The 50,808-nt window shown below is 42.5% G+C and overlaps 1 protein-coding gene across 6 annotated transcripts; it reads left to right on the forward strand.

Annotated features, from left to right (window-relative positions):
• Positions 1-317: 317 nt before the first annotated feature.
• PRC1 (protein regulator of cytokinesis 1) lies at positions 318-50,592 on the forward strand. 6 transcript variants are annotated; one of them, XM_073618500.1, is made up of 15 exons: positions 318-475; positions 17,613-17,745; positions 19,552-19,674; positions 22,247-22,477; positions 25,113-25,283; positions 25,472-25,621; positions 27,184-27,331; positions 27,412-27,548; positions 27,740-27,835; positions 28,558-28,704; positions 29,679-29,795; positions 33,275-33,382; positions 35,575-35,760; positions 45,130-45,170; positions 48,177-50,592. In XM_073618500.1, exons 1-15 carry the CDS (start codon positions 465-467, stop codon positions 48,223-48,225), a joined length of 1,848 nt encoding a protein of 615 aa, XP_073474601.1. In that variant the 5' UTR covers positions 318-464; the 3' UTR covers positions 48,226-50,592. The 6 variants fall into 6 exon arrangements, with proteins under 6 accessions (XP_073474601.1, XP_073474605.1, XP_073474602.1 ...); XM_073618504.1 differs by having other exon boundaries at positions 35,575-35,683; XM_073618501.1 differs by lacking the exon at positions 45,130-45,170.
• The last annotated feature ends 216 nt before the right edge of the window (positions 50,593-50,808 follow it).

A 50,808-nucleotide genomic window follows, 5' to 3' on the forward strand; every position in this document is an offset into this window, starting at 1 on the left:
TTTATCACCATGACTGCACAGTACAGGAGGCTGGCTGTACATTACACAGGAGGACTTGTTCATGTCTATAGGGGAGGCTATAAGCCCGGTCACATGACCCGTCCCGGGGATGAGCACTCCGCTCCACACCCGTATAGGACGGACTCCGCTCATGATGACATTTGAACGTACAGCCACAGCCCCCGGCGCATGCGCACACCCTCCTTCCTGGCCTGGGGCGTGGTGTCTTTGCCGATGACCCATCGGGTGGCAGAGCTCTGCGCAGGCGCACACCCTCCTATCTGAACAGGGCGTGGTTTCTTTCCCAGCCCCCCGGGTGCGTCACCGAGAATAGCCAATCAGGTGTCAGAGCGCTGGAATCTTGTGGCAAATTTGAAAAGTGTGTGTGGAGAGGAGAGAGAACGGTTAGAGCGGTGACAGGATCCCACATAGAGGAGAGAGAGAGAGGGGAGAGGAGCGCCGCCATGAGGAGAAGGTGGGTGACCATTCATCAATTAGTGCTAATTATATTAGGAGGGGAGGGGTGGACCGGCGGAGGTGACTGGACGGTGAATGTTATATATAGGAGGTGATGGCGCAGTGTCCTGGGTATGTACGGGGGGGATATTAGGCCTCGAAATGTCAGCTGACCGCCTCCGGCTATTGTCATCCCTGCAGAGCCACGGACTGTTAGTGAACTACAAGTCCCAGCATTCCCAGTCTGGTCACAGCGCCCCCTGTGGAGGAGGACTGACCCTGTGTGCTTGTCATGTCCCCCATGTACAATGTTCTGTGTGCAGAGAATCCTAAACACAGGGGTCTGAGGAGGGACTACAACTCCCAGCATGCACTGCACCACCATTCCCAGCTCACATAGTCTGGTCACAGCGCCCTCTATGGAGGAGGACTGGCCCTGAATGTCTATCATGTCTTCTGTACTGTTTATATTGTGTGCAGGGCTTTGTACTGTCTGTATACGGGGAGCCTGAGGACTACAACTCCCAGCATGCACAGTCTGGTTATAGTGCCCTCTGTGGAGGAGGACTGACCCTGGGTGCTTGTCATGTCCTCTGTACAATGTCCTGATGGGCTGTGTACAGAGATCTGTACTGTCTGTGTACAGGGACTCCTAAACACAGGAGCCTGAGGAGGAACTACAAGTCTCAGCATACACAGTCAGGACATGACACCCCCTCTATGGAGGAAGGCTGACTCTGGATGTCTATCATGTCTCCTGTACTGTTTATATTGTGTGCAGGGCTCTGTACTGTCTGTATACAGGGGATCCTAAACACAGGAGCCTGAGGACTACAACTCCCAGCATGCACTGCTCTCCATCTACCTGCTGGTCTTGGCACCGTGGCCCCACCCCTGAAACCTGTCTGAGTTTCATCCAAAGATAAAGGGGCGATTGTTTCCATTCACTGCACTGAGAGATGAGATGTGTGTATTGTATGTAAACTGGTTGTGGGTTTCTGCATTTCCATCTGACTGAAGTGTCTGCGCTGTGTCTGTTGTGTCCTGGAGTCCCAGAATTAAAGGACCAGATGCACACAATGTTGTTATATTATCATGTGTCTTTCCATGCATTTTTGGCCTTATGAGTGCATGCTCTGTGGAAGATCAGTGTTTACCTGCATGGGGGATGGACAGGTGTTCTGTGCAGGAAGCCCCATTCATGCCAGTTGGGATGCAGCAGCTGCATGGACACAGCCGCTGCCCCCCCATGTGGTTGTGGGGCCCTGAATGTACACAGCTTGTATTCAGGGCTGTGCACCGGCACTGATGTCAATTTTGGGAGCAGCTGCTGCATCCCAACTGACATGAATGGGGCTTCCTGTGCATCCCCATGCAGGTGAACACGGCTCTCCTGTGGTGCACACAGTCAAACGTCCCGTGTGATCAAGGCCTTTCATGCGTTTGGGCAATAACTGCTGTGACATTATTACAGCTATGAGGAAAAGAGAGGATCACCGCTCCAGGTGGGTCAGATCAAAGTAAAAGTCATCTCCTTCAGTCTAGAAGTCCAGGTGCTGGCAATGCTGTAGCCGTCAGACATCAAAGAAAATCCTGGACAGCCGCACTCCAAAAATATTTGCCTTTATTCAATAAAGTGTCATCCAAAATACAGGTCACAGCAAAGTGGAACAAAGCTTACGCATTTTGCACTACACAGAGTGCTTATAGCGAAGTCAGCTATGACTAAGCACTCTGTGTAGTGCGAAACGCGTAAGTTTGTTGCACTCTGCTGTGACCTGTATTCTGGATGACACTTTATTGAATAAAGGCAAATATTTTTGGAGTGCGGCTGTCCAGGATTTCTTTGATCTCCAATAGCTATGAGGAAAAGACTGAACCTCTGGCTACCCAGGTAACGCATATGTGAAGCAGCAAAGAGGGTGAGCTTGAACTCCCACCCACTGCCCATGGGCGGCAGAGGGTTCTGTACTGAAAACGCACTCATTGCGCACCCCCAGCACAGAGAGTAAGCTGTCATTCAAAGCAAAACCCCAGCACCACTCCACACCTGCTTCTCTCATCTCTCTATGGATAAGCGGGGTGCTGGCTCAGCGAAGCCCGTCCTGGCTCATTTGTAAAAAAAGTAGTTGAAGAGCCACACTCCAATCTCCACTCTACTCAAGTACTTATTTTTTTTTTTCAAACAGCAATATAGCTACAATAATGATATCTCCACCCAAAAGAAATCACATCGCTAACGCATTTCGCCATGAATGGCTTGACCACTGTCGTTGGAGACATCATGACTGCAGCTTCAGTGTTGATGTGTAAATAAAAGTACTTAAGAAGAGGTTCTCCATCTATTTGCAAACATGGTGATCACTTGATCAGGCAGACCCTTCCTGCCCCCTCAGTAATATCCCTGTTAAATGGATGCTGGGGTTGGGCAAAAAAAAAGGCACCGGCAAAAACATACAAGTGGTGTTTTTCATGCACTCTCAATGAAGTATATGGAGCTAAAAAAAAAATCTACTCTAACAAGAAGCACATACACCTTTTAAAAAAAAAAAAAGCGCACTGTGTTGTGTTGATGAATGGGCGCTGTCGAGAATAACGTCATTTCCCTCATCGTCCATCGCAGTGCAATACCAGACACAACAAATTGCACCGGTGTGGAGGGGAGCTAAGGCCTTGTGCACACTGGGTGTTTCGGTGTGGGGATTGGGCACAAGTTCTATTGTTCAGCCCTGCTGTCAGCAGCCTGTCAAACTGTGAGAGGCTGCCAGGGCTGGGCAGTGCATCCTAGAAGTATTTGTGTTTGGGGCAGTATGCGCCCAGGGATGAATTCCTGGCACACAAGAAGTCTGCATTGTGGGCATTTATCCCTGGGTGCATAAGGCCCTAAATGTAAGTACCACTAGGTGCTCCGTCCAGCCCCCTCCAGCAGCTCTCAGCCTCTCATAGGGTTTAACAGGCTGCTAGCAGTGGGGCTGGATGGTGCACTTGTGCTCTCCACCTGTACCCAAACACCAGAGCTTCATGCATATGGGGGGGTTAAACTCCCGGTATGAACGGGGCAATAAGCTGAAGTTTAGTTAAATATTGTTTGTTTGTTATGCAGCACCAGAGACATAACTCGCCTGTAATGAAGTGTGATCCATGGCTGGCTGCTGCATAGTGTAGAAATTTTCTCCACATTGCTGATCTGACACTGTAAGGGTTAAGTCATACTAAATGCTGGGCGTTTTTTTTACCCTAAAGTCTATTTAAAGCAATAGTAAACCGCTGTGTGTGTGTTTGTTTTTTTTTGTTTTTTTATGAAACCTGCATGGTAAATCCATAATGTGCTAGTAAGTTTGCTAGCACATTATGTGAAACTTACCTTAGAACGAAGCCCTTCCAGTGGCGAGCTGTCACCGCTGATGAGTCTTCCCTCCAGGTTCGCGGACTCAGGCTGTGCGAGTGGCCGGAGGAGCAATGACATTGCTAATGTGCGTGGGATCCGCTGTAAACGGCACAGTACTCTGAAGGAACGACCGGGTGGCATTCCTTCAGCGCGCATATGCCAGTGACGTAGACGGCTGCATTTATAGTAAATATGTCCTAAACTGCACACGTTTAGGAGATATTACCAGTACCTATAGGTAAGCCTATAATGCATTTCTCTTATTTGCTCCATTTTTTTGGTCTGGTAAATATACCATATAAAGTGTTTTATATCATGTTTGACCAAAAAAAAACAAAAATAAAAAAAAGTAGTTCATTCACCCAAACCTTTTGTGGTTGCTAACTTCCCACACACCCTGCTAATGGACTGTTATCAGTCAGCTTTACTTGCTATCTCTGTGGACTGTTATGTAGTTCTAAAACAGGGGAGGGGGCTGTGCAGCTCAGCAACTTGGAGAACAGCCCAAGGAGATGAAAATGGACATTTTAAAAGAACAGGCCAATGAATGACAGGATCTTCTTTCTATCATAAACCACCTTGCATTCTGAGAAAGAATACTATGTGTTATATGAATGGAGGAGGTGGGCAAGTGGTACAAGGACCCAGCGGCAGTAGGCCAAGGATGCTGAATGCTATACTGAGTGGCACTCATGTTTAGGGCCGTATGCGTTCAGGGATGCATGCTTAGAGCAAAGCATTTCTTACATTCCAGGCATACGTCTCCGATCACATATGAGTGCCACTCAGTACAACCTCCAGGGACTAAATACTCCATGCACTATTCTAGCCTGTCATAGATTGACAACTGCTGGATGCTTCACCTGTGCCTGCCTGGTGCCTGAAAACATCAGGGTTTGATGTTCATGAGGTCTTATTACTCAAAGGAATAAAAGTTTGCTTTTGCTGTCAGTGTTATAGTGTATCCTATGTATATACCTGTAATGAGGAATTGTCATTGTGTGAGTGTCCCCCCGATCAGGTGTTTGCATTGTGCTGTGGCTGTACATGGGGAGGAATGCTGGTTCTTGGTTAACTATTAACACATTTATTTCACAGCTATTTATTGCTGTTCACTGCAGAAATGAATGGCTTGTTGTTAATAAGTAAATGATCTCCTCAAGTCAAAGATATTGTGCATTTATAGGACTGTATTACTGTTAGATTTCCAGACAGAAATAATGTGTGCTTATTTACTGGCTACCAGTAATAATAATGAATTTTACGTTGCCAGCTTATGTTTCTTCTCTAATTTGGAACATTTTTTTATTATAGTAAAAATGACACGTGAATGTTCTAAATCTAGCTTGATACTCTTGCCATCCCCTGTGTTCTGATGTTGTGGTTGGAGCATATCTTGTATTCCTCAGAGTAGTCATATCTGAATATATGAATATCAAATCTGCTAGATTACATTCACAGCTGTGATTAAGCCCGGTGCTGATTGCAGTGCAGTTCCTGCTGCGGTTGCTGGCCCCATTCACATTGTGTGCATCCAGCAGTGATCCCCGCAGGTAATGGCTGGCTGTGCAGAGAGCAGCAAATAGGCAACCTGTCATTAAAGTGAACGGGGCCAGAGGCTGCTGAGAGCTGCAGTAGGAACTGACGCTACAATTCACACCAGCTTTAAGGCTGGGTTCACACTGCTGCGGTGCGGGAACGCAGCGAATTTACTGCGGGTTCCCGCATCGCACCAACTCGCATGGCAGTTCACACTGCCATATGCGAACTGCTGGGGAGTGTCATACAATGTTAATGACACCCCCAGTTCAGCCCGCATATCGCAATGCGAACTGACAATTCGGACATTTTCGGATCGCATAGGTGTGAACACCCATGCGATCCGATTTTGGTCCGAACAAAAAAAAGGGTCCTGTGCGAGTTTGGACCGAATGCGGTGCGATATCAGCCATACTATCTGTACAGCTGATATCGCACAGCACAGACATCGCATGTGATGTGAACAGCAGTGCGCTGCGCATCACATGCAATGTCTGCCACCGCAGCAGTGTGAACCCAGCCTAAAGCAGAACTTTATCCTAAAGGTGTTTTTTGGGGGGGGGGGGGGGTAGGGGACAGGTAGGTGGTTTTGACAGGTAATCCAGGGTTGCCTTCTCATCCCTTTAAAACCGATCACACATCAATTACACAGGTTCTGTGGTTGATTAGCTGGTAATTAAACTAATTTAATGCCTTATGTGCATTAAATTGACCTCAGAACCTGTGTATTCTATATGTGTTCAGGTTTAAAGGGATGAGATGGCAACCCTAAGGTACCCGCTCCCCCACATTCGGTCGGATCATCGTGGTGATCTGAGCAGAAGTTCGGTCCCCCCTCCTTCCCCTGCAGCCTTCTAGGACCCCTCACAAGGCTCAGAAAGCTGCTGTTTGCGCAGTGAGCTGCCAGCTATGAAGCCGAAAGCAATCACAGCCACCTGCCCATAGTTGGTATGCCGGGGACTGAAGCCTGGTGAGGATAGCACTGGATCCTGGAACAGGTAAGTGTCTTATTGTTAAATCAGCACCTACAGTTTTTGTAGCTTTGTTCACTGGTGTGACTGTAGCCTTAGGGAACCATTTGTGAGTTAAACATGGAAATGACTTGATCTGTGGATATTTTCCTGGCTGTCATGCTTTCCCTCTTGGATTGATAATCTGAGTTGCCAACCAGAACAAGTCTACAGATAATGGCTTCATGCTTTTGGCTGGCCATACATTGTTAGAATTTTTTTTCTGCCAGCAGACAGATTCAAACAAGCTAGATTGATGCAGGAAATCCCCTCTACAGGGACACTGTATTCTGACGATGACACCTCCAAGTACATTGATCACCCACTATAGCTGCTTGGCCACAGCTGCTGATCGATGGAAAATATTTTAATATGTTGATTGTTTAATCAACTTTTGGCAGGGAGGGAGCCCCACACACTACTTTAAATTCAGCCAGTCTATGCTGGTCCAGTGTCATTTCTATCAGTGTATGACAAGCTTTACACTGACTTTACTGATAGGCATACTTGGACCAGGTGAGTAATAAGTCAATTCTTTATATTTCTGTTACTTCAATAATCACACATTTCTTCATCAAGCAGTTGTACAATCCGGGGTCTGCTTTTGAGGTTCCACTGCACTATATTGGTGATGGTGCCTTCTGTGAATGTAGATGAAGGGTAAAGGATCTATACTTGGGGGTCACCAATTCAAAATCTTCTGTTGGGCTGATACTTCTCTCCAAATCTTTGTGTGAAATGTGAGCGAGTGTGCTGACTGGGAAGGCTTCTGATTGGGTCACTTTGTTGCGGCATGTCATGTACTGACAGGTAAACATGGTCCATCATTTTAGCACACAATACAAAGTGAGACAATAGTGGGTCACCATATTCTGCAATGTTTCATCCTGTTTTAGTGCTAGTTGTTTGCTTTGCTAACTTTGCAGACCATATGCATTGCACTGGGTTTAAAAAATGTTACCAATGGATATTTATCTCAAATTATAACCAAATAAACTTGATTTATGTCCACCGTTTTTTTTTTTTTTTTTTTTTTGTTTTGTTTTTTTTCTAGGTTTAATTTTTACATGTAATAGATATTATTTTTATTTGCTATGCTAGCAGTTCTTGGATAATCTTGAACTTGTATAATAGTCACCTAGTCATGTTTTTCTGCTTTGCTACGGGGCACAATCAGGAGACATGGATCCAACGTTTCTAGTTCTGTCTATGACACTAATACGGCCCAGGAGAATAGTCCGGTCATGATTGAGCCATTTTGTTCAGTTGCTATGAGGTTTAGTAATGCTATTGTTGTTGTAGTGCTTGGCGGTTTTCAGTGTAGTTTTCTGTTGTTGTGGAATAGTACAAAATATAAAAAGCCAGTGTAGATGTAGAAAAGAGCTTTCTTTCCAGACAGCCCAGTGATCTCATCTTCTCAGCTATCCCTGTAAGTAGTCTGAGGGTGGGGCAGCGGGTGTTCCTTCATTTGAATTCCAGCGTGGTGCAGTCACACTATAACTGAAGCTTACAATATGAAAGAGAGATTGGGCAAAGGGTGCCATCTAAACTCTATTTTTGTAATGTTCTGGGGTTTTTTGTCTTTCTTTTTTTCACATTTATCTGAAATAACACAGTAATATTGATTTGACTATGCACCACATGCAGCAAATTGTCCCAGGAAAAATGGTCCTTTGGTAAAAACCGTTCACTTTGTAATGCTTATGAGCATCCAAGTATTCAAAATGCAAGCAATTTCAGGCTGTGCATGAGGACTTTTACACCACTGATCAATAAACCTATTCGACATCACACCATGGCTCTTCAATTGCAGTCCAAAACTTTTATTGTAGAAAGATCACATCACAAAGGATAAAGTGCAACGTTTCGGAGCCACGCAGGACCCCTTCGTCAGGCATGTGATGAAGGCATGACATCTAATGCCTGACGAAGGAGTCATGTGTGGCTCCGAAACGTTGCACTTCATCCTTTTCTGACGTGATCTTTCTGCAATAAAAGTTTTGGGCTGCAATTGAAGATCCATAGTGTGCTGGCGATTGGCAAATATGTTTATTGATCCATGATATTTCCGGTGTCCAGTTGGTAATCGCCACAGCACCTGCTACAGAGGAGCCTGTAATCCAGGAACATGTGCGATGGGAATATGGACAGGATTGATTACACCCCTGTCATTCAGTTATTACATGCCAGAGACTCTACTGCCCACTGAAATTTTGGTGTTTGAGAGAACAATGAGGATGGGCTATATTTTAGAAGGGTAAAGTTTTAATATTGGCTTGAGCAAAGGGTGAGAAATGATGCCCAAGCTGGGTCTAGTACCCAGGAGTTCTGTCAGGGCACAGTGATCACGAAGACATGGGCGGCACAGTGGTGTAGTGGGTAGCACTCTCGCCTAGCAGTAAGAAGGGTCGCTGGTTCGAATCCCAACCACGACACTACCTGCCTGGAGTTTGCATGTTCTCCCTGTGCCTGCGTGGGTTTCCTCCGGGTACTCCGGTTTCCTCCCACACTCCAAAGACATGCTGGTAGGTTAATTGGATCCTGTCTAAATTGTCCCTAGTATGTATGAATGTGAGTTAGGGACCTTAGATTGTAAGCTCCTTGAGGGTAGGGACTGATGTGAATGTACAATGAATATGTAAAGCGCTGCGTAAATTGACGGCGCTATATAAGTACCTGAAATAATAATAATAATAAGACATGCATGGTTCCTGCAGCTTAGCAGGGTTCTGGCTTTAAATGTTTTAGGCAGGGTTGATGCCAATTGTTTATCTCTAAGCTGGACAAATTCTAGAGATAGGAACCAAATCTAATTCAGCCCAGGTTTACACTGACTGTGGGAATGAAATCGTGCCAGTTCAACTGAACCCGCACAATTTCATTCCCGCATGTCAGTCCCGACTTCGGGGGCGATTTTAGAGACATCTGTGTGGTTTTCTGCACAGATGTCAATGGAAATGGCACCCCAAAATTGCCAAAAGTAGTACAGGAACTACTTTTGGGAATCGGTGCGGCGCCGCAAACGCAGCATCGCACAGATTCGGACACTGCCATTGCCAGCAATTGCCGCTGATTTGGCATGTAATTTGACATGTTAAATCGCACCAATGTGAACCAGGACTTATTGTTCCATTCACACTTGTGCAAATTGTCGTGTGGCTTTGAACATCAAAGTCGCATGACAAGTCCAGCCCATTCTTTTCAATTTCACCTGTTAAAATCGGTGCAACTTAAAGTTGCAGTGACTTTGAAAAGATGACTGCACTACTTTGATGCAACTTTTGATGCGACTTTGATCCAGAGAGTGTAAAGTCGGCTTTAAATTGCACTGGAAATCGTGCAACTTTGGAGTTGCGCTAGTGTGAATGGGGCCCAAGAGTATTTTTGATATGTTCCAAAGGAATTTTATCACTTAAAGTGACGTATTTACATTTTAAGTCATTAAAGATGTAACTCTTCCTATTCAGGGGCCGCCTCTCCAGAAGGGCAATACTTATCAATCCACACTCCTTTTGTGAACTCCTCGCTTTGTTGGAGCTCACAGTTTCCCTTCTAAAACAAAAAAGCTTTCAGGCTATTTGGAGTCCTGTGAGCTCTCCGTGAGGCAGTGTGCTATACCTGAGCTGCCAGTCACCTGGCCCAATGCTTTCATGTCAAGGGGAGGGGACATCCTACACCTGGAGTTAACTCAAGGCACCCAGGGTGGAGGCAAAAAAAGCATGGATAAGTATACTTTTCTGGGGAGGGGAGACAGTGTCACTTGGCTCTGAATGGTTAAATAAATGGTTGTTCCATCTTCACATTTCCACTCCTCTACATTGCAGCCATTCTGTTGATGTGTGACAAATCAGTTTAGTCTATAGACAAGCCAACACATCGGAGATCAGGTCGTCTCTAGTCTCCTGGCTCAGATTGTATCACGCCCCCCCTCCCCAAACACTTGCCTCTCCCAATACAGCACTGTGGCCATCTGCAGCAGTACCCTCCCCTCTTCCTTAACCATATCCCGCCCGTCATATGATGTCTTTCAGTGCCTGCCATTGAAGTGGTTAAAGACTTACCTGACTCCATTCTCAACCCAGCGCTGTCCCATGTGCATCAGCTCTTTTCCCCTCTCCCTGCGCTCACAGGATTGGATGAGATCAGTGGGAACCATTGGCTCCTGCTGCCTTCAGTCAAATCCTGTGATGAGGGAGCGAGGGGTGCGGCTGAGCCACGCTGTGTGTGTCTATAGATGCACACATTCTGGCTTGGGAGCAAGCCTGCACATCTGCTCCCAAAGCAAGCATTTTCTATGGGGGCAGACAGTGCTAGCGGGGGACTCCCAATAGAGGAGGTTCGGGGCCGATCTGTGCAATACCATAAGGTAAGTATGACATGTTTGTTGTTTTTATTTTTTATTTTAATTTAATGCTGCACAGGCTTACTTCTCAGCCACTGCTTCAATTAGAAAAAATTGACTTTGTCATCCTTGAGGGTCCCCATAAAGGGGAATCCGGTTCTTACAATATTGTGGTCACTTTGCACATGCTTATTTACCTTTTATAGTATTGGTTACTAGCTGCTGTATCTATTCTATTATTATTTTTCAATTTCATCCTTTATGTGTATTATTATGATATTTGCATTTTAGAAGCACACAGCAATTTATTTTGATTTGATTTTGATTTCTTTACATTGGCACTTGACAGTGCAACACTATCATTCAGGTTCTCACTCCACCATTTCCCAATGGCTCAGACACGTCATCATTGCTAAAGCTTATGGTCTTAAAGTGGTTCTAAAGCCTTAAGGTTTTTTTATCTTAAAGCATTCTATGTATTAAGGTAAAAAACCTTCTGTGCTGCAGGATGCCCCCCCCTCATTGGGCAGATTGATAGCAGCGGGATCTATTTTCTGTGATGGGAGAGCAGGGCCCAGCCACCCACTCGTTGTCAATAGATGCAGACGGGGGGCTCGGGAGCACTTCCTTGGGGGCACTTGCTGAAGAGGAGGAGCCAGGAGGGCTGGCTGGGGACCCCAGAAGAGGATCAGGGCTGCTCTGTGCAAAAGCATTGCACAGAGTAGGTAAGTATAGCATGTTTGTTATTTTATTTTGATTAAACGTTTAAAGTAGTTGTAAAGCCTTAAAAGAGAAGTATGGGAATCCCAGTTTTTCCCATATTCATATTTCATACCTAGGTGGATGCAGCATCAGACCGATGCTGCATGTGTCCCCCGGCGTCTCTGCACTAAGGACCGAGCCACGAACATCGCCGATTGTTTGGTTCTTTCCCCTCCCTGAGCAGAGAGCTGCTGACTGTCGGTCAGCGTCTCTCCTGCTCTGCTCCTCCACGCTCATTGTATCGCTGAGCTGTGGAGGGGGGGGGGGAGCGGCCGTCTCAGCGGCTCGCTGAGGGGGTGAGACTGCCATTAATCCAGGCAGCTGACGGATCCAGACTTCCTAAGTAGGGATGAGGCGGTGCCTGGACTGATCCTGGTGACGTCTGCTGAAAACGGGTCACAGGCGTGCAAAACGAATTGCACCCCTGTGACACGTAGGAGAAGTCTTTCACCCATCCGATTCAGCAATGTGCACAAGCACAGCGGCTTCATTGGACAGATTGATAGCAGCAGACTCCCGTTGCTGTCAATTAACAGCTGTGACACGGGAGCGGGGTCAGGGCTGAGTCTCGCGGTCTGTGTCAATGGACGCAGCAGCGGGGCTCGGGAGTGAGCCCACATGGGTGGCCCATAGTAATCCGCTTTCCGTGGGGGTGCCTGATGAAGAGGAGGGGCCTGGATCGCTGGCGGGGGATCCCAGAAGAGGATCGGGTTGTTTTCTGAGATTTACCAGGTGCATGTTCAGGCCTCATCTGATGCCAACTTTGGGGGTAAGTTCCTTCAGGACTCCCTCATTTTTTTTTTTTTTGGTTTAGTTATATGGGCCTAGTAGTGGGTTTTATTTTTATTTATTTATTTTTTTTGTTACTCTTGCCCACCCCTTACTTGGACTGCTTTTGGACATCCTCAATGTCTCGGAATAACTAAATCTTATGTCGTCATTACCATCAAATCATTACTTGGAGCTAGTTTATGGACGCATGTTTGTGTTGTATGGACACATTGTGCTCTACTCCAAATACTGCTTCTCTATAATATAAATCCTGTTTGGAGTGGGGAGGGGTTATGTCTGGAGAGCCAACGGCTTCATTTGTCATCTTTCTCCTGTCGGCGGCAGTATAATCCATTTGTAATAACTGAATCCTGTATTCCATAAAGGAGCACCCTACAACATTTCAATACAGCAAACATTTATTAACCATAATCACATTTTAGCTTTGATTAAAAAAAAAACCTTTTAATACCATTTTGTGATATTTTATTATGCAGCATCCCTCTTCCTAATAATGGGGGGTGTGTCTCTAATTAGGAAGTGATTGGGGGTTTAGAGGAAGACTTGTACCCCCCTGCTATGTACATAGCAATAAAGAGGCTGCTGTACTTAGCCCGGAAACTGACTGCAAGATATTGGATTTCTCCTCAAGCCCCCACATCCCACCAATGGATCCAAGAAGTTAATAAGATACCCATTAAGGTAAAGAACACAGATCAGCACAGGAAAGTACTGAGCACATTCACCAAATTATGGCAAGAGTGTCTGGAGTACCACACAAAACAATCTCCTGTGCTCAGGCCCTTAGTCCAGGTGTAGGTGGTGCAGCCAACCCTTTGGATAAAGTGTGGAAAGTCAAAGGTCTTGCTGCCCTCCTCAGAACAATGGGTGAAGCTGAAACCTATAGAAAAAAAGAGCACCGACCTTGTGCATTAGCAAAGATAACATTTTTATTTGAATAGTAAAAACAAAGGTCATACTCACAAACAAGCACTTAAAAAGGCTTAACATTACTCCAAGGATTCGGAGCCATGTCTTCTGGACACCTGCAACCTGGACCAGATGTTAGGAGGAACCAGATGGCGTCGCAAAATGGCTTGTGCGTTACGAGGGAGTTCCCTCTTCATCAGAGCCTCAGCGAAAGCATTTTTAAGCGCGTGTTTGTTAGTATGACCTTTGTTTTTACTATTCAAATAAAAATGTTATCTTTGAAAGTGTCTGGCGTCCCCTGGGGTTTCTCCTCCAACTTGTCCTTTGACAGGTTGTTGGTGGCGTAGCGGAGAGTGGGGGGTAATATCACTGTACGGTCTAGAGGCCTGCAGGGGTCAATAGTGACTCCCAGTGTGATACATTGGGAAATGCATATATTTAGAATATCTGTTCTGTTTGACCGGGAGGAAGGTGCACACCATTTGTGTTGCTCACTTAGGTTAATTGTTTGTTCTATTCTGTTTATTTTTACTGGGCTTCTCCTTTGTTACTGGAGATACATTTGACAGTATAATGCACAGGTTTGGGGGCATATATTATGTGCTAAAACGTGTAAAACTTCTTGTATATTTTCTATATGACCTGCCTGTAACCTAATGTCTGCATATATGATTTATTTCTTTAACAAAATAAAATCTTTTTTTTCCTGATTTTTAAAAAATGTAATAAAAATACAACTAAAACTGACCAGAGCACTTTTTTGCGATTCTGCACTGCGTCGCATTAACTGACAATTGCGCGGTCGTGCGACGTGGCTGCCAAACAAAATTGATGTCCTTTGTTCCTCACAAATAGAGCTTTCTTTTGGTGGTATTTGATCACCTCTGCGTTTTTTTTATTTTTTGAGCTATAAACAAAAAAAATAGTGACAACGCATTATTTTTTACTTTTTGCTATAATAAATATCCCCAAAAATATATAAAAAAAAATTTTTTTCCTCAGTTTAGGCCGATGTATTCTTCTACATATTTTTGGTAAAATAAATTGCAATAAGCGTTTATTGATTGGTTTGCGCAAAATTTATACAAAATAGGGGAAAGTTTTATGGCATTTTTATAAATTTTTTTTTTTTTACTAGTAATGGCGGCAATTAGCGAATTTTATTTTATTTTTTTTTATCGTGACTGCGACATTATAGTGAACACTTTTGGTGCTATTTTGGGACCATTTACATTTATACAGCGATCAGTGCGATTTAAAAATGCATTGATTACTGTGTAAATGTGACTGGCAGTGAAGGGGTTAACCAGGAGGGGGTGCTGCAGGGGTTTGGTGTGTCCTAGGGATGTGTTCTAACTGTGGGGGGAGGGGCTATGTGTGACACGACACTGATTCCCGATCACAGGGAGCTGTGATCAGTGTCCTGTCACTAGGCAGAACGGGGAAATGCTTGTTTACATTAGCATTTCCCCGTTCTTCCTCTCTGTGAGACGATCGCAGGTATCCCCGCAGACATCGAGTCCGCGGGACCCACGATCACACTCACTGAGCTTCTTAAAGGGCAATGTACAGGTATGTTAATATGCCTGTATGTGCCCTTCTGCTGACGTATATCGGTGTGAGCCGGTCGGCAAGTGGTTAAACAATTGAGATTACAGGACTAAAACTAAAATGACATTTTAGTCAAGACTATGACTAAAACAAAATTTGATGTCCAAATTAACACTGCACTACCACATAAGAATATGAAGGGGGCATCTACTAAGCTGCTAAAAGAAAACAAAATTAAGAAAAAGGCCTTTTCTTATTTTTTTTTCTTAATATTTAATGTTGATAATTTATTCAGGTAATATGTGCAATGGCATTACAGTCAATAGAGTTTACAGGTTTTTTTTTTTTTTTTTTTTATACTTTCAACTTATTTGTTTATGAAACATGGTTTTATTTCTAAAGATGTTATATATCACAATGGCTTATGGCCTGTACACACGATCCGAATATCGTACGGGAAGGATCGTACGATATTCGGATCGTGTGTACACTACTTTTGACAGCCGATCACGACCGTTCATCCGATATTATTCAATCGGACATACCCGAAAATTTTCCTCGTACGATTCCAGATCGTACGATTTTCGTTTAGTCAGTATAGTTGTCGTCCGAAAATACAATACAAATACATTACAACACATTAATTATGTGGGGGTCTTGTGAGCCAAAAGATGGACTGATGCCTCTGTGAGGTGAAACAAATATAGATAAGCTGCAAACACTAACCACGTTTCATTGCGCGCATAAACCAAAAAATATAAATAAACGTGCACCTCCCAACTATTGGGATATATCTGTTTTTTCAGCGCAGGCACGTTTATTTATATTTTTACATTACAACACATGACATCACTTCCGATTTTTTTTTTTTTTTTGTCTGTCGTAAGAGAATTTTCGTGACTTTTTATTTAGCTATTCAATTTCTACTTGCGACTATTAAGCAAGAACGGTCGTACGATATTCGGATCGTGTGTACGGGCCATTAATCTGTCTGTAATGCATGTCCAAACCTTAAAGCGGGGTTCCACCCAAATTTTGAACAATATCTGTATGTATTCTCTTCCTTGCCTAGATGCTGACATGCCGTTTAAAAAAACTTAAATCGCCGTAATTACCTTTTATTTTTCTATTCTTCTTTGCACTTACTGGTTCTCCTCCCATGGGAGTAGGCGTGTTTCTAGCCTCTCCCAGACTCTGCACAGTCTCCTGGGAGCTAGTCTCAGGCTTCCCAGAATGCCACTGAGCATGTGCGGGAACGAGCGGTGAATGCTGGGAGCACAGCATTCACCACATCCAGGAAATAAATGCTTGTGGGCTTCAAATGCCCACAATGAAGATGGAAACCGCCTGCAGTGAATAATATAAGTTATTCTTTCCAACGAAATCTGACACAGGCGGACATATTACACACAATATGTGAGTATGTAATGCTGAGAAGAAAAGTTTGTGAATGAACTAAAAAAAAAAAACGATAGGTGGACCCCCGCTTTAATACCATAAATAATATGTTATCCAGGAGTATATAATGTTTGGCAATTCTAAAATGCTTAAATAATGCATTAAAATGTAACTAAACCCATTAGATTTTAGACAACTAAAATGTACTGGAGATTTTAGTCAACTAAAATACGACTAAAACAATTCAGATGACTAAAATACAACTAAAACGAAAATGGCATTTTAGTTAAGACTAGAACTAAAACTAAATCAATATTTGATGTCAAAATGAACAGTGCTTGGCAGCGATGAGTACCGACAATGGGAGATGCAGGGCAATGCATGCCATCCAGTATCTTGTCAGCAGGGCTGGGTCAGGGACTTGATGGGAAAACAAAGGGAGATAAAGGCACGCCGTACATTTGGCATGGCATTCTAGAGTTTCACGATTCTGGCCAAAATGAGAATCACAATTTTTTTGCTTAGAATAAAAAGCTCACGATTCTTGCGACGTAAAATCTTTCACATTATACAAAAAAATTGGGCTAACTTTACTGGTTAGTGTGGGGTGTTTTTTTGGAGAGAAAAAAAAAAAAAAAAAGTTGCATTTGAAAGACCGCTGCGCAAATACAGTGTGACATAATATATTGCAGCAACCACCATTTTATTCTCTAGGGTCTCTACTATAAAAATATATATATGTTTGGGGGTTCTAACTTCTAAGTAATTTTCTAGCAAAAAAAAATGATTTTCTAACCAACAAATGTCAGAAAAAGGTTTAAGTGGTTAAACTTAATTCATTTACACAGGAAGTCTATTCCATTGACAAATTGTTACAATGTTCACACTTAGTTTAACTGATAAAGAATATTCTGATTCTTGGCAAACTGCCCGTTTTTTTTTCTTCCTTTCTTTTGGTGGCTGTGGCTTCAGAAGAGCGGAGAGAATCCTTTGCATAGCAAGAATTGTGCAACACTTTTATTAAGATCGTGACAACGATTCTTGACGATTAATTGCGCAGCTCTATGGCATTCTATATGTTCTAGCAGGAATCTCAGGGGTGCAAACTGACCACACCAGCATGGGTCTGCTTCAGTGCTTAGTGTGGTCAGTTTAAAACGAGAACTAATAGAAACTGGCAGTATCATCAGGGGTGTATGTACAGTAGCATATCCTACAAAATAAAAAGGTTACAGGCTGAAATTGGTAACTGGTATGTGATTGACAAAATATATAAAATCTTATATTTTTGTGACTTTAATGAACTTCAAGAAACTGAATTTATGTCAAGTACAAAATCATGTTTTTGTGTTTTTTATGTATTCATTAAACATCAGTCTGGTAATGGGGATTTTATACAGATTTGTGAATAGCATTTTTACATTTTACCTACACAAATGCTTATTTCCCTTTCTCTCTTATTTAGTGAGGCAATTGCTGCAGAGTCTGTAGCATGCTTGAACACCGCACTAACCCGTCTTCGGGATATATGGGAGGAAATTGGAATACCAGAAGACCAACGGCTACAGAGGACTGATGCTGTAAAGAGACATGTAAATGTAAGTCCGTTGGTCACTTTGCACAATGGCATTGAGTAATGTTGGTTGCTAATTGTAAGAGCTTCAGATTCAGGAGGTATTTTCAAAGCAATAAACAACCATTACACAGTTTTCACTAATTTTATTCTGGGATTGTTGAATGCAGGTATTAAAGTAACAGTCAGTTCAAAAGCTAACTAAGCTTAAACCTTCACCCACCCCTTATTTTAAACTATCCTAAAGAGGAGATGTGTATACCTAATCTAAGGGTGCTCCAGTCTGGTCACATGATCTCAGAAGAGAAGGATAACAAGTAATTCTGTGCTGCCAAGAAAGAGGGATAAGCAGCTAACACGGCCAATAGGATATAGGCATATAACGGTAAAACAACAAAATTGTGTAGCGCTAAAAGTTCAACATGAAAACAGTGTCATACCAATGATGAAAGATATCCAAGAAAAACTTAGAAGAAAGTCCTCCATGTATATAAAAGACTCATAAAATAGTCGATGTAAATTCAGTGACTTCGTGTGAAGTCTTTTATATACATGGAGGACTTTCTTCTAAGTTTTTCTTGGATATCATTCATCATTGGTTGGACATTGTTTTCATGTTGAACTTTTAGCGCTACACAATTTTTTTTGTTTTATGGTCACATGATCTCCCCTGCGGCTGGCTTCAGGGGAGGCAAGAGAGCAGCAACAATAGCTACAGAGAGTGGTGACAACATACATACATACATACTATGGGGCGTCCGTTGTCTGTCTGCTCTCCCTCCTCTTTACTGAAGCTGGCGCTGGGACCAAGATCATATGCCCGGACGGGATCATCCTTGGATAAGGCAAGTATAGATGTCTTTCCTTTTTTACAGGGTAGTTGGAATGGGGGTGGGAGTAAGTTTATGCTTGGTTAGCTTATGCCTGGACTTCTACTTTAATATGGGTACTAGGGGTAACTTTAAAGTATATGAGAACCCGCACCTATTCAGTTTTAAAATAGAAATGAAAGGCAAAACATTTTGTGTACTGCTGTCCAATTCCCTTATGCAACTAAGAGCAGAGATTATACATACATATTTTACTTTTAATTTAATACCCGCTGACATGATCCCTGTTCTCAGTTGCATTAGGTGCTGGGACAGCTGGGGGTAGAGAAAAGGCAGTAAACAATGATCTTCCTAGTGAATGGTTGTGCGGGGACGGACCTTATGTGACTCTGAAGGCCAAGTCTGGCTTAGACAAAGTTTGTAAACTAAATAGAAATTAGTAAAATATGTGTTTTCTTTGGCTAAGTTTGCACAATTTAGGTGTAATATATTATCATTATTGGAGAATAGATCGGACTACGACAAGTATAATTGGAGGATTTTTTTTTTTTTTTTTTGCCTTCATGCAGAGAATGCATTAAGGAAGAAAAAGAAATTCCGCCTTTAGAACGGCTTTAAAGTGAATGTGTGATTACCTCATGCAGGGAAAAACAACAAGCGGGGATGTGAAAAGATAGAACCAATTATTTGTCCTAAAAAGGAAAAGCAGCGATTTCCCCATAGCACTGAAGTTGGATTGTTTTTTTCAGCTTGAGTCTTAGTGGCTGAGCTGTATTTTTTTACGTTTTGGTGTATTGAGTTATTTCAATCCTAAAAAAAAATACATGGAAAAGCCGCGGTTCTCCGGGGCATTTCAGCTAACAGAACGAATGCGTTTCGTATGTTTTGTACAAATGTAGTGCCTGAACTCTTTGTAGGCTGCAGTTCTTTATCTTTTGTATACAGTTAGGTTTTAAGATGTGTTCTTCACGTTGCTTACCTGTGTTCACTATGCCCTGTAGATTCTTTTAACAAGAATGATAGAGGAAGAAGAAAATTTGAGGGAACGTCTTTTAAAAAGCATTGATGTCTGCCGTAAAGAACTGTTTGTGCTCTGCAATGAATTGCACCTTCCTCCATTTGAAGTGAGTAAATAGTGCTATTATGAATGAGACATAATCTGTTTGCCAAACAAAGTCACACGATTGTTTCTAATACATACTGTATAGAGCAGGGGGTAGGCAGCCTTTAAAGAGGTGAAGATCTACCTGAACAACATGGGAGAAGTCAAAGACCCAGTGTTGCCTCCTCACACCTGATTTAAATTTAATTGCTTTTAATTTTAATTGCTGTACTACTGTGTCGCAATTGCGTACACTGCACAGCAATCATGGGTTTAAATCAGGTGGTGAGGAGGCAAAAAATTGCCTCCTCACCACCTGTCAACACACTCGGATCGCTTTTCAGAGGAGCAGCAGTGCCTGCTGCACTTCTGAATGAGCCCTTAGTTGCATTCGGCAGCGGTCCCCTTAGACCTCATTCACACATAAAGTTGGGGTGGTTGAAAAACTACAAGATATAATAGACGTCTATGGCTAAACGCAGGAAAGCTTTAGCTACACTGCACCTGTGGTGTGGGTAAACTGCAGCACATCGGTGTGAAAGCAGCCCTATACTATTATGCCCGGTGTATTGCTTCACACTGACCTGAAGAGCTCCTCTTTCCTGCTGCTGGCACCACTCTGGAGAGGTGGAGTGCAGTTGGTATCACTACACATGGGACAGGAGCCAGATCTATAGAGGAGGAATAGGCCTATGTGGCTCTTGTTTCCCACTACAGCTCCAACTTTACAAGTAGTCCCTCTGCATTGCACTCTGTTTGATGCTCTGGAATGGCGGGTCAGCAAGCCCAGACCACGATAAAAGTGCAGTTTACATCTTTTTATTGTTTAATGTGAAGGATAGCCTGCAAAGGGGATTTGCAAAAGGTGTCTAGTTTAACCACTTCAATACCAGGCACTTGGACACCTTCCCGCCCAGGCCAATATTCAGCTTTCAGCGCTGTCGCAATTTAAATGACAATTGCGCGGTCATGCTACACTGTACCCAAACAATTTTTTTATCATTTTGTTTCCACAAACAGCTTTCTTTTGGTGGTATTTGATCACCTCTGCGGATTTTATTTTTTGTGCAACAAATAAAAAAAGACCGAAAATTTTGAAAAAAAACAAGTTTTTCTTTGTTTCTGTTAAAATGTTTTGTAAATAAGTACGTTTTCAATGACGGGCACTGATATGGCTGCACTGACGGGCACTGATGGGCACCGATGAGGTGGCACTGATGGGCACTCATAGGTGGCACTGATGGGCACTCATAGGTGGCATTGATGGGTAGTTATGGGTGGCACTGATAGTTGGCACTGATAGTTGGCACTGACGGGCACTGACAGGTGGCACCGATGGACACTGATGGGTGGCACTGATGACACTGACGGCACTGATGCCCCTAAGGGTGGCATTGCTGGGCATCAGTGCTCATTTGTGGGCACTGATTGGGCATTGACTGGGCACATGTGGATGGCCATGGGGTACATACCTGGCCATCCACATGTTGCCCCTTCCCTGGTGGTCCTAGTGGCGATCCCTGGTGGTGCAGTGTGGTGATCTGAGGGGGGGCTGCGCTGATAAACAGTCAGCGCAGACCCCCCCTGCCAGGAGAGCCGCCGATCGGAGGCTCTTTACCAAGATCGGTGTAGCGGTGTGTCAGACTGACACACCGATCGCCGCGATGCGCGCCCCCGTGGGCGCGCGGCAGCATGCTATCCTGCTGGACGTCATATGACGCCCAGTCAGGATAACTGAACCACCGCCCGGCCGTCATCTGCTATGGGCCGGGCGGGAAGTGGTTAATTACTGTACCTCTAAATTTATGCTTGTAACTATATTGGTAGCTCTTTCACATAATACAACTTTTTTTTTTTTTTTTTTTTTTTTTTTTTTCCAAGTTTTGGATAGAACGGGTAAGGATTAGAATCCTTGTTGGGTTTTTACTTGTACTTGGGGCTCAGTTATAAAAATTACCTCTCACTGTCATAGTAACAATGGTTTTATCATCCTAGCTTTTTATTACTGTCTGTGCTCCTTCACAACTGGAGTTCTAGCCTTTCTCCAACCTTAAATATTTTTAGAAAAATATTGGTCTGTGTTGCTGTTGAAGAATTTTCCTCACTTCCTGTTTTTTTTTTTTTTTTTTTTTTTTTTTTTTTTTTTTTCTTTGAGTGATTGTGAAGTCTTGTTTGTTTAAAAAAATAAATAAATGAATAAACACGTGTTACTTACCTGCTCTGTGCAGTTGGTTTTGCACAGCTGCTTGCTATGGGGGCTCCCTGTGTCCATTCAGACATGGAGCCCCGCCCCCTCTATCCCCTGTTTGGCTAAGTGACTTTGATAGCTGCGGGAGCCAATGGCGCCGCTGCTGTGTCTCGGCCAATCAGGAGGAGCGTCGTGGACATCGCTGGAGAGAGATGGGGCTCAGGTAAGTAATTAGGGGGTGCTGGGGCGGCTGCTACACACAGAAGGTTTTTTATCTTAATTCCTTAAGATAAAAAAACCTGCCTTTTACAACTCCTTTAAGGCATAAAAAAAAAAAAAAAAAACCTGTCTGCTCATATTCTCTTTTTTTAAATGCTTGCTTATTGTTTGGTATTCTCTTTTTCAGGCAGATGAAGAAAGCACTATCCTACAGCTTGAAAAGGACATGAGGACACGAGTTGAAGTTATGCTAAAGCAAAAAAAGGAACGAATTCAAGAACTGAAGCAGTTAAAGCAGCGTGATCAAGAACTGTGTGACATTCTGTGCATGACTCCATACTTCATTGACATTCCGGTTCCGAGCCTGGATGAGCTGGACCAGTTCAGGAGACATTTGGCTGCACTTTGTGCCGAAAAGGTAGCAGTAACATGTCCTTGCATCTAAAAACTGTGAATAAAGAAAAGGGTGAAATGTGACTAGCGGTCATAGCTACCGCTATGATTATCACTTTCTTACTGTATAATGCATGTTCGAGAAAGGAAACTAGCTGTGGGCAACAGCTTTACTCTTCTCCAAAATGTATATATCAAAGGAAGAAAAATGTATTATTGTCTAATGAAAATCATGAAATAAAACGACAGACGTAGTCCCTTCTAGGATCACTCATAAAACATCCATTGTTGCACACAAAAACCTAGCACTACAAAATATATACACATAATAGAAAAATCTACCCCCTTAAAGCCTGGTACACACTGAAATATATATATATATATATATATATATATAATATATTCTATCCATTCATCCCGGCGGGCTTGAGAGTTTACCGTATAAACACAGTCGATGTTAGTGCTGTGCCTTTGTGTTCTGATGGGGGCTAGCCTCCCCTCCACCAAAGCACACATTTATCAGTGCTTATTAGATGCTGGCTCTCCAGTGTGCCCGTTTTGACAGAAGCCAGCCGTCAGACTGGCTTTTGTAGGACAGACAGCTGTACACACTGGCCGAAAGCCGGTTCCTGGCGATTTTTGGCCCATGTGTACAAGACTTAAGTCTTATCTTGGTATGCTCCCTAGAATTCAAAAGCCAGCCTGCCTGTTGGAGGAAAAAAAATATTTTAATATCTGGCAGATGGGAGGCAATACTCCTTGGAGAATAAGGCTCAGTTCACATATTTCTGGCCACGGTTTATAAAAGGAGTCTGCAGTTTTTTTTCACCAGTTTGGGTGTGTATTTTTACTTGAAATTGCACCTGAAATGCACAGGGCACTCTTTAAAAAGGGGCCGCGGCTGCCCCGGACATATGTGAACCGGCTCTATTGAAAGCCATTCGGTTCACATGTTATGCGAATTTGGATTCAGTTCAAAACGCATCCAATACACATATATGTGAACCAAGCCTGACAGTTTAAACAAAATATTGCTTGGGTGGGAAGTGTCCCTCACAATACTATGGGCTTTCCAAAGACCTTTCCTTTCCTCCAGTTCCTCAGTACTAGGTAGAACTACACCTGTATTAATATTCTTGTGCCATTTTTATCCTCTGTAAGGCTTTTATATCCTAGGCTGTACAAAACTTGTCACACCACATTTTCAATGTCTCCCTTAGACCCGTTATACACTGAGCCGCCCCGGGTGTCGGCGGTAAAGTGCCGCTATTTTTAGTGCCGTTTTAGCGGCGCTATTCTTCTGTTAGTGGGACGGTTTTAACCCCCGCTAGTGGCCGAAAAAGGGTTAAATCCGCCTGCAAAACGCAGCTGCGGTGGCGCTGCCCCATTGTTTTAAATGGGGAGGAGCGGTGTATATGATGATGATCTTATATTCGGTGTATTCACCGCTGCAAAGAAGCTGCTGGCAGGACTTTTTTGTGACGCCCTGCCAGCACAGCGCCCCAGTGTTAGAGCACTCCGGCTTTCACACTGGGTTTGCAGCTGAGGCTTTTTTCAGGCGCTATTTTTAGCGCTGTAGCGCCTGAAAAAGGGGTCTAATAGAAGCTTAGGAGGAAACCCATCCCTGCTCAGCTTCCTCAAAAATAACTGCTGGCCACAAGACTGACCATGGTAATTCCTCTAAGCATTGTTCCATAAGACCAAACTCCTGCAACCTCTCCACTTCCACGGCATCAAAAATAAGTCACATAACCAATTCCCCTTCTCCTCCTAAAATCTGTGTACCTTTAGCTCCAGATTATTTTCCTTACACCAGCCTACCAAGACCTCTACCACCTGCTGATACGTCCCTTATTTCAATAACAGTGGAGTCATCTGGCCTTAACACACATCCTTGCAACAACCCTGTACTAAAAGACAACGTCCAGGAAGGGTACTCTCCAATTTTTACAATGTGAGGCTGATCGGTAAGCCTATCAAAAACCCAATTACAAAGAGTTGAACCTAAACCAATACATTTTGTGTTTATGATTAAGTTCCATAGTTCAGGTAAAATTTCATTACTCGCCAAACTAAAATCAATGAAAAGCATTTGGATTATTTTTACCCTCCAAAATGGGTCAAAGCAGAATGTAAAGCTAAAGCCATCGTATGTAGAATTCTTAGCCCTGAGAACAAATTGATAACCAACTCCACCGAAACACATTTATTATCATGCCGGAGAACCAGTTTCTCAAAGCACTTCATAACAATGGAAGTAAGTGCCACAGGGCAATAGTCTAAGCAAGAAATAGGGAATTTATTGATGACATCAGACACAAAGTGACAGCCTCTTGCCAAAGAGAGACTTTAAAAATATCAGCAAAGACATCTGCTAACTGGGATGCACAGCTCTTTCAAATAATTGCTGAGATATTATCGGGCCCTGCAACTTTCCTCTTGTTGAAGCCTGGTAAACTCTCTCACATCCTGAGCAGAATCCTAGAGTGGTGTGTCTCTGAAATATGCAGCCAGTTTAGTAATCGCATCATTTATTTGAATGATCGAAAAGGTGAAAAAATAAATTTTTACTTGAACTCTTTTATACACTGGTGTATATTCTTAACCTCCCTTTTTTTTCTTTCTTTTTCCTTTTTAAATTTTTTTTGCTGCCACCACAGGAGCGCCGGGAAGCTGAGTTTGTTAAAACAAAGAAACAAATAATTCTGTGCATGGAGGAACTAGATCGCTTACCTGATACAAGCTTTGAGAGGGATGTGGTGTGTGTAGAGGAAGAAGCTTTCTGCCTGTCAAAGGAAAATCTAGAAGCTTTGCACCAGCTTCTATTTCAGGTGAGATACTCCCTAGTTTTCAAAGCTTTTACTAATGCATTAGCCGGCAGCAAATGCCGTTTTTAAATGAGAATTGGCTATTTGTGGCAGCTACTTAAGGGATTGAGCATGTCACAATGATTAAAGAATTGGGTAAAACAAAATGATTCCCCTTTTTCTGATTTACTATTTGTTTTTGTAACTTGCAGCTAGAAGAACAAATTGGACAAAACAGAGCACTGAGTGAGGAGCTGCGGTCTAAAATCGTAGAACTCTGGGATAGACTTGGGATTCCAGAAGAGGAGAGGAATGCTTGTGCTGCTCATATGACTGGTTCAAAAGGAAAAACTATTCAAGCAGTAAGATTGTTTTTTTTTTTTTTTGTTTTTTTTTTTTTTTTGTTTTTTTTTTTGACCTGGGGTGAAAGGGAACTTTATAGCATTTGACCATTTTCCCTTTCCTATTGTTTCGTCTGAGCAGTTGGTGTATTTATAGACTTTTTTTCTTTCTTCTTCTTTTTTTTTTTTTCTCTTTCCCTCTGGTTTTTATCCTCTTTGGCGATTTTGCCACTGGAAAAGCTGTCACAATTGGAAGATTTATCTCTAGCCCCCTGTTCTGGTGACAGCTGTAAAATGATGGATTTCCTACCACTTTCTGTCCAAGTATCATTAGGAGAAATGGAGAGGGTAAATCTCCCTAGTGGGGACACAAACTGCAATAGAAAACCCAAAAGGTTCTAACGCCTCACCACTCTATCCAAATGTGTGCGGGCCTTCTTGCCCTGCATGTGGGGGAACCTTTTGCTTTGTGCATGCTCATCAATGCCCTGGACCAGACAGGGCCACGTTCATGTGAAAAGTCAACATTATGGCAGTACCTCGGGTTAGAGATGAGCCATACACTGTGTGCAGCAGATAAATATACAGAGTCCCTCCTGTAAAAGTGTTGTCCTGTGTTACTACACACTTTCCCCGATGTATGTTGCATTTAGGTGGGACATCGGTGGGCCAATTCACTCTCCACCGGTCCAGTGTTCCTCTGCCACCTCGCACCCAGTGACAGAATGGGGTCCCGCGAGCACTAGCGTGGACCTCATGCATGCTCAATGCAGCTAGGTATGTGGTATTGTGCAGCTAAGTATGTGGGTCTCTGCACCATGGCTTCGGTTCCAGTTACCTTTTGGGGGAACTGCATGCAAGGTAGGGAGCCAGGACACTGCCCAAAAACTAAGACTAATCTAACACTGTGTAGCAAAAAGCGCTATACATACCTTTTTCTGCAAACGGTCTGGTCTCCAGCAACAGATGCTTTGTAGAAGAGACAGCCGAAACCGTCTGTGAAGTGATGTTGCCCATAGACCTACTATGGTACTTCCATTGTTGACGGTTGCCGTTGCTGACAGCTCAGCGTGGGTCCGGACCGGACCTGCTGCAAAAGGTATGTATAGGGATTTTTGCTTTACAGGGTTAGATTAGTCTTAGAATGTGGCTGCCAGTGAATTTAGTGTTTTAGTTTTTTGCTGAACTTTAAAACATTGGGATACCTTACAGTGGTGAATTGCAACACTTCCTAACTATCCTGTGGCTGCCCTGGCATGCCTGAAAGGCGAGGGCCCCAAAACTGTTATGTCCAAAACTAGTGAATCCCTTGGGGTGGCGGATGATGGTTACATTCTTCCTGGTGACATGGAGCCTCCAGCTTGCCAAAAGGCTCCTGGGCCTAGTCTTTTTCCATGTGTGTGTGTGTGTGTGTGTGTGTGTGTGTGTGTGTGTGTGTGTGTGTGTGTATATGTATGTATGTGTATGTCTCTGTCTCTCTCCTTCTCTCTTAAAAAAAAGGCTACAGGTAACAGCCCATACTATGTGTGGTAATAAATCCACAAAATTCTGTTTTAACCACAGTTCTCAATATTTCTTTTAAGTTACAAGATGAACTGGACCGTTTGCAAGAACTGAAGTTGCAGAATATTAAAAATGTAATTGAAGTTATTCGTACAGAGATAAAATCCTACTGGGACAAATGTTTTTATGGTGATGAACAAAGACGAGCATTTACTCCCTATTATGATGGTAAGTAGATTTACTGATGTACTGTAGACTGTTATTGCTGTATATTATATTACAGACGCTAACTATTCATCACTTATCAGAGAACTACAGTGAAGACCTGCTCAGTCTGCATGATGCTGAAATCAACCACCTTAAGGAACATTATGAAGTGCATAAAGAGATGTTTGAAGGGGTCAATAAGTGGGAAGAGAACTGGCATCTTTTCTTGGAGCTTGATGTAAGTAAATCAAGAGCTTTTTGTAAAGAGCAAATAAAATTTACTGTGCTAATGGAAAAGTAACTTTATAACTATGATGATGTTCCCTTCAATTCATGAAACTGTATGTGGATTAGTAATGTATTTTTACAGAACCTAACATTCGCCCATGTGATTTAATCTCTGCCTGTCTTTTTCCTTACCACCTTTAGAAAAAAGCAACAGACCCTAACAGGTATAATAACCGCGGAGGAAATCTTTTAAAGGAAGAAAAACAGCGAGCAAAGCTACAGAAAATGCTTCCAAAGGTATGTTATCTATAGAAGCCTCTTGTATTGTGTTTAGCCTATTCTCTGACATGATTGCTATACTTCTGTGAGGATGTTATCTATCATCTTTAGGGTATTTAGTATTTACTAAAGGGAACCTTATATGGAGACAGTTATATTGTTAATATATTCTACAGTGCTTCCCCAACTTTAGGTGTATAAAGACAGTATTGATGCTAAAATGAGAAGTCACCCCCTGCCGCATCACAATGGTAATTTCAACTTGTTTTGTGTAAATACTGACTTGATAAGACAGCCGAGACTGCTGATCACAGGAATTGATGGGCACATCAAGGAGCCAGCACTGCAGCACTGTTGGCTTAATCTAGGTCAGGGTCATTTTAAATTAAACCTACTGGTCATAGACTTTCTACATAGTGAACGGATAATGCACATAAGTGCATTGCATAGACATTGCACATCTAAAATACTGGCTTACCTATCTACATGCCCTGATGTGCAAACACAGAGGGGTTGATTTACTAAAACTGGAGAGTGCAAAATTTGGTGTAGCTCTGGTATCCACCCGCCTCCGTCCCTTCCCCCATAACCCCCCCCCATCACAAAGTACGAAAGCAATCGGGCCAAGAATTATAAACTAAAAGACAAATTTCAGTGTTTGCTGTCAAGAGGAAAAATGTTTTTTATTTAGATATAGGTATGTTTTATAGTAACTAAGCTGTTTATTGTCTTTATTACAGCTGGAAGAAGAACTCAAATTTCGGATTGAAGCATGGGAAGAGGAACAGCAACAGGAATTCTTTGTGAATGGCAAGAAATTCATGGACTATGTAGCAGAGCAATGGAATCAGCTTCAGCTAGAGAAAGAAAGGGAAAAACAGGAGAGAGTAAGATTTGTATTTTATTTATTTATTTTTAATTTATCACATGCCATTTGTTTTTTCTTCTTGCAAATATAATGTTCCCGCACTGTTATCCTGGTACATTTACTATAAAATCATGGGAAAAATCGGTTTTGATTTTGTTTGGAGATCTTGTACAACCTAAAGAGGATCTTCACCCTGGGCTGATTCTTCGCTGGTCTTTGGGTCCCCGATGCCTTCATTGTGGGAAGCCGGCTGGCAATCCTTGTGGCTCCATAGCTGGCTTCCCGCTGCGCATGTGTGAGCCACGCTGCTCTTTGTGTGAATGGTTCTGCAGCCTTTTGGGACCTGTGACATTTTCTAGAAGGCTGCAGGCAAAGAGGCGAGAGAAGCAAATGTGGGAGCGGGTACCTATCAAAATTAGCTACCCACTCCCAAAACATTTTAAAGCGGAGTTCCACCCAAAAGTGGAACTTCCGCTCATTTGTGTCCTCTCCCCCTCTGGTGCCACAATTGGCACCTTTTAGGGGGGGGGGGGGGGACAGGATACCTCTCTTTTGACAGGTATCCTGTTCCCACTTCCGGAAGTCTGGGCCGCGGCCCGTGACATGACCCCAGGGCTCCCTCTTCCTCCACCTGTCACCGGGCCAGTAGGAGAGAGGAGCAGGGCCTTGCGCATGCACAGTAGGGTTCCCAGCGTGAAGCTACACTGCCGGGTTCCCTTATCCGCAATGGTGGTGGAAACATCAGCTGTGGTGCTGACATCACGGGACTCCAGGACAGGTAAGTGTCCTATTATTAAAAGCCAGCAGCCACAGGATGTGAAGCTGCTGGCTTTTAAAAATTTTGGGTTTTTTTTGGGTGGAACACTGCTTTAATGTGCCAAATGTAGTAGAAGAGGGGGGGAGGAGGAAATAAAGCAGAACTTCCCTTTTTTAAGGTGAAGCTCCTCTTTAAGATAACAAACTTTTTTTTTTTCTCTCAATCTTTAAATGCAGTTAATGAAGAAGTCTCGTCAGTTAGAGGAGGAGATGCATTATGGAAGTGCTCCAAGAACGCCTAATAAACGAAGAGTACTTGGCTCTACTACTACTCCTAATAATAAAGTGCGCAAGGTGAGCTCTAACTATAATTGGAATATTTTTTTATGCTCCTCTTTTCAGTAGCATATTGTATAATCAAGTAACCAAATGACCTTTATTGAATTGATACTGCTTATGCCCTTGATGATACTACTGTATATCTGTTCTATGTTGTAGATAGATTATAAGTACTATATGCCCAGGACAGAGTTCAAACTGTTGAGTGCTGAATGAGATCCCTAGAAAAATTACAGAAAAAAAAAAAAAAAAAAAAAATCGTAGAATTTGAATATGTGTGTAATATTGTTCAGGTGGAAATTCCAGAGCACATTAAATGTACCAGGTAGAGAGGTAAACTAATAGCTGAGCATAGACAGATTAGACTAGGGCAGTGTCTCAGTTGAGATTATATTCTACAGTTTGCTAACATTTGCTGTAGTATGACCAGCTTGAAATAATCAAAATCACAAAACTGTATGGCTTAGTATTAATTTATATTTCCATCTACCATTATTAACCACTTCCCACCGAGAGGATGTCCATGGACGTTTCCCGGTTTCAGTGGTTATACCGGAATGATGCCTACACCTACAGGCCTCTTTCCGGTATGTACATTTTTAGATGGTGATTCTTTCATGCAGAAATGATCCAAGTGAATAATTAGCCATTCGATCACTTCAGTGGGTGGCGGAAGTGTAGTAAAAAAAAAAAAAAAAAAAAGTATAAAATAATAATAAAAATTTAAAGTTGGATGTAAACCCCCCCCATTTTTTTTTTTTTTTTTTTTTTTTAATTAAGACATATCTTTTACCACAGAGAATGTCATTTCATCTGTGCCCAGCCTTGCCACAAAGAGGTAATCCAGCTAAGATAAAAACAGACACAGAGAAATAGGTGTCTGTTTCTTCCCCTTTGCTGTGAGTGACAGGTCACTTTCTTATCTCATACACGTGTGTGTGAGAGAGGCATTCTGTGTACTACACACACACACACACACACACACACACACACACACACACACCCACACCCACGAGGCCAGCAGAAGTTCAGTGTAAGAAATATCGATGCCTGGCTAAGGGGAGTGTAGAGGTGGATGGGGAGTCTACTGACATCACAACTCCACCCACCGAGCCCTGGACAACAGACCTGCCCACAGAATCCAGAGTATTGCAGGGCTCCAAACAGCTAAAGGGGAGATATGACGGCTATATCCTTATAGATTAGCACTATGGAAGTAATTTAGAAATGATGAGTGGGTTTACATCCACTTTAAAGCGCCCCCATCCCACCGTTTACACACACTAATGCGAACGCATATGTAAACGGTAATCGCACCACACGTGAAGTATTGTCGGGAACGTCAGAGCAATAATTCTAGCACCACACCTCCTGTGCAACTCTAAACTGGTAAACTGTAAAGGTGTTTAAAGCGTTGCCTATGGAGAATTTTAGGCACCATATTTTGCCGCATTCTGGGGGGGGGGGTGTTGGCGTAGAAAGGGGAAGGGGGGAGAAAAAAGGGGAGGGTGCATACAAAGGAGATAGAGAGAGATTAATCTGTCTATGAAGTTCCCTAAGACATTGAACTGTATGCATCAATCCATTGCGACAAGACCTTTGCGAAATTTTTGGATAATTTTCTGCTCTTATAAGTCGATTTATATAATGGCAAGACAGCATTCACTGCAGCTATCCAGGTATTAACCGTTGGCGGGGCCTGTTTCCATCTGAGGAGGATTTCCCTTCTAGCATAATACAAAGCATAGAAGAGAAAACATTTCAGATGCCTAGTGGCTACAATGTCCTCCATACTTCCTAGTAGCGCCAAAGCCGGATCTTGCCCAAGGGACCAGTCGCCAAAATCATTCAAAATCTCCATCTTCTCCCAGAGGTACTTCCATACCATATGAAAGAAGGTACCTGGGAAGGATTGGCACTGTGAGCATAGGGGACTAACAGCAGAGTAAATACTTGTTAATTTTTAGTACTATTTTGGTGCAGGTTTTAATCAGTTTGGTGGCTGTATAATAGGCTAGATCAGCTTCTCTAAACGAGGCCCAGCAAGGAAAAACTGTCCTGGGTGTTTTTGGTTTTGGAAGACCTTATGCATTGAAGTGAAGCAGATGTGGCTTAAAAGGTTTTTAATTCCTTATGAACTGCTGAAGTGTGGGCACCAAAAGGTGTATTGTTACCTTTGGAAACATTTTTAGGGAGCTTCATAGGATTTTTTTTTAACACAGGCACTTTAAGGGGGGCTGAATTTTAACCTTGTAATCCAAACTAAATTGACAAGTGCTGCTCAAGGCTCCATGTCCCCTTTTGTAGCAACTGCTTAGAGTGCAGACAAGGACAGAGCTCATCCCAGCTCCAGACATCTAATGAAAAAAAAAGTCCTGGAAGTCGTACAGCTCTGCAAAACCCCCTAGGAAAGTGTATGACGACCTCAGCCCAGGCTCCTATCATGGGGACATCCCCATGACAAAGCTACGTGTGCGGCGGAGTGAAACATGTTGGGAGCGTGGCCTGGTTGGAGATAAAGGCTGAGGCTGTCATACACCTTCCTTCCTTAATACACGTTTTGAAGAGATGTGCGACTTCCAGGACTTTTTCCCTTTTGCATTTTAACCCCGTTTGACTTGAAATGAAACCTGTACTGCAGAACTGTGGAGGCTGCCATTGCTGGAATATTTCTGAAAATACCAATTCCTAGTTGTCATGCTGATCTAATGGCTTTAGTACTGTCATTGCACAGTTATGTAGATTTGTAGTTCTGACATGCCTGATCTGCTTGACTGTATTGGGTCGGTGTCTCAGAAGGTGTTTAAGTAAGCCAGGCACCTAGTGTTTTTCAGTGGCAGCCTACATAATTCTCTCAGTACAGACTTCCTTTAAGCTTTCCCAATTGAGAAAATAAATGCACTGTAGACACACAAACAATTCTTGCATTTTCTCAAAATGCCAACCACATCTGACCTCAGGAATTAAATTCTGCTGATGATGATTGAAAAGGAGGATGATCAAACACTTAGAGCATGAATTGTGTCTTTTAGAGTTTATCTCTTTATCTCTCTATGTTGATTTACTGCACTTCAGAATGGTTTTGTGGTTCCTGACTTGAACCCTGTCATAGTAATTGAGGGACTGTAGGGTAATGCTTCTTCTTGACATGCATGCATCCTAAACAACTGTGAAAACTAATCTTCCTCCCAGTAATATAGTGAATTTCCTTGCTCCATCTTCTGGATAAAACATGACAAAATGGATGTGTAACCTGCATGATAATTTTTCAGTAACTCCACGCATGCCTTTCATCCAAAATCTGTTTTTGTTTTTTTTTTTTTAATGCGATGTACTGCTTTTCACAAAACGCCATTGTTTTTGTAATGTGGTTCAATTTTTGTTCAATGAATGCTACTTCAGTCTGCTCCAGCATGAATGTAACTAGGCCATGCATGTGCTTTTTGTTTCTATCCCTCTTCCTAATACTAACTTTTTGCTTGCTTTTCCCTCAGCTTAATGGCACATATGTTTCCAATACCACCAATAGCACCCTGCGCTCTGCATTCGGTGGGACACTATGCCATTCTCCTGTGTCACGTCCACCTCCTAGTGGTGGCAAGGTTAGTTCAAGGCAACATGAAAACTTGATGCTAAAACCGTGCATAAAATGTTATATTTACCCGTCTATTATATGATTTCACATTAACAGCTTTTATTCAATTAGCCCTTTGTTTAGCCTACATGCCACTGTTCCTGGCTTAGTCAGACTGTGGATGTTAAGCCCCTTCCACACGGGACGGACTCTTCCAGAAGTCCCCCTGTTCAGTGGAGAATCTGTCCACTGATCCCCCACTGAGCAGGTGGATGGCTGGTCCGTGTCTGCTTCGCTTATGCAGAGTGGATACAGACACAGCCCGCTCTCCTCTATGGGCTGTCGGATGTAAACGGATTGCTCGTAACGCATTTGTCTATATTTTTAGCAGCTATGATCGGATTGGATGTTGGTGATTGTAAACGGACACTTGTCTGTTTACATCCGCTGCTCCATAGAGGATAATGGAGGGGTCTGATCAGGTCGTCCTGCAAAACTAACACTCACACCCAATCGTTCTGTCTGTGTGAAACCTTAGAGGTTAATAAGGTGAGTGGAAGTGACAGGCACAGCATTTAATCATTGGAAGTGCTCAAGTGATCCCTTCCCAGCTGTGGCCCAGTTCAAATTCTTAGGTCTGATTCTAAATTAGTGGTAAAATGGTGAAAAGTTTTATCAGCAGACTATATGTTGGGAACAGTGGAAGAAAATAAAATATATACTTTGCTTTGGGTTTAGGTTTGCTTTAACAGACTTCTGAATTCCATATTAATACCTTGCAGTTCAAAAGTCTTGTTATGCAGTATCAAGATCTGCTAGTTACAATGCCTGTGTGAAAGACAACTTAAAACAAACCTGTTGGGCACATATTTGTGTCCACACAAAAAAAAAAAAACACCAGTGCAAGCACCTGCACTAACTAACCTCTTGATGATCCTCTAATCGTAGTCAGTGCATTGCACATACAAACTATACAGGGGGTCTCAAGTTCTCCAATTTGGATATGTCATGCCACACCCAATAGCAGCAATCAAGCGTATGTGCTTTTACTGGCCACTGGGGTTCTGGTATTGGTTTAAAGAACGGTGTTTTGGGGGGATTTAGTTTATTATTGTTCTATATATCCTATATAGTGTTGCAGCACTAAAGCCCTCTCTTTACAAAGCAGTCACAGTATTTAAAAAAAAAACAAAAAACCTACTGGCATGCTGTAGAGCAGGATCCTTCCTCTCGTTGTGAAAGCAGTGGTCTCTCTGCACAGGTCCAACTGCCAAGTCTGAGCTAGAGCTCTCCGACGAACAGGGAGAATAAGCTTTGCTGATTGCCGAGTTATAGGTCTGATACAGCATGGGGTGTTTTGAGTCTCTGCAGAGAGACTACTGTTCCTACACACAACAAGAGTTGTCCTCTGCAGCTGCTGACAGGTTACAGGCTTTTCCATTCAGATTGTGGCTGCTTTCTAAAAAAAAAAATAAAAAAAAAAAAAATAAAGAATTTTGCAAACCTTTTTGTGTTGCTGCACCTGTAATGTATTTAACTGATTTAATATAACTTTAAATTCAGTCCAGGTGCACAAAAATCTGAGGATTATCAAATGTAGGTGCACTTTGGCTGGATTGTTTGGATACTTTGTATCCAGTGCTGAATGCTTTTTTTGGCAGGAATATCAGTCTTAAAAGTAGAAAAGTGTGGAAGAAAACAAATGCAGCCACCACATCTAAGGACTAGTAAGCTGAAATGCTATTCGTTTTTGCTCTTGAGTTTAGATACTTTTTTTACTTGCAGTGGTGTGGTTGTCAGGATAAATCTGTTTTCCAACTGCCTTGCATTCTTCATGCAGTCATTTGGAAAATCCACTGGGGGTCAGTGACACCGGCTACTTAGTGGGTTCTTTAAAAAAAATATGTGGAAAATGCCCTTCAGAGAAGGGGGCCCGAGTAGAGCTGACAGCAGAGCCCTGGCTGTTAAGTCTGTGCTGTGTCAAAGGAAGAACTGTACGCAATGGCCGCAGATAAGATACAGCAGGAATTGCACCATACCTCATGTCACTAAATGAAACTTACATTAGATCATGGGTGGTAAATACAGTATGAATTGACTAATGCTTAGTCCTAAATGCTGCCGTTTGTCTATAAGATGCACTGTTGCATTCTGTTTACAAAAAGTTAAATTTTTGTATTTTACTGTTTTAATTCCATACAAATCTTGTTTATTCCTTAGCCTGGACTTCCTATCCGTACCCCAACCAGAGTGTTCAAAACTCCACAGCCAAGGAAGTTTGAGAAGAACAAGGAAAACGTTTCCACTTTAAATGGAACCGCTATAAGCGGTGGGTGCCACCTCTCAATTCCTGCCCAGCGTAACCACAGCGTTAACTCTGTTGCCAGCACCTATTCTGAGTTTGCGGTAATTCACATTTTCTTCGAAAACCACAAACCTCAGCACACAGTCAGAGGAGATATACTGCAAAACCCGAGAGTTGGTACTTTTAAAGTGGAAGTCCATGCAAAAACTAAAATCCCTACGTCTATAGCCATCAACATTCTAACACTAACCTCTCTAGCCCTGAAAAGAAAAAATCTGTATACATGCCTTTTCTACAGGCGATCCGACCCGATCTCCAGCAGGGGCAGCTCTGATCCTACGCCCAGCTGTCAACCGCAATTTCGCTGTGTAGGTGGGTGCAGAGGACACGTCTGTCAACTGAAGCCCCATAGTAACTCTATGGGTGATGTCACTTCCCATTCATTTCACAGCTGTTGTCGGACGTGTACTCAGCAGAACTTCCGCCACTGAAGATCGGGTTGCATCGCCTGCAGAAAAGGTGTGTGTATATATACTGATTTCTTCTTTTCAGGGCTAGAGAGGTTAGTGTTAGAATGTTGCTGGCTATAGATGCAGGGATTTTAGTTTTTGCATGGACTTCCACTTTAAGGAGTTATGGCGATTAATTGTTCAGTTGCTTTGAAGGGAAATGTTAGGAACTTTCAATAAATATCAGATGTTAATCAAACTGTTAACCTTTTTAGAATACACAGCGCATGTACATAGCCCTGTAATTTATTGTACACCCGCTGTAGACTACATAGATGACTGAACTTCTCCAAAGCGAACCAGACCTGGGGTAGAAAATGCCTAATGTAACAGTCGTATTCAAGTGGAGCACCTTGGATCCTAAGGTTTTTTTTTTGTCTAAGTGTGAAGTAGAATTCCAGGCTAAACCTAACTAATCTTACAAATTCTCCCTCCTAACACCTATGCTGACTAACATGAGTAAGACAGATGTGTATACTTGCCTATTTTGAGGCCTCTCTGGTCCAGTCATGTGATCTCCCCTGTGTCAGCCAGCTGCAGGGGAGAGGAGGGAGCACCCAAACAATGGATGGACCATAGGAGCCTATGTGTGACATCACCGCCTCAGGCTTTTCCAGCCCTTGCCGAGTGCTCCTTCCTCTTCCCTGCAGCCGCCGCCGCTGGCTAACACGGGGTATCACATGGCAGGAGCAGGCTGAAAATGGGTAAGTATGTACATCTTTACACAGGTTAGTCAGTATAGATGTTAGAAGGAGGGAGTGAGCATTTTTAAGACCTAATTCGGTTTAGAATAGAATTCTACTTTAACCGCATGCTGACCAGCCGCCGCAGTTCCACTGCGGCAACATGGCTTGGCTGTGCGAATCGCCGTCATGTTACGTCGGTAACCTAGACGGCCACTAGGGGGGGGCGTGCGCTTGGCCACGAAGCCGAACAGCGATTTGTCACCTCCCCTGCACAGTCCCATCCCCCCTTCAATTAGAACACACACTAGGACACACTTAACCCTTTCACTGCCCCCTAGTGGTTAAAGCGGAGTTCCACCCAAAAGTGGAACTTCCGCTCATCTGATTTGTCCCCCCTCCGGTGCCACAATTGGCACCTTTCAGGGGGGAGGGGGGTGAAGATACCTGTCTACTACAGGTATTTGCACCCACTTCCTGGAATAGACTCCCGCAGGAGTCATGCCCCTTTCCGCACCACTTCCTGATTCCCTCACAGAGAATGGCGGCGGCAGCTGTCAAGAGTGTATGAACGGCTTCAGCTGCCGACATCGCTGAACTCCAGGACAGATAAGTGTCCATTTAATAAAAGTCAGCAGCTGCAGTATTTGTAGCTGCTGTCTTTTAATAATTTTTTTTTTTTTTTTCGGTGGACTCCCTCTTTAATCCCTTCACTGCCAATGACTTCTTTACAGCAGTCAATGCAATTTTATAGGATTGATCGCTGTAAAAATGCCAATGGTCCCAAAAATGTGTCAAAATTGTCCGACGGTGCCGCCATAATGTCGCAGCCCTGATAAAAATCACAGATCGCCGCCATTACTAGTATAAAAAAAAAATTTGATAAAAAAAGCCATAAAACTATCCCCTATTTTGTAGACGCTATAACTTTTGCGCAAACCAATCAATATACGCTTATTGCGATTTTTTTTTTTTTTTTTTTTTTTTTTTTTTTTTTTTCCCCAAAAAATATGTAGAAGAATACATATCGGCCTAAACTGAGGAAAAAAATATTTTTTATATATATTTTTGGGAGATATTTATTATAGCAAAAAGTAAAAAATATTGCTTTTTTTTTTTCAAAATTGTCGTTCTTCTTTTTGTTTATAGCACAAAAAATAAAAACGGCAGAGGCGGTCAAATACCACCAAAAGAAAGCTCAATTTTGTTTTGGGTGCAACATTGCATGGCCGCGCAATTGTCAGTTAAAGCGACGCAGTGCCGAATCACAAAAAGTGCTCTGGTCAGGAAGGGGGTACTTTTTGGGTGGAACTCCGCTCTAAGGTGAACTTATCCTTTTAGGCCCCATCTGAGACCTGCACCTACCTGCCTGCTCACAGCGATCCCTGGACACTACAGTGAGCTGCATATATGCAGCTTGGCTTACTGTCCCTGTGTACCGGAATGACAGCGCAGGAGCGACATCATTCTGCGCAGGCCAATAAAGAGGAATTGCACGCTATCTTAAAAATTACAGCAAAGGCACCTTTACAAATATTTAGTAATGGTAATCTACAAACAGATGCATACTTATAAATAATTGCAGGCTTTTTATTCTCTGCATACCTTATTTTTCTTTCCCTCCCCATTTTTCCCATGGTGGCCATTTTCAAAATGGACAGATGAATCCATCTCCATTACTCCCTGAAACTATGCCTGGAACATGTGATGGTGCACATCATATAAGGGGGGAGCCTTTCCCCACCAATCTTGTGAGATTGTTAATAAATAAAAGGAGAAGTCCAGCCTGCGCTCATTTGGCTCGCCTTCTCCTATGGTACACAGGAGTGCAATTAGGTTTGCACTCCTGTGACCCGTTTTCAGCAGAGAGTGATCTGAAGTCCACTCTCCGCTGACGCCACTGGAGTCAGTCCAGGCACCGCGTCCTCCCGACTTAGGAAATCTGGATCCGCCAGGGGCCTGGACTGATGGCAGTCTCGGCCTCTCAGAGAGCCGCTGAGACGGTTGCTCCCCGCCCCTCCACAGCTCAGCGCTCCAATGAGCGTGGAGGATCAGAGCAGGAGCAATGCTGATCGGCGATGTTCGGTGGCTCGTTTCTTAGTGCAGAGGTGACGGGGGACAGATGCAGCATCGGTCTGATGCTGCATCCACCTAGGTAGGTATGAATCTACAAAAAAACAAAACCCATGCTTCTCTCAACTCCCTGGATGGCGATTTTCATGATACAATTGTGAGACCAGTGCCTCAAACTGGAAAGTAAAAAGAACACTAATTATAAGCAAAGTAAGAAAACCTTTAATAAAAGTAGAATGATTTCCTATTGGCATTAAAGCTGCATGCTAATGTGATTTTTAGTGAAAGGTGGGGAAAGGTCCACTTTAAGAATAGGGAGTGGGACTTGGTGTCAACTCAGTGAGAAATTGAGAACCTATAAACAGCATGGGTCTAGGATCCAGGGAGGCGTCACAGAGACACAGGGATCGATGTGATAAAGAACACTGGTTCTGCAAGGTTGCTGTAAGGCCGGGTTCACATGTGTGGCTGCAGTTTCCAGCCTGGGGTTCTGTGCATTCCTGTTCATCATTTCAGGTGCAATCCACGTCTGAATTTCTGCCTGAATTCGCACCTGAACCGGACCCAAAAACGCACAAGACCGTTTTGGAATTCGCCCCACGGCTGCCCTGGACATGAACCAGCTTTACTGAGAACTTGTCACACTTGCATGTCATGCGAATTGGATGTGGTGAAAACTTCATCCAATTCGCACATATGTGAACCCAGCCTCAGGTATTTGGTCATTAGGAACCCACTAATCAATAACTGAGAAGGCCTGCCTCTTTGATTTTGCAAGCTTTAGAACATGCAGCAATATCTCCCACCTGCTTAAGTCTTGGCGCTAAGGTGTATGGGGTGTGCTGCGTCTGCAAATGTGCTCTGCAATGTTTATCTCTGAAGGATTACCTTTTAGTGGGTGGTTTATATTTAAACTAAAGTTACAATCCTTACCTCTGCTTCAACGTCCATCCCCAGCATTTTCTCCTCGGCTTTTGCCAGGTGCCACTCTTTGGCCATCTTGATTGGCCGACACGGGATGACATCACTCTCTGTGAAATATAAATCCTCCATATAGGATGTCGGCAAAAAAAAATATTTGCTCCACCTCCAAGCACCGGAAGTTGTCTTTGTATGACCTTCTCTAGGTCTATTAGTCTAAATTTCTTTTTGTTCTTTCTTCCATCATTAAAGGAGTTGTAAACCCTCATGTTTTTTCACCTTAATGCATCCTATGCATTAAGGTGAAAAAAACATGAGGGTTTACAACCCTGAGGGTTCTGACACTGATCTTCAAGTTGGAGCGAAATTTAGAGTGTGAAAATTAAGTTCATGCACTCGTACCATTTCCAGTCAGAGAAGGAACTTTACACTTCAGAACCCCAGATCTGTAGATATGACAAGAGTAACTCCTTGTAGCACCTTGCTACTAACTGTTTCTGACTTTCCCCTCGGCTTCCCTGTACCAATTCCATTCCCAATAACTGCACTAGCTCTACTTCTGTTGCCTTAGGCCCCTTTCACACTGAGGCGCTTTTCAAGCACTTTCACGCTAAAAAAAAGCGCCTAAAAAGCTCACGAAAACCCATTTCCATTAAAATCAATGAATGCTTTCACACTGAGGCAGTGCGCTGGCAGGGCGATGAAAAAACACCTCTCTCCATTGAAATGAATGGAAAGCTCTTCAAAAGAGCCTGGAAAGCTCTTCAAAAGCGCTCAGTGTTTTACTGGCAGTTTAGAAGCACCTCAGTGTGAAAGGGGCCTTACAGTTCTCTGGAAACTCCGCTAAAGCCAGCACTGTTGATAATGTATCTAGGGGGTAATTTCTTTGTTGATCCCTAGATCTCTTTTAAGGTCTGCAATGCTTTCTTTACCCAAGATCTGAGATCAGGGAAGCTGCCTCTCTTTGCATTGAGCTGCTAGTGTATGTCATGTCCAGTAGTTCTGGTTATCAAGTTACTGCTCTGCCTGCGGGTTTAGTTCCATGTCTGGCTGAAGGTTCCTGCTTCCCTTTTTTTTAATTTTGGCTGGGCTTCACTCTTCCAAACCTTTTCCTACTTCTCCTTCTCAGGTCACCATGGAGCTAAGGAGCTCCTGGGGTATGCAATTTCAGTGAAAGCTGCCAAGCCTCCTTTTAGAGTCTATGCCCCATACCACAGAGTTGCATTGGTGAGTTAGCCTAGCGCAGTTGTGTTCTGGGGTAAAAATATGAAAATAAGGTATATGGAGGCTGTTTTGCATAGTTATAGCAATGTTTCTACATTATTTTATTTTTATAGCATGCAGACTTTTCCACTTTACGCCTATTGCGATACACTTGTTTTCTTCTGATTGGCCATACAAGTAATATGATATGATTTTGATTACTTGAAATTACCTTTTCACTGGTTCTCTTGAGTTGATTAATCACTTTATGAAGTGGGTCTCTACAGCTGACTTCATCATTAAAGGAGTTGTAAACCCTCATGTTTTTTCACCTTAATGCATCCTATGCATTAAGGTGAAAAAAACATGAGGGTTTACAACCCTGAGGGTTCTGACACTGATCTTCAAGTTGGAGCGAAATTTAGAGTGTGAAAATTAAGTTCATGCACTCGTACCATTTCCAGTCAGAGAAGGAACTTTACACTTCAGAACCCCAGATCTGTAGATATGACAAGAGTAACTCCTTGTAGCACCTTGCTACTAACTGTTTCTGACTTTCCCCTCGGCTTCCCTGTACCAATTCCATTCCCAATAACTGCACTAGCTCTACTTCTGTTGCCTTAGGCCCCTTTCACACTGAGGCGCTTTTCAAGCACTTTCACGCTAAAAAAAAGCGCCTAAAAAGCTCACGAAAACCCATTTCCATTAAAATCAATGAATGCTTTCACACTGAGGCAGTGCGCTGGCAGGGCGATGAAAAAACACCTCTCTCCATTGAAATGAATGGAAAGCTCTTCAAAAGAGCCTGGAAAGCTCTTCAAAAGCGCTCAGTGTTTTACTGGCAGTTTAGAAGCACCTCAGTGTGAAAGGGGCCTTACAGTTCTCTGGAAACTCCGCTAAAGCCAGCACTGTTGATAATGTATCTAGGGGGTAATTTCTTTGTTGATCCCTAGATCTCTTTTAAGGTCTGCAATGCTTTCTTTACCCAAGATCTGAGATCAGGGAAGCTGCCTCTCTTTGCATTGAGCTGCTAGTGTATGTCATGTCCAGTAGTTCTGGTTATCAAGTTACTGCTCTGCCTGCGGGTTTAGTTCCATGTCTGGCTGAAGGTTCCTGCTTCCCTTTTTTTTAATTTTGGCTGGGCTTCACTCTTCCAAACCTTTTCCTACTTCTCCTTCTCAGGTCACCATGGAGCTAAGGAGCTCCTGGGGTATGCAATTTCAGTGAAAGCTGCCAAGCCTCCTTTTAGAGTCTATGCCCCATACCACAGAGTTGCATTGGTGAGTTAGCCTAGCGCAGTTGTGTTCTGGGGTAAAAATATGAAAATAAGGTATATGGAGGCTGTTTTGCATAGTTATAGCAATGTTTCTACATTATTTTATTTTTATAGCATGCAGACTTTTCCACTTTACGCCTATTGCGATACACTTGTTTTCTTCTGATTGGCCATACAAGTAATATGATATGATTTTGATTACTTGAAATTACCTTTTCACTGGTTCTCTTGAGTTGATTAATCACTTTATGAAGTGGGTCTCTACAGCTGACTCCCACCCCCCCACCCCCCCCCCCCCCCAGAACTTCCCATGCAGGTCTTTATATCTAGTGACTCGGGAAGCCATGGAAGTTGTTTGAGTTCAACCTACTTTTCTTGAAGCCACTTTTAAATTTGCTCAAGGGTTCATATAATCCTTCCTAAATACATGAAGAATTAAAATCTGACCATAATGTGTGGGTTATTTGGCTTTTTCCAAAAATTTTACACTTCCAGGTCTTTGTGAGAGAATAATCTTCAGGCCATATTCTGTTTATTCCACTTTTCCTAGCTTTATCCCTCATGCCAGAAACTGGTCTTGGATATACATGGTTTATAAACTTTAAACGTGTGAAGCTCCACGATATACAGTGTCTAGTCTCAGAACTGCTGGCTGAATTCTGTGGTAATAGTGATGACTGTACTTTTACAGGCACTTGAAAACTATTTTATTCATCATACATTCAATCATGTCAGTGAGCTTTGACTTGTGGATATCTTCAATATTCACAACTCTTTTGTAGCTGACATTTGTAAAGCAAGCTAATTGACAGTCAACCTTCTATGACTTATCTTTTTGGCTTGATTTGGAATTCTCTTTCAATGGGTTCAAAGTAAATGCCTTCACGTGGCAATTTCATTATTTTGTCCACCACGCTAGTCCCCTTGACATGTGATTTTATTATTTCAGCTCTATGGGTACCTTAAAGTGCCCTTGTCACCACAGAGTCACTTTAACACATGGGGAAAAAAAAACACTGTAAATTGCTTTCTATCCTCCTTGTTAATTATGGGCCACAGAAATTCTTTGACTGTTGTATTACACTGCCGACTGCAGGAGAAATGGGCGCAGGCACCTTGGTCGGCACCAGATAACCCCACCTAGAACCATCATGTCTACGTTTTTGCTAGTGTCCTCAAGAGAGTGGATGTTTCTTATTAGCTCTGCAAATCTCTGTTGGCGAGTGCAGGTTTTTTCCACTTTTAGAATAGTGTACTCTTTACAACGGCCTTGAATTTGTAGACATTTCTGCAGTCTTCTTTAGATGCTGGTACATTCAGACTGGATATGAAAGACCTGGAGAGCTCTCCAGTTGGCTAAATAGTGCAGGGCTGCAGTTCATTATCTATATTGAGATTATCTCTGCGAGATTCTAGCGATCAGCAGCGACAAGCTATCTGTGTTCTAGTTCACACAGAACTGTGCAATTCAAGGGCCAGGTTTCTCTGCCTAGTACATCTTTGTTTTGGGCCTTCCATGTAGCTCCCAGTCTGACTGGTTCTCTGTGTGCTTCAAAGATATCTATGAACCAATTGGCGATTATTCCTCTCTCTACTCCTAATCCATCAGGTGGTGTTTCTTGCAATCTTCTCCTCTACAAGGTGGCCTTGTTCTGCAAGGAACCCCTTTTGGTTTTCTACAGAGACAAGGTGTTATGGTTAATGACTTTTTCCTTGCCCAAGTAAATTTTTACCTTTCACCCCAACATTCTTCTGTCCCTCAGTCTTGCTCCAGTTCACCAAAAGGAAACTTCCCTCAATCTTCTGGATGTGGTTCAGACTTCAGTCTGTCCCTCAACCACTTCTTCGGGAAAACTTTTTTTTCATTTTTGTTATCCCGGATTGTTCCCATAAGCTTACACTGGCTCTTCATCACCATCTCTAGGTGCCCTGGACCGCATCATTTTTAAACCTTTTGGTTTCAATGATCAGATTCTACCTATTCTGCTCTCGGTGCACTTGACTTAGATCTGAGAGTGCTTCTAGTTCTTTTGGCATTATGCAATCTTGCACATTTGCATGACTGTCACCTGGTCTTCCGTTTCCATAAATTATACCAGGTGGATGTTGTGTCCTCTGATGCCAGCTTCAGGCATTGGTTTCTTCAGGCAGTTCTTTGAGCTGCAGGCAGTCCCGTGTGTGGTGTTTTTTTTTTTTTTTTTTTCCTGTTTAGTCTTTGTTGCTGTGTTGCCAACATGTTCAAATCGCTCAGCTGTGCTTCTCCCAAGACACTACAGACTGGTCATGTTGGTCAAATACCCGCTACCCTGCCACATGCTGAGGTTCCTCCCACTGGCTCATTTGTCAATACAGGAGCTGACAAGAGAACCACGGGGAGCAGCGAGGGAGCAGGTCATTTACACACAGTATGGCAGAACTGCAGTGACCAGGGAGAAACCAAGCAGCAGCAATTCAAGGTAAGCATCTTTCTCTTGTGGATCACTACATATTGTATAAAAATCCTTAATGGTGACTGGAAAAGTTTTGGAAGTCAACTGCTTTCTTCAGATTTGCTTTAAGCACCACACGTCCAGTTGCAGTGTTGGCCTTCACTTATCCCTTTTCATTTTCTGAAAGCTGGATTATGGCGCTATACAGACTGCTCAAACCCGTATGTTCCAGTGTTACCTTTACTAAAGAAGCTTTAGGTAGTTACATTTTTTTTTTTTCTAAAATTCCAGATCACACAGCATACACACATTGTTTACACAAAGTCATATTGGTGAATTTGATCTTCATGTTTTCACTGATATTCTGTATTTGTAGAGGGATTCCACACATATTGATTCTACAACCATTTCCTCCAGGTCTGTATCCAGAACACAAGTGTTTTCTGCATGCCTATGGGGGTTCCTTAGGTGATCTCTGTTCTTTTCCTAAACTTGATACATTCTTCATGGTTTCCTGGGATTAGAATAACAATATCCACAGAATTAAAACAGTGGGATGTTGGTTAATTTTTAAAATCTAAAGAGCCAGTGGATGGATAGGCCTGCAGGAAGAACTGAACAAAATCTCACACCAGTATATCACCCTCGTGTTCATAGTCCATTTCATAGGACTACCACTCTCTATCCCATACATCCACCCTACTAATATCACTGCTAGAACCTGTGAGGACAGATGTATTCTGGGATACGTGAACCTGACTGTGTTGCTGTTTTAACAACCTGCTTGTATTGTCTGTTCTATTTCTTAACAAATATGTCCTAACAAATATGTCCAGCGCAATTTTTAAATAGCTACTTGCCATGCAAATACTAATATTTGATCTGCATTTCTCTTTCAGCTTGTTACTAACATTTAACCTAAACGTTGAACTAACCGTATGTTACATGTTTTTGTGCTCAAACCTAGAAATCTGCAAAATTACATCCAACATTAGAACTTGTACATGATAGTCATGTGCTTGTTGATCATGAGTGCATTATATAGGAAGATTATGTAGTGTGACAAAACAAAGGGGAATTTATGGAAGATTTTAAGACTGCCCTAGCAGAAGAGACAGAGAAGGGGAAAAAAAAAAAGAAAATCTAAGCTATGCTTTGTTTCGCTGGACTTTCACTCTGATTGTGAGCCGCCAGGAGTCTTACCCCTGCTGGGAGATGTACAGTATTTGTATAACCCTCCTTTGTTTTAGATAGCAGGCAACGGTTAGAATGCCTTTCAGGTTTTACTGCCATTTGGGGCTCTGTTAGAAAGATTATCCCCAAATTTCTGTTCTGGGGACCACCTTTTACAAGGCAGAAAGTCAGGGAAACAGACAACAATAAAAAGCTGATTATTGCTGTCCTCCACAGAACAGTTAGTGAAGGGGAAACCTTTCTAAGGAAGCTCTGGACTCAAGTAAAACCTGAAAGGGGTTCTAATCTTTCCCACTCTGTCCAAAACAAAAAATGGCTATCCATTTTTAATAGAAATGCAGCATACTGCTCTAAATAGGTTTTCTTTATGCAGGAAGACAGATCAGTTTGATATAAATGATGACAAGCACTGTTAGTGTTATACTATGAGCTCAGTTTAAAGCAGAACTAAACCCTCCTTTCTTTTACTACCAGGGAAGCTGCCTTCTGTTTAATGTCAAGTTGGCATGGTGCTGCACATGTGATCAGTTATGACACCAACATTTGATGGCTTAACTGTTTGGTTGAACATGAAAGTTATTGTAAAGGCAGTTTTTTTTTTATCTCTATGCATTAAGCTTACTGTGTGCAGCAGCCCCCCTAATACTTACCTGAGGTCCATCTAGATCCAGCGATGTTATAGGAGTGTCTCAGCTGCCCGGGACTCCCCTCATTCTGCGCTGCACCATTGCCTCCTGCTATCAATCAGCCAATGGGAAGGGAAAGGGGCTGGGGCCGGTCACAGGGTGCTGTGGCTCGGACACCCCATAGCAAGCTGTGTGGGCACTCAACAGGAGGGAGGGGCCAGGAGCACCGAAGAGGGACCCGAGAAGAGGAGGCTATGGAGTGCTCTGTGCAAAACCACTACACAGGGCAGGTAAGTATAGCATGTTTGTTATTTTTAACTTAAAAAAAAAAAAAAAAAAGACTACAATCACGTTAACATAAGCACACTAATGCCTGTGACAGTTCTTATTTAAGGCATGCTTTTTGGGAAACAGATCTGTGGGTTTAGTTCTGCTTCAACAGCTGATTGTAAGGCACCCAGTATCCGCTGTGGGGATGATAATCTGCTGGTGAAATGCTTGCTTTGGCTGTATCTGTTTGAAATCTTTTTTTTTTTTGTGCTCTTAAACCTAAATTCTGTGAATATATCATAATGCAAAACCGTTCTCCTTAAGCCTGGTACACACAATGAGGATATTAGACAAATTATTATTTTTTTTTTTTTTTTTGCACGCTAGTCTCGTATTGTAAACGAATAGGTTACTTGCTAGTTATGAAAATTCTTGTAAGACAGAATACAACTTCACGCAAATGGTGTTATGTATTCGTTAGTTTCCAAGCATGCACAAGCTTGGTCACTCGATATTATTTTGTTTTTGTTTGTTTTTTTTTTCTTATTATGGTAGAATATTGTACTGATTAAACGAAAATCGTTTGTTCTGTTATTTTACGAGAGAAATTTTCGGGCTTGTCCCTTTTTGGATAATTTAGCATGAACTGTCGTGATCGTCTCTCGAAAGTGGTGTAATAACAGATTATCGGACAATCGATCCGAAAGTGGTATTTTTCATCCAGACTTTCTCATTGTGTGTACTAGGCATCACAGTAGTTATTTGAAGCTCTGCTTTGTTTGTCTCTAGATCTCGCCATATGTTTTCTAACCAAGTGCTTACAGTACTGCATATCATGAGCAGCCCTCAGGTGTTAGATGTATCTCATAAGCTCTGCCTCTGTTGCTAACGCTGACCATTACTTTTCCCTTAATACATGGCCACTGTCTTATTGTCAGAAATGTTCCGACAGGAAGCTTCGCTTTGGGTTCTCTGTGTTTCCTATACAGCAACTGACCAAAATCGCTTTTCTTATCACTCTTTTATCAATATTATTTTTTAACACTTCTTGCATTGAACATTTTTGAAAAGCGTACAAATAGTTGAATTTAGCATAATTATTCAGTAAAATGATTCAATCGCATTAATAACTACACTACTAATTAGGAGTGCACAGTTAATGGCACTCTGACTTTAGACTGCAAGTCTGGCACATTTCGATGTTAAAATTGTATAACTTTTCAAAGATGTTAATTTGCATGTTTTCTTTTTCATGGTTCTCCTTCTTTTTGTTTTTTTTTTTTTTGTTTTTTGTTTTTTTTTCCTTCAGTTAAAGAATATTTTTCTTTTGCAGCGAGAACTTTCAAAAGCTACAAGAGTTGACTCCACCCCCAGAATCTTGAACTCTACGATATCTAATATGTAGTGTCCAGACTGACCTGGATTGAGATGTACATTTTGCATCGCCTGCCACTTGCTGTGGCCGCAGTGTATATAGTTGGGGTTCTTTCTGAAGAACGGTGCCTTCCAGGACTCTAAGTAGACAGGAAATCTGCACTGAAGCCCATGCTACTTTTGCACTGTCATTTCATCTCTTAGCTTATTGATAAACCTTGGCCTCAAGATAAACTATTCATGATACACTTTTCTTGAAGGTTGGCAAATGGTAGTATGCATTTACTCAAGCTGTACTGTATATTAAGCATGCTATAATCCCTGGATATGGATATGCTGGCTCCAGTTCTCACTGCAAGGTTTAATGTTTTATTTGTATATATACGGTTTTTAGTTTTGAATTAATCCTAAACACTTTTTGCACATGTAAATGTCACTACAGCATTTCCACAAATGGTGTTATTTTCCAGTGATGGCTGTGATGCAGTTTGTGTTGGAAGGGTTTTTAGGCATAAGTTTTACTTGTAAGCGCTCTTTAACCTTCAGTGTTAATTTTATAATTTTTTTTTTTTTAAGGTTTACTGGTGGGTAGCTTGATAGCTAACATGCAACACTAATGATGTTACCTTTCCTTTTATTTAGTTTAGGGAAATACGTGTTCCCCAGCGACTTATTACATGGGAACCTAAAAATGTAAGGGCTACCCTTGCTGATTTTTTTTTTTTTTTTTAACCTACAAGCCCTGGAGCTGTCAGCCTTATTTTATGGAGTCAGTGTTGAAACACCTAAAGTACACATGCTTGCTCCAGGTTAGAAACTTGCCAAGTAGTGAAGGAAGAATATAGCTGACTGTTCCCGAACACTCACCTTCAAAGAGGGGGGGGGGGGATGAAAATTTGAGAGCTGTCAGCTTCTTAAAGTGGAGCACCACCCAAAATGGAAGTTGTTTTAAGCATTACTTCCCCCAACCATCCATCCCCCCCCCCATGCCACATTTGGCATGTATTTTTTTTTTGGGGGGGGGGGTGGGGTACCTAGTTTTGACCGGTACACGCTCCCACTTCAGCTCATGCCACCAAGATAAACTGAGTGGATGTTCTTCTCTCCCTGCAGTCTTCTGGGACATGTTGCAGGTCCCAGAAGATTGCCCAACCATTGAGGAGCAATCGCTAGATTGTGGGACAGGTAGTGTGTGTTTATTAAAAGTCAACAGCTACACTTTTTGTAGCTGCTGACTTTTAATGAACACAAAAATGACAAACTCCTCTTTAAGAACAATAAATCAGAGCAAGTGTATATTTCTATTTTACTGTAAAAGTAAAAAGCATCCATGAGATATTTAGAGTCGAGGGAAGCTGATGTTTTTGGGAGCTAGCAGCACAACCATACTCCCATTTAAATGTTCAGTGAGATCCCCAGAACCTGCTCACAGATGTCTTTCTGGAAGAATGATGCCATGCCAGTAACCACATCGCCAAACTAGTGGGTACCTGTTCAATGGGGACTTTGTTGCTTGGTAGAGTGGATTCCTCAGAACCTGTCTACAGACATCTTGGAGGAACAATGTCACTATTGTATCTATATGGCCCAAGTAGAGGGCATCTGTGAAATGGGAACGTGGTTTCTTAGTATGGTGGGTTCCCCAGAACCTGCCTACAGACATCTTCCTGTACGAATGCTGTCTCTCTCTCCTGTATCTACATGACAAAACCTAGAGATCACCTCCTAAATGGGGACATGGTTCCCCAGAAGCTACCCACAGATGTCTTGCTGGGGGACTAATGCAAATCCCTGCATCTACATGACTAAGCTAAAGTACCTATGAAATGGGGAGATTGTTCCTTAGTATAGTAGGTTCCCCAGAACTTATCCTCACATGTCTCCACGTAGGAACTGACCAAACTAGAGTACCAGTGAAATGGGGATATGGTCTCCTTATCACAGGTAGAAAGCACTACAGTATCCAGTGTTAAAATGGGAGTACATGGTTCACTATGAAATATTAAATATTCCCTCTGTTTCCGAAACTGTAATTTCTGTTTGATCTGGAAGTAATGCTTTGTTTTCATTACAATCACCCCCAGTTTTAGGTGACAGAGCCTAAGATTCTGAAAAATCTGACATTCATATGTGTTAGTAGAGTATTCTCTTTTAAATGTTGGAGAACTTTTCAACTAATGATCTAAACACCACTATGTGTTACAAAAACTCATACTACTATTTACTCGTTTATGCAGAGAGGTAATTTATGTCTGGAAGGACCAAACCCCACAGCATCATTTGAGAAGATAAAACTGCTTTGTGAAAATGCACCTGATGTATTGCTTTAGTTTTTGTACAGTTCTTGTATAGTAAATTAATCTATATGCTCAAAATGTTCCTTGTGTAATGTGATTTTTTTCTGCACAAAATGTGGTAGGTTTCAATTGAAAAATCCCATTTGAATAATTACATGATCTGTAATACTGGTCCAATGTAACTGTGTGCCATACATGGCCGATCCCAGTGGAAGCTGGAAATTACTGTAGTAGATACTGCTACTACACAGATTGCTGCTGGCTTCCAGGTCCCGTTCCAAGAGGTTGCCCTGC

The sequence above is a fragment of the Aquarana catesbeiana genome, linkage group LG03 (genome assembly GCF_042186555.1).
Source record: "Aquarana catesbeiana isolate 2022-GZ linkage group LG03, ASM4218655v1, whole genome shotgun sequence".
Taxonomy (NCBI): domain Eukaryota; kingdom Metazoa; phylum Chordata; class Amphibia; order Anura; family Ranidae; genus Aquarana; species Aquarana catesbeiana.

Excerpts from the sequence above, each read along its gene's own strand:
- PRC1 (XM_073618500.1), top strand. Across the intron at positions 22,478-25,112 it reads CTGCACTTTGTGCCGAAAAG|GAGCGCCGGGAAGCTGAGTT; the intron begins GTAGCAGTAACA and ends CTGCCACCACAG. Across the intron at positions 29,796-33,274 it reads CTAATAATAAAGTGCGCAAG|CTTAATGGCACATATGTTTC; the intron begins GTGAGCTCTAAC and ends CTTTTCCCTCAG.